General features: G+C 38.5%; 1 protein-coding gene across 1 annotated transcript; it reads left to right on the top strand.

Annotated features, from left to right (window-relative positions):
- Positions 1–11,911: 11,911 nt before the first annotated feature.
- Positions 11,912–52,431, top strand: CRTAM (cytotoxic and regulatory T cell molecule). Its single transcript, XM_033097856.1, has 10 exons — positions 11,912–11,981; positions 19,524–19,670; positions 25,171–25,323; positions 27,422–27,565; positions 28,591–28,752; positions 33,735–33,815; positions 35,842–35,925; positions 37,689–37,835; positions 39,960–40,046; positions 51,684–52,431. The coding sequence occupies exons 1-10, from the start codon at positions 11,936–11,938 to the stop codon at positions 51,812–51,814; spliced, it is 1,182 nt and encodes a 393-aa protein (XP_032953747.1). The 5' UTR covers positions 11,912–11,935; the 3' UTR covers positions 51,815–52,431.
- Positions 52,432–52,744: the final 313 nt, after the last annotated feature.

Below are 52,744 nucleotides of genomic sequence, written 5' to 3'. Positions count from 1 at the left end.
TCTCTATTAGAGAGTAGTGGACCTCTGCTCCTTTCCATAATTGGGACCAAAATCCCACTTGCAACTGGAGACGCTCCTGCCGTTGCGAGAGGCCCCATCCGTACCCCTCTTGGGTTACATGAACATCAAGTTCAAACGGGCGGCCGTGGTCCACTACATGCAGAGCCTATGCCTGCTGCACTGCCCGTTTCGTGGCAACGAAGCCTTGCTCTATAGCCTCTGTCCAATCCCATAAGGCCCCCTTTTTTATCATATTGTACAAGGGCCTTGCCATTTGTGTTAAATGGGGTACAAACGCCCGCCAATATCCTTGCAGACCCAAGTACGTCTGCAGTTGGGAGACCTGGTTGGCCAGGGAAAGGCTTGTATCTTATCAATAATTGCCTCAGGTATGACCTTTGTCTTACCCGACCACATAAGACCCAAAAACTTGACGGATAAGCCAGGGCCTTGGGCCTTTTCCTCATTCACCGCCCAGCCGCATGACTTCAGGTGGCGGAGATGAGAGGGAGCTGCTTGCTCTAAATCTGAAAGAGAATCTGATGTTAATAGAATATCATCGATATAATGAAACAAGACCACAGAGGATGGGTGATCCCACTGTGCCAAATCCTGGGCCACGAGCCCATGGCAGATAGTGGGGCTGTGCAAGTATCCTTGTGGAAGGACTTGAAAACTCCACTGCCGCCCGTCCCAAGTAAAAGCAAACTGCTCTGGACACTCGGGTGCAATGTCAGTGGAGAAAAATGCATTGGCCAAGTCTACTACACAGTGATACGTTCCCAGGCGAACAGTTAGACGATCCATCAAATCGTGAATTGAAGGTACTGCCACGTGCAAAGGTGGCGTCACCTTATTTAACTCCTTATAGTCCACAGTCATTCGCCAGGTCCCATCTGGCTTCTTGACAGGCCATACTGGGGAGTTAAATGGAATGTGTGTTGGCCTCACAATATGTGTTCTCCATTTCCAATATTGTACGACCAATCTCCTCCTGCCCTCCTGGCAGGCGGTACTGTCGCACAGTAACCATGCGCCAGGGCTGTGGCAACACTTGAGGAGGGTGGTGAGCATGCCCACGTGTCACCGCTTTCACCACCTGGATCCGGAGACGGAACTCTCCTACCGACGTCTGTAAACTGAGGCCATGTAGCACGTCCACCCCTAGAATATACTCCGGAATGGGGGAGACATACACCTTGTAGGTACGAGGGGGAAGCCTTCCTATACCCAGTGGTAAGGAAACGGCTTTCACAGTCACAGTCTTTCCCCTGTAGCCATCAATGCAGATGGCCGGGGAACAGTTCTGGGTTCCCATAAACGAGACTGCAGTCTGCGCCAGTGTCAACTAGGGCCAAAACCCTTTGCACATTAGAAGGGGACCAATGTATGGACAGTTCCACGTGGGGCCTCCGGTCGCTGCTCGTCCCCTCTGACTGGGTACCTTGGCCCCACCCCTAATCAAGCTGAAAGGAGTCGGCCTCAAGCGGCTGCATGAAGTCCTGGAGGGACGCGGGTCGCACTTTCCCAGACTTCTCCTTTAGGCTTCTTCGGAATTGCTGTTCCAGACACAACTGTTTCCAAAGTTCCAGCAGGAGTGCATTGGGTTGTTGGTCTATTTTCTCCCGATCGACCCCTGCTGCCACGAGATCACGCCACATCTGTGCACGTGTTACTCTCTGAGGCCTGCAACCTCGCCCCTTTACCTTTGGATTGGGCTTCCAGGTCTCAACTGTGTGGACCTCTTGTTTAACTTCATTTGCCTCCAGCTTTCAACATCTCCTAGGGTGGCCATGGCAGTTGTAACTTCATGGATCCGTTGCCCTACATAAGGTGTAAGAATAGGAACCAAGGATCCAAAAGCACTCGCAGTTGCAGTATCCAAAACCAGATCTCTCATGCTGGCTATAAAAAGCTTGTCATCCTGCCCCTGCATGTTAAGGTTAAAAATAGCATGTTTTATACCCATTTCATGGATGATTTGCATAAGTTCAGTATATGACTGCCATTTACTCACAATGTCTGGCAGCTCGCCAGCCTGTCCCCATACTGTGCTACCACTGCTGTGAGCCACACCATTAGAGAATGGTTGCCCTGGTCGTGGGCCAACCTATGGCAGTTCTGTAACCTTTGTCGCAGGGACGGATGCACTGCCATGAAGGCTAGCTTTTCCATCTCGGCTGGGGACCAGTGAATGTTATCTGCTCCCTCATCCCATAAACGTAATAACCAAGCTGAGTCTGGCTCTCCAGGGCGTTGTTGGTACTGCCTCCCCAGCTCCTGCAACTCAGTGGGAGTGTAAGGGGTGTAGGTCGTGAACTCAGTCACAGCTGGGTTGCTTGCAGGAACGCCCCCGGAGCCCAAAGGTTGCTCACGTTTTACTCTTTGCTTCAAGATTGGCCGGGCTTGGGGGTTGGGAGCTACATTGTCTCCACTTGCTTCCTCAGCCTCTGCCTCAGAGTCTCCACTGTGGGGCCCCTCCTCCAACAGGCGGACCCGGGTTTCCAGCGTCTCCAACTGGGATACCTGGTCCGGCACCTGGGCCATTTCATTAAGCGCATTTTCCATGTTGAGACTCAAGGCCGTGAGGAACATCCAGCCCACGTGGCCAGCTGTAGCCTTCTCCTCCTCCGGCAACTGCTCAGCCAGAGCCTGCAGGGCCCTCTCCACACTGGCCGGAGAGCCATCCATGTCCTCCCACCCCTCCTTGGGGGTCCAACTCCTGAGAACAGTGGCCACTGGACACCACACACTGTGTGGGGGCACACGTCCTCCTGCCCAGAGTCAGACTCCATTCCTACCTGGTCGGAATCTTGCTCGTCGTGCCAGGTGTCTGAGTGGGTGGAGGCTTTGGTGTAAGATGTCCACAACCCTCGGAGCCTAAGGCCACAGCAGATTACCAAAATGAAGGCAACGCCGTCCATGGCCAAGAAGGTGGTGTGCCAGCTGGAGGCTTGAGTCTCCCGGGCAGACCGCGCCTCCCGTTCCCGGTGTCACTCCTCATGGGCCTCCCGAAGCTGAGCTTTCACATGCACAAGCCGTTCCACCATGCTTCGGTAGGTTTTGGCCGGCACCATACCCTGCTTACGAAACTGAGCTTTTATATGTGTAAACTGCTCCAGTATATTCCAGAGAGTTTCAGCCGACACCACACCCTGCTCGCTGCGCCATTTGTCACGCGGGGCGGCCTGCGGGGTCTCTGCTCCCGCTTCCCACATAAGAGCGCAGGACATGGAGAGGCCAAAAAGGAACACCCACGGAGCCATAGGTAGGGAAGTCATACCACTATGGTCTCACTGGAAGCTGGGTTTACACGACGTGCGACCTGCTGTCCACTTTGCTGCCAACCGATCGACTCTCCTTCACTCTCCTCCACTCTCCTCGACTTCCCTCGGTAGTTGCGGCAGTTATATTAGTGTCCAATGGTTCAATGGTTACAGCTCACAGCCAACCAGCCACAGCTGACGGCTATCTACTACCTGAGCCAGCATCTTTCCACATGAGGCCGAGAGCCTGGAAACTGCTCTCTGGGGCTCTGTCCCCACAGCCATGTATGAACATTTATGCTCAGGACACGAATGCAGATTTTCATTGACACAACTGGCTCCTATCCTGGCAGAGTATAATTCCTGAAGAAATATCACAGCTAATGCTTATATCTGACAAAAAATCAAGCTATGCACTGTACACCTGAAGCTGAACAATAATGAATGCCAACTATAATATTATATATATATATATATATGTATATATAGGTATGTATACATTTACAAGAGGCAGAGTACAGCATTGGGAGTGGAGATAGTGGAAATGGGATGGCTCGGTGCGATGTCAGAGAGATAGTGGATGGGGGGCGGGGGGTCCACAGTGTGAGGGATATAAATGATAAACGTGTAAGGAAAAAAAAAAACAACTCATAGACACAGACAATAGTTTAGTGGTTACCAGAGGGTAAGGGGGTTGGAGGGTGGAAGATGAGGGTAAGGGGGATCAAATATATGGTGATGGAAGAACTGACTCTGGGTGGTGAACACACAATGGATTTATAGATGATGTGATACAGAATTGTATACCTGAAATCTATGTAATTGTACTAACAATTGTCACCCCAATAAATTAAAAAAAAAAAAAAAAGATCAAGCTACGTTTAGCCTTGTAGCTGGTTCTCAGATGTTCTCTGCTTGACAGATTCCCAAACTCATTTTGCCCTTTTCTGATTTATGTAAAGCCTGCCTGCACACATCAGAGGAAATGTGCTTTGGATTTGTTTAAGCTGCAATCAGCAAATGTCTTGTTTTTTTTTTAAGTTGAGGACCAAAAAACAGTCTTCCTTCTGCAGAAAGAGAATAGTTCAATTCGCCAGAAATACACATGTAAAACCTAGATGGCTTGCTCCTAGCCATGAAAAGATGCCAAAGTTTATTTAGCTTACTTGTTGCCATTTTGTTGTGGGTCAATGCAGAAGGTCTGTGTATCGCTGGAGAAGAATTTCATATCGTTCCAGAGAATAAACCCTGAGTCACAAGTGCGCTAAGGCTGGGTGATGTTCCTGGCCCAGCTGCTTACCAGATCCCTTAAACTCACTTCACCTGCATAATGTGCACACAACGATTTTTTACAGCATGGTTGTAAATATCAAATGGGATCCTGAATATAAAATACCTAACACTACATGCTAATAGTAATAAGGTACTATATGCTAATAAATGAATAATCACTTTTGCTAAGGCCATGATAAAAATTACACACAACGATTTTTTACAGCATGGTTGTAAATATCAAATGGGATCCTGAATATAAAATACCTAACACTACATGCTAATAGTAATAAGGTACTATATGCTAATAAATGAATAATCACTTTTGCTAAGGCCATGATAAAAATTACACATCTAGCCATTTTCTTATATTTGGGGAATATCAAGGACAAGGAACGAGGCAAGGAAAATTGCCTCATTCATATTGCTATGACTTTACTATTCTCCCCACAAGTTAGCTTCTGTAATAACAGGAAAATAGTAAAAGTGTGTGTATTGGTTGATTTCTGTGGTTTGTCTAAGGGGCTGCCTTATCACCTTCCCTTTGTATGACTATAGTTTTAAAAACGCATTCTCATTTTGTCCTAATCACAATTTTACAAGGTAAGAAGCTCGGTATTATTCACTCATTGTACGAAAGATATTGATTGAACACTATGTTCCTAGCAGGGTGGCAAGCTGGAGCTCCTGTGGCAAATAAGAAAGCAGGTTGCCTGCTCTTATGGAATGGAGAAATGGAAAGTCAACACATAAAGGGACAAGATGCGTAATTACAGCTGCTGATCGATGCTGTTTAGGGAAAAAGAAAAAACTGGGTTATAGGATAGAGAGTAACTTTGGGAGCAATACGGGACAGGGGGACTACTTTAGAGAGAATGGTAAAGCATGGTGTCCCTGAGCAGGTGGCAGTTAAACTGAGTTTTAAGGCTGAGTAGAAGCTGGTCATGATGAAGAGCTAACTGAGGAGGGTTCAGGAAGCCAGAATGAGTAGAAGCCCCTAAGTGGAACAGAGCCAGCTGGCTTAGAACAGAAGGGGTCAGGGAACTAAAGCTTAGTAAGCATGGCAGAAAGGGAGGGAAATGAGGCTTGCGAGGGAGGCAGACCCAAAAACTCAGGGTCCTGTCCACCAGGAGTCGGCAGACTATTGCCTGTAGGCACAATCTGTCCCACAGCCCATGTTTGTACAGCCCACAAGCTAAGAATGTTTTTTTACAATTATAATGTTTGAGAAACATCAAAAGAAGAATATTATTTTATGACACATGATAATCATGAAATGCAAATTTCAGTGTCTATAAATAAAGTTTTATTGGCACACAGCCACACTCACTCAATTACATATTGCCTATGGCTACTTCCAGGACACAAGGACAGAAGTCAATAGTAGAGACCATATGGCCTGCAAAGCCTAAAATATTTCCTACTTGGCTCTTTACAGAAAAAGTTTGCCGACATGTGTTATAGACCAGAGTGAAGCATTTGGATTTTGTTCTAGGCCCAAAGAGTCTGGCATAGAAACTAGTTTACCTGCCATAACAAATGAATAGATTGGTGATATCCAGTGGTGGGCAAAGTGACAACCAGCATTTATTGAGTTTGTGTGTGTATAATTGGACCCTTTTCTAAGTGCTTAACATGTGTATGTATAAACTTCTTTCGTCTTCTCAGCAACCTTATTCAGCAGATGCTATTATTATTCCCAGTTTTCAAAAGAAACTGAGTCTTAGAAGCATTCAACAACTTGCCCAAAGTCACATGTGTAAGAGCTGAGATTTGAACCATGTCAGCCTGGTTCCAGAGCCTGGATTAATAGTTTAAAATATTTTCTTAGAGAAAGTTTAAGGAAAATATTCCAGAACCCTGAGGCATCTGGAGGATACTTGGGTCCTTCAGAACACAGCTTGGAAACCACTGTTCTCTTCCCGTCCTCTCATTTGCAGAAGAAGACACTTGCCCTGGGAAAGATCCATGAGCCGAGACCCTGAAGCTGGCACTTGCTTTTCTGTGGTACATTCCTACCAAACCACAATCTCCTTCGATATCAGCTCTTACTTGGGTTCTGTTTTCAGACTGATCCATTTAATTAGATTAAATTCCAGGTACAAGCCTTAAGAATGGAAGCTCAGCGTTCCGGTCCTTCTACAGACACCTCTAACCTATTATGTTTCCTGTAGGGATGAGATGTGGCCCCAGCCATCTGCGGTCTGCAGATCGTTGGATTTATGTGCCACTGTGCTGGGCACTCTGGGTACCATATTTGATTTATACCTCTCAGTCACCTTATGCTGTAATCATTCTCCCCATGTTACAGATTAGGAAACTGATACCAAGAAGCAAGTAGTCTGCTCAGGGCTGCACAGCTGCTAGTGACAGGGACCAGGTGACAAGTCCGGGTCTGTCTGCCGCCTACTCCCATACTCATTCCAGTTTGCTGCTTCTAGAAAGACTTTTTCTCAATCAATAACTAATTACAAGGTTGCTGCTCTAGCTTAGAAACTCCACAGCCATTTTGTGTAAGTCCACAATAATGCTCAAAGAATGCCAACTGGGTGTGAACTAGCCATCCGAGGCATCTGCTGGGAAATGCAGGTGAGGCCCCCTCTTGCCCTGGTCTTGGGAAAGGCCACATGTTCTTCACAGGGAGCCATGAAAAGGCAAAAAGAAAGTTTAGGCCTCTCTCAGAATCGCAACAAAAACCCCAGTGGCTTCTACACATGGGAAAATCCCCTATTTTTTGTTACCCCTAAAACAGTCTTTCACCTGCTTAATAAATGTCTCCCTTTTCAGTTTTTTTTCTCCCTGAGAATCTACATTGACCAAGGTGATGATGGGAAATAGAGATGTTTATTTATTTCTCTAAAATCTATCTCCACACTTTCACCCCATCAAATGTTACTTCCTAATTAGTACTAAAACATGTAAATAATAGTATAAGGATTTCATGAAATGAAGATCAGAACGACAAATTGGCTGTCAACTGCAAGGACTCCCACATACAGTGTGGTCAGTAGACACCTTTCCATTAGAAATAGATAGAAGGTCACTCTCTGACCACTACCCTTCAACCTCATCTTTTCCGTCCACCCTGCTAGCAGCCACATGGGCTGCCTTTCCCTGTTGAACCCCCTATGTGCTGCAGGCTGAAGTGGAGGTGATGAGAGAGTGGGAAGGACCATGAAAACCACAAATGCATGTCATTCACAAGCCAGCTTTGTAGCATTTCCCCCACGGACCATTTTTAATCTCTGAGTCCAGTGGACTTTCATGACATTTATCAATGTTTGTGGCCAGTTAAATATCACACCCGTGGGTGAAAAAGATATACTCATCATTGCCCCAAGTGAAATTTAAAGATCTTCTTTAATGCTCGGGAAGAATTGTAAGTCAAGCATCCTTTTAGGTTTCAGTTCAGAGCAAAAGATCAGTGTTTATATTTCAAATGAAGAGTTCATTCTTTCATTCACTCACTCATTTGACTCCCTCATATTTCATGTGCAATTATAGATCAAGTTCCCTGGGTCAGATTCTGAGATGGAGATCCATGTGCTGGCGTTTATAGGAGAGTGCTTTTGGGGACAATACTTATGAAGGAAGTAAGATCAGGCTTAGAGGAGCTGAACTGAGATGCAGTTGCAACAAAGGCCTTAGCTGATTGCAACTTCATAGGAGCTCTGGAGCTGGAACTTTTCCCTTCAGAGTTGCTCTACTTTGAGGCAAGGGGACAGGACCTTTAAGTCCTCTCCTGGGTGCCCCATGAAGAAGGTGTGACCATGAGTGAGATGGTTCTCTTCCACTGAATGCAATTCTCAGAAGGGAACCCAGCTGACATGTCCAATTTTTCCGGCCACTGGGGATCAAGGAAGAATCTGAGTGGTACATCAGAGTATATATACCTGAAGTGCCAAGTAAGGACCAGCATTTAATTTAACTACTGCTAACTTTGAAATTTTTGTCTGAGTTAGGATATTATCATGAAAAGCAAATATTGGGAATATACCAGCTTCCCTTTATTTAAAGTTTTCCTACAACTAATTCAATTTAATAAATAAGTATTGAAAACCATACTATGGTAAACAACCCAGAAATCCATCTATAGGTGAGTGGGTAAAAACAAAAACTGTGGTATATTCATATACTGAACTACTGCTCAGCAATAGAAAGGAATGAACTCTCGGCACAGGCTACATCATAGATAAACCTCAAAATAATTATGCTGAGCGAATGAAGCCAGACAAAAGGAAGTAGATACTGTATGATTCCATTTATATACAATTCTACAAAATTAAAACTAATCTATAGAAAGTAGATCAATGAAAGTGGGGAGGGACAGAAAGAACTAAAATAGGCAAGAGGAAACTTGGGAGTGATGGATATGTTCACTATCTTAATTGTGATGATGATTTCATAGGTGTACACATATGTCAAAATTTATCAAATTGTACATTTCAAATATGTACAGTTCATTATGTTAATTATACTGCAATAAATCTATTTTAAAAACAACTATGGTATGAAAGGGTCTGTGACAGGCCTCAGGATCACTAAGGTAAATAAAAAAAAACACTGTTTTTAGGAAGCTCAGAGTCTAGCAAGGGAGACAGATGCATATTCAACTAAATGTAACGCAAATCAAAATAAAAACTAGGATAATAAAAGAAACTATTATGGAGGCAAAAAAAGTAAAAAATTGATATTTTTCTGGGAGTATAGAAGATAGTAACAGCTAACTCATCTAGTATTTACTATGTGCCAGATATTAAGTACATTAAAGTCTTTAATTCTCACAACAACTGTCTGGGTAGGTGCTGTCATTATATCCATTTCACAGGTGAGGAAATGAAGGCTGTGGTTCCAGAATCCATGTTCTTAATCACTAGTTACTACTACTACTACTCTCTGAAAAATGCCACATTTGATCTGGGCCTTGGAAGATGAATAGAATCTCCCCAGAAAGAGAATCTCCCCATTTTTGGCAGAGAGGGCAGTGTGGACCGTAGCACAGTATGACTACAACTATAAAAATGTACTATGTGCTTGCAATGTGACAAGAATTTTCTATGGGTATATATTGGGGAGTGGTGGAAAAGACTGAAAAGGTAGATTGGGGCCTGGGTGTGAATGGCCTTGAATGACTTGCTAAAGAGCTTGGACTATAACCTTCAGGCAAAAGGAAACCACTGAAAGTTTCTGAATAGAGAATAACATCAATTTGTGTTTTAGAAAGAGAATGGAAAGTAAAAAAAAAAAAAAAAAATCTGTCTGTAGTTAAGTGAATACCTGGCAAATTTTATATGAATCCGTTCACAGATGTTGTACTAAAATCACATCAAATCAATAGATTTGGGATAGACTACACTGCAAATTTAGGTTTCAATCTCAGAACATTTCATTCTCTGGCTACCTGAGTCCTGTATTCATTCTGTTTTCACCTATGTTTGTGTACATTTTTATCCAATGAGAAAATTACAGAAAACCACAACTGGAAAACAGAAAAGTAAAGTGACCCTTTTCCAGACGACTTACCTGAATTTAATTCAAAACTGGTCCAATTTTTGTTTCCCAATGGCTTCAAATGAGAAGTGCCATGATGACATTTTTACTTTTGTTTCTTGTAAAATTTATTCTTGACCTCATCATACATTCAAGTTATATGATAAGCTCAAGATATGAAAGATCAATCAATATCTAAGACCCGACATATTGCTGGCTCCATGATGTCACATCTGACACTATTGGAAGTAAAGCCATTTCCTCCTGTGTTTTGACAGAAAGTATTTTTAAAATCCTATAAGAATAGCATTCTTCTAGGTGAAAATGTGAGAAATTATTAACAAGCCATGGGCAATTCATACCTTCCATGAGAGGCCCAAAGAAACACTTTCCTTGGGCTTTCTCAAGGGAGTAGGAGAGAGGGTACAAAAATAAATTGTCACCCTAAAGCAAGAACACAGCATTGGGAGGAAAATCAAATGCTTAGACACCCATGGAGCCTTAAATATAAAAACTGGAGTCCAGGAGGGAATCTTATGGGGGAAAAACATAAGCTGACCAAAGACTCAGAAGTCTTAGTTTGTATTCTCAGTTTTGCCACAAACTCACTGTGTCACCTCAGGCAAACTCCTTGATTCTTTATTTTTAAAAAAATGGTACCATGCAACTTACACCCTGCTTCCATAAGCAAGTCAATATATTTCAATATAATTAACAAGCATTTAGAAAAACCTTCTGACTCTAGCCATACCAGCTGATAGCAGTCATGGCTAACTCCCACATCTCTTGGTTTCTATTCCAGAATACTCCCACTGTCAGTGTTCTCAAACTTACCTTATGATACCTAGGAAGCTTGTTAAACATACAGTTGGTTCCTCATTCAAGTGAGATTCTGATTTAATCAATCTGGGGCTGACCCTAGCAATCTGCAGGAAAACTCTATTTTCTGTCCTCTCTTTATTCTCTTTCTACCTGTTGAAATTGGTAAAATATTTGAAAGACATTTTTGAGGAATAAAATTTGCCCTACCCAAGTTATCAATACATTTACAGAATATTAACACTCATGCTAATTAGTATACATTCTTTCCTTTACAATTTTCCAAAAGTTACAGATTAGCCTCTGTCTTCTAAAGATAAGTCTATTACTATTTGGCTGTGTCCCTGGGTATAGGGAATCAAGTCTAGCTCAATTTGTCTAATTATCAAGAATTAAATACCAAAATTGTTCATTTGTATGTTGTTACCCCTACTAGACCACATTCTCCTAAAAACAAAAATTTGTCTTTCCTATCTGATCATATCTTGGAGCAATGCATACTAGATGGCTGAATAGATGAAGGAATGGACGGATGGATGAATGGATGGATGGATGGGTGGATGGACGGATGGATATACAAATTTTTTTAGATGAGCAAATATATGAATGAATTAATTCTACTCCAGATAACCATTATGAATTGTTCCCAGAGTTAGAAATATAAAATATTCCTAAGGGCTCAGCAAAAATTGTCTAATTATAATTGTTTAATAAACTAGAAAAGTAAAAATAAGGTGACATCACTACACAGGGACATTTTAATATCTCTCCCAGCTCTCCTCCTCCCCAAAAGCCTTGCAACTAATTGACTTACCAGTACTACCCACTTGTGGTAAAATGATTTGTGCCACCAACACATCACTCACATCACTCCACAACCAAGATGACACATGTGGTCCTCTAAATGTTCCACCAGGAGGTGTTTTGGGGGCAGCTAACTAAGAAAGGGGCTTTCAGCACCGATGGAGGAGTTGAGACACATGAGGTCACAGAGCTACTGCCTCTCCCCCTTCAAAAGAAACCACTCTGCTCCATTTATTTCAGAATCTAGAGGAAGTTGACAAAGTGTGACAGCAGCACAGCACAATATGTGGTGGAGAGTTTGCAGCTTGCTGGCTTGGTTCCCCTTACGAGGTAAGGACTTAGAGCTAATGTTTTTTGATGCTCAGTTGACCTAATGTTTTGCCAAATCTACCAGTTAGTCAACTGCATTCTCAGAAGACCTACTATAGAAGACAATCCAGATAAATTTGTTAATTTCCAAGCCACGCCAAAATTACACAGGGATGTTACTGCCTCTATTTAATCTCTTGGTCAATTGCTAAAGGGTATAAAAATGATCATTGTGTGTCTCTGTGGGATCTGTGATATGGTAAAATCTAACAAGCTTACTGGATCTGTCTTTTAAGAGATATCAGTTGAAAGAACGTCTGTTTTGGATCTTAAAAACTTCATGATGTATAAACCTTAGTCACATAATTTAATTTATCTGAAACTCAATTTCTATGTCTGGAAATGAAAATGATAACAATGTTTCATCTATAAAACTCCCCGGATTGTTATAAGGCTCAAATTTCAAATGTGAAAACACTTTACAAATGACAAAGCATTATACAACTCTTAAATAGTTCAGAGATAATAATGAGTCCAATGCAAATTTTGTGCTTATTTCTTAAGAATGAGTTATATTTGCATTTTATTATAATTTTCAAATTTGATTTTTGATTTTTAATTCTAATGTAGTATTATGGAAATTAAAGAAATAGTCAGTTACCTATTAAGCGCAGGTCAAATTATTCCCCCAAAGTGGGGGCAGGTTATAGATGTCCCTGAAGTTCTGATTGCAACTTGTATCAGATTCTTGCAGAAGAAACCACAAATAAACATACTGCTTACTTGTTGTGTGTTTGTTTCCAAATATAAAACCTGGAGTTAAGGCACTTATACTTCTAAATCTGCACTTACCAAATAACTGCATCTGAAAGATGCTATTTTTAAAAAAAATAGATTTCCTATTTTACATGGTACTTCAATTTTTTATTTTATACACTTCAATTGATGCTTTCTTTTTTGGTCCCTGTACATTGAGACACTTTATAAGTATTCAATTTTGGTAATAAATAATACTAATTTCTTAGTATTATAAGTGGCTTAAAGAACAGCAAAGACATCACAAAAACACATTTAGAGCACTTTCAGTTATTTCAAAGCTTGAAACCTTTAACTGATCTTAACTTTTGCAGGACTCGAGTTATTATCTCATAAAAATACCTCACACAAAAAAGTTTTTAAACAAAAACAGCAATAACCACGTCTTACGGTAAACCTAAGACGAGTCTTTTAGAATATATTCAAATATTATTTAGAAAGACAAGAGATAAATATATTTGTTGTGCAATGCACAGTGCTGGGTACTTTGTGGTAAGCACATTTAATTCTAGCAAAGATACTTAGGTAGGTATTACCATCCCTAATTTACATATAAGAAAATTGAGGTTAAAAGAAGGTAGATAACCTGCCCAAGTTTTCACAGCTAGTAAATAACAACATAAACATCACTGTGCAAAGCACATACCAAAAGTATTATCACATGATACTTTTAACTAATGTATGTGCGTGTGCGTGTGTATGTGTGTGTGTGTACCGGGTTGTGATCAAAAATGTGTTTCCTAATGTGAATAAAAAGTTAGAGAGCCACCAATTTACACAATTTTTAAGATTTATTATTGAAAAATCCCGGTGTGAAAACTCATCCGAAGGGCCGCACAGAGGGCTTCTAGGCTCGATTGTCTTTGAGTGCCCATGGCCCACTCAGATCTAATCTAGCTCAGGCCCTTCAGAGTCTACAATAAGAAAGGAGCTGAGCATGTTGCTTTCTTATCAGTAAAAAGGCAGTAAGTCATCAACTTTGGCACCACTGTAAATTATCAGCTGTTTTTAGCTAATTGAATTATGGGGAAATCACTACCTTCTTCTACTACGCAATTTCTAAGGCTGCCCAAAATGTATAGACCAGAAAAGTCCCATAATCTTGGAGTCTGCATTCTTTTCAAGGCTACTATTGGCGTAAATAGCTACTAAGATGGATAGAACACAATAAGAACGAAGAATTTTTCAAAATTCATTCCATTGACCTATATTGTGGTTGATGAAAATCCGCCAGTTTGCACCCTTTATTCTAGTTATTTAGTGGAGGTTAGGAAGCCGAAAATGTAAACAGTTACAAATTGAGTAGAGTCCTGTTGATTCTTTCTTTGATCAGTAAAGAGTCACATGTTTGTTGGCACATATTTGAGCCAATTTCTTTAAAGCTATACTGGAAATAATTTGATTTTGACAAAGATTAATTTTCACACTTGTAGTTTTCCCTATTGAGTCTACCTAAACAGTAATAATAATTCTTTTTTGTAATGATCTGAATGGAAGCACATTTTATCTGCTGCTTCATAGTAGTCATGTAAATAAAGCTCTGTTTTGAGAATTAACTCATTGTGTGGCTCTGGTTTTAACTCATATTTAGTCTTTATTATTCAACATAACGATTACAAAGTTGGACTCTTATTAAAATATTTATTTCTGAATATATGCACTTATTCATGTTTAACCATTAATTCAACCAATACTTAAAATCTTACTTTGTGCTAGGCCCCAGTAATATAAAATGAATGAATGGCAAACAACTTTTCCAAGAGGAGTTTCTAATCTATCCACAGAAACATATTTGTAACCAAATAATTATAAAGTATTGTGCTAAGTACTATAATAGATGTCTGTTGAAAGCTTTTGGGTATCCTGAGGAGAGAGTACTAGGTAATTAATTGTTGGGAGGACTGAGCCTAAAGACTGGTTGGGCAGGTTCGACAAAAGTGATGTAATTTGAGTTGAGTCTTGAAGGACATAAGAAAGGCATTCTAGGCCAAGAGAACAGCATGGACCAAAACAAAGTATGTTCTTGAGCCTTGAGCTTTCTGAAAACAGTAAATGGCTATTTGCGTGGAACATCTGGAAGGGAGTATCAACAAATGGTACTGGAGAAGATAGGTGTCAAGTTACCTGGAATTTTGGCCTGATTCTTAAAAGCAACAGGAGCCTTAAGAAATATTCTAATGAAGGAATACACATGATCAAGTTTATGCTTTTAAAATGTAATTCTAGAAGATGATGAGGAGGATAAATTAGAGGGAGGAGAGACTAAAAGGATGTTATTGCAATAATCCAAGAAAGAAAAATGGATACCTCAACTAAGGCAGTAATAGTAGCTAAAAACAGAGGAACAAATTGATTAAAGAGATGTTTTGGAGAGAGAAGAGACTAGGGTGTCTCTCAAATATCTGGTATGCAATGGCTGGTGTGACATTAATGAATACAAGGAAACACGAGCAGAGCAGGTGATAATGTGTATTAGGTATGTGTGAAGCATAGGGAGCCATAGAAATGATGAGTTCCAATTGGACATGTCTAGTTTAGGGTCCCTGCAGAACAGACTTGCTCTATTTGGGAGTTTTTAAATTTATCATATGCAATAATTTGGGCTACTAAGGTAAGAAAATGAAAGTATACTTTATTCTTTCTTCAGTCTACTGTCATGACCTTTATTAAAGGTGGAGATCACACACTGCAACTCCCAAAACCTTGGGAAAAACCAAGGAATCTTAAGACCATCACAGGTTTTATTTATGTGTGTTTTTGTAGGTGGCCGTGACTGCTGCTTGCCCTTTTGCTTGAGGGTTGGTCACATGTACTTTGGTGTGAAGACGTTCCACTGATAGGACAATTAGTTCATGGAGTTGGGGGTGGAGTTGATGAAGGTCACAGGTTCCGTTTCCGTATATAAACCAGTCACAATTAATAGCCCTAAACTCAACGAACAGCCTCTTAATACATGCTATGCATGAATGGATGAATCCAGTTATGGACGTAATGACCAAGCCCAGAAGTGTCACTCAGTGAACATGACCTACCAGTGGTTAGTGGTGACGTCCCAGGAGAGACCCCACAGTCATTCATTGCCAAGGTCTGTATATTCAGTAGTTTGGAGCCGCACAGAGCTAATTTGCTAGGGGGGAACGCTGAAGCCCAGATGGGGAGAATTAAGGAGTAGGCACAAAGCACTCAGCATCTATAGAAGAAAGGCTAAGGGTAAATAGGATATACATGTTTTTAAAGCCTGCAGGGGAGGAAGTGGTGAGCAAAGAAAAAAACCCACACCTCACCCCTCTGAGAAAGAAGGTGAAAGTTTGACTCCAAACTTAGGGGAACAGTAATTTAAAAGAAGAGTTCCAATTTAGTTTTTCAGTGGCAATAAGAGGATCATGGCAACTGTTCCTTAGGAAATGTGCCATGAAAACTTAGGTACAGCTATCCTCTTCGTCCACCCTTTAACATGACCTAGACACATTGAAGAATATTTTTAAGCACTATAGCTGAGGCAGTGTGAGTCTGTGGCTTCTCATTTGGGCTATTCTTCCTTTCTACAATGATTTCCTGTCTCTAAATAAAACATGGGGTCTACATGATAACACTGAAAGACAAATAGGCCTGTACAGCCAAAAGCAAGGCTTGAAGCAAAGAGTAGAGAAAACTACTAATATTTTGTGCCTTAAACACAGCCTTTTCCATCTGAAACTTAGGCATCTATAGCTGTGGTCAGTTTGATATTTAATTCTGATATTTAATTCTCAACAGCAAGAGCAAATACTAATCTTAGAAGATACAATTCTTTAGTACATGCCAAAAAGCCATACTATATTTCATTACAATTTTTAAGACATTGTAAAAATTAAATGATGTAATTTAATTAATAAGCATGTATCCCGAGGAAAAGACAATGATATATACATTTTTCAAATGGGAGACGTTTATTTAAAAACAGGCTACCAGATAAATCTTGCCAATCCCTTCTCCCAAAATGCAGGCTCCCTGTCTAGACAATCATTTTACCAAAGGGAAGAACATTGGCGAAATTTCTAAGTTTCAACTTCTGGGCCAAAGGACGGAATCAGGGCATGTTACTTTATTCTATCATTGATTCAATGTAGTAACTTCTCTTCTGTCTCTCAATATTCTTATTAACAACAAGAGAGCAAAGATATCCTTCCACTGCGTACATTTTAGTGTCATCATGAAAGCTGGCATTAAACCATTACTTTTCAAGCTCACACTGTGATAGTTTCTTTAAAAATGAATTTTAGAGAAATATAAAACATAGTCACTGCCCTCTAGAAACTTCAATCTGCAAGATAATGCACAAAAACTAGAATAAAGCAAGAATCATAATGGAATGGTTATGTCACAATGGAAGTTAGACGGTACTAGATTCAAAGTCTTGGCTCAGATGCTGCTTAACCTTATAAGAAATTCCATTGTCATTTCAAGCGTTTCTAATAATACCTTTATTTGTCAATTATGGGTTGATTTTCTAGATGAGAATATTTCCAAATGACCCAATATAAGCAGAATTCTGACGTTATGCCTCAATACTTTTTTGAAAACACTATCTCTTTTTATTGACTCTTTGTTGTCCATTGTACCATTGGCTGACCATATGGACATTTTTCCATTAGAACTCCAGCAAACTGTTTTCCCATGAAAGTCAGAATGAATACAATACAGTAATTCTGGGTTACTATGCCATAGGCTAGACGGAAATTAATGACCTAGGAATGGAACAAACTAAAAAGTCTGCACCAATTAATTTCCAAAACTCTCCAAAGCACTTTTCCTAATACTTGAAATTTATCACAAGGAAATAAACTCTCTTCTTGTTTCTTTCCTTTTTTAAAGTTTAAATAAGCAGTACATGCATTACATTTGCTATTCATAATTTCTAACCCAACAGTATTCTTATGTTTATGGACGTATTTTCATTGATAAGAACTGTCATCCTCAAAAAAAATTTTTTTAATTTAAAACTTGAAGAAATGATGAACAGCAATATATGTACGAAATCAGCAGTAAAGCCAATTTATTTTTCTATCAATTTCCTTTTTGGGGAGGATAATTTTACAGGTGTTTAGATCCAATTATTTGCCATTCTCAAGGGATCGTGATTTGGGGAAATTAGACTCTCACGTTGGCCCAAGTTTACCTGGAGAAAGTGCTGCTGTAGAATATTAAATTGGAAGAGATCTGAGAACATCCTTCCCCTGCTCTTCTGCAGGTGGGACTTAACAACTTCCCATGAAGGGCAGTGCCATAATTCACAAGGGCATCATGGGTTATAGTATTCTATCTATAACATTCTATCTTAGAAACCTAGACACCTAAGTTGTCCTTAAAGGCACAAGTCCCTCATTTTATAAACCGAAGCTAGAAAGGCTGATGTTTCTGGGGTTTCATCATTTAGAGAGTCCAACCAAATCACATGGGCATGGACTTTTTTTTTTTTAATTTATTGGGGTGACAATTATTAGTAAAATTACATAGATTTCAGGTGTACAATTCTGCATTACATCATCTATAAATCCCATTGTGTGTTCACCACCCGGAGTCAGTTCTCCTTCCATCACCATATATTTGATCCCCCTTACCCTCATCTGCCACCTCCCACCCCCCTTACCCTCTGGTAACCACTGAACTATTGTCTGTGTCTATGAGTTCTTGCTTCTCATTTGTTTGTCTTGTTCTTTTGTTGTTTTTGGTTTATATACCACATATCAGTGAAATCATATGGTTCTCTGCTTTTTCTGTCTGACTAATTTCACTTAGTATTATACTCTCAAGATCCATCCATGTTGTCACGAATGTTCCTATATCATCTTTTCTTACCACCGAATAATATTCCATTGTGTATATATACCACAACTTCTTTATCCATTCATCTATCGAAGGACATTTTGGTTGTTTCCACGTCTTGGCCACCGTAAACAAAGCTGCAATGAACATTGGAGCACACGTGTCTTTATGTGTAGATGTTTTCAGATTTTTTGGGTAGATAACCAGGAAAGAGATTGCTGGGTCATATGGTAATTCTATTCGTAATTTTTTGAGGAACCTCCACACTGCCTTCCATAATGGCTGCACCAGTCTGCACTCCCACCAACAGTGTCTGAGGGTTCCTTTTTCTCCACAGCCTCTCCAACACTTGTTACTATTTGTCTTGTTGATGATAGCCATTCTGACTGGGGTGAGGTGATATCTTATTGTGGTTTTTATTTGCATTTCTCTGATGATTAGTGATGTTGAGCATTTTTTCATATGTCTATTGGGCATGGACTTTTTAACCCACATACCTGGTACAGATCCCAGCTCTAGGACCTGTGTGACCTTTAGCTTCTACTCCCTATTTGGCTCCATAGAGTGAGCCAAACAATTCTTCCTTTGTAAGGGTAGTTTCAAAGTTAAATTAAATATAGGTAACATGACCTGATACAGTTCCTGGCATATGAGAGAGCAAGTGCCCAAAAGATGTTGTTCAACTTTCCCCCTTTTTTCCTATCAAAACCTCACCCCTTCGTTCTGTCTGCCTTCAAGAGATGCCTTTACTGCTCCAACACACAGTGCCCACTCCTTTCCTCACATTTTTTTTTGTAGTGACTTATGATTTGTTTCTATAAGAAACGTGTAATAAATGGTCAAATAAATGAACGAGGTTGGGCTGAGACTAAGTCCCTGCCTCAGCTCAGGATTGGTGTGGCTTGTGCCACTCTGACTGTCCCCAATTCTCTTCCCCTGCAGACGCCTTTCTGACTAACCACACAGAAACCATCACTGTGGAGGAAGGCCAGATGCTCACTCTGAAGTGTGTTGTTTCTCAGGCGAAGACTGCCTCCCTGCAGTGGCTGGCCCCATCTGGGTTCACCATTTTTTTAAATGAGCATCCTGGTAAGTGAAATAAATTGCCACCAGACCTCAACCTAAGGGATTTTTCAGACAGAGAGGTTGGTGGGACAAAAAGCCAGCATGAGTCACCCAAGTGGTGGGCTTGGCTCTACCTACTGTTACTGGTGAATTACACCCAACAGCCTGTTATTTTACACCTGGCTAGTTTTTTTTGACAGGAAATCTGAAATGGAAATCCCACCAGAATAGCTGGTAAAGGGGGCTCAAATTACAAAGCATGTTTCCATGCTCCCACCTCACCCCCATGTCACTGTTTGAGTCTCAGTGACAATGTAACAGCTAGCAGCACTATGATAAAGAGGAGGCCAACTGATTTTGGGCCCTTGTGCTCCATATCTGGAGCCAGCTGCTTCATTTTCCATATGAGCAATCCAAAATCACATCCCGAAGCTAGCTTCCAGGTATCTCCTCTTCTCCTATCAGGCTTAACATAAAATGAAGATCACTGAGCATAGGAATTGACAGGACACTTTACTTTAGAAAGGAAGGCAGTCATTCCTCTCTTCACAAACACATATTAAGTGAGTCCTAGATGACTGAGATGGAAAAGGGTTCTTTTATTTTTTTTAAGTTTCATTGATATTACTGACATATAACATTATATTAATTTAAGGTATGTAACATACGGATTTGATATATGGATATATTTGAAATAATTACCACAATAAGTTTAGTTAACATCCATTACCTCATCATGTAGTTACAATCTTTTTCCTCACAGGATTTGTAAAAGTCTATTTAATTCATCTCATTGGGCAGGATTTTACTAAACCTTCCCCTTCATAATGAGATCTTTTTATATTTGCATTTAATATTCCTAACTGCCACATACTTGGAAAAATCTCCAAAACAGCTAATTTTATTCTGCTTTGTCAAAGCAAAACCTCTAAAAAAACATTATTTAATATTGATATATTAGGTGCAAAATCAGTAAATATAGTTATTTCAAACTAAATCAACTATTAATACTAGATTCCAACAGAATAAGTAGATACTAATTATTAAAAGTTCTGAAAGAAAAACTTTAAGTAGAGATAATTCTGTTATATAATGCTTTCTGTCATTTTGTTTGGGATTTTGTTAAACATGGAGGAGATTCTTAAATGTCTACAGAATGCCTTGATCTGGCTCAGTGGTTCCCAAGCAAGGATAATGTTTGCCATCTAAGGGACATTTGGCAATACCTAGAGATAGTTTTGGTTGATACAACTGGAGAAAGACGAGGTGGGGGGTGGGGAGGTTCTGGCATCTAGTGAGTAAGGAGGCCAGGATGCTGTTAAACATCTTACAATGCACAGAATACCCCTCACAACAAAGAATTATGGGCTCAAATGTCAGTAGTGCTGAGGTTGAGAATTCCTCAGCTCTAGTTCATGTAACATCAGTGAACCAGGACACACAACCAATGCTCCAGATGAGAAAAAAACTTCCTTGGTCAGCCATTCAAACTTTAACTACTATTAGGTTTATTTGTATTATAAATCTTAATAGAAAAATAAAAGGAAAGGAAGAAGGAAGGAAGGAAGAAAAGAAGGAAGGAAGGAGAGGAAGGAAAGGAGGAGGGAAGGAAGGAGGGAAGGAAGGAAGGAAAGAAGGAAGGAAGGAAAGAAAGAAGACAAAACTACTCATTTCAGAAGCCTCTGATCAGCTAAAGGACTTTTGTCCATCCCAGGTCAATATAAAAAAGGAACACATACTATCGGTTGAAACTCTCCGGAGCTTGCTTCTTCCCCCCACCCGCCTGTTAGCTAAACACCTGGAAGGACTAAGTCATAATCTTTGGGGAACTTCAAATAATAATGAACATTTAATTTTCCAGTCAAGATGGCAGAATAGGTAAACGCTGTGCTTGCCTCCTTTCTTTCATGACCACATCAAAATTACAACTAAATGACAAAACAACCATCATTGAGAATAGCCTGAAGTTTAGCTGAACAAAAGTCCTACAACTAAGGACATAGAAAAGAAGCCACCTTGAGACTGGTAGGAGGGGAAGAGGCACAGAATGGACTGGTCCCATACTCGTGTGTGACCATTAAAAATTGAGCGGGATATCTTGGCTGTGAATGTCCCACTCAGAGGAGTCAGGGGTCCCAGCCCCACACCAGGCTCCGCAGCCCAGGGTTCCATTGCCAGGAAAAGAAGTCCCCACAACTTCTGGCTGTGAAAACCAGTGGAGATTGTAGATGAGACAAAGGGCTGCTGGAGTCCCAGGCATTTCTCTTGAAGGGCTGCAGACAGACTTACTGACAGACTCACTTACTCTGAGCTCCAGCTCTGGGCAGCAGCCTGAAAGGTGCCATATGGGGAGGAACTGAATTGTCTGGCTACAGGGCGAGGACTAGAGTGGCAGCTTTCTCCCAATAGAACTGTTGGCAGAATTTATTGTTTCTTTGTTGAGCCCTCCCCACTGCTGGATGCAGGTGACTGCCATATCTGAGTCTCCATCAACCTGGCTAGCACTGTTGATCTTGCCCTGGTAATCCTGCCTCATCCAACTGGTGGACCTACCCAAGCCACATCCAGTGGTTTTTCCATAACAATGGCTTGTTTTGGCTCAAGCTGCATACTTTCTTAAAATATCTGACAGCTTTACAAATCCCAAATAAGCAGCATCTGGCCCCAGTGTTCCCTATACCTCTTGCTGAGCAGCCCCAAGCTAGGCAGCCAGGCTTGCTTGGTTCATGGCTAAGCCTCTCTCAGGTACTTCCAAGCCTGGTGCAGGTGGCTGCCATCTGAGGATTGTTTGTGGCTCATACCAGGTGGGTCCAGGCAGGGTACAGCCTGCAGCTGAACTTGGCTGCCTCAGGACTTCCCTCACAGGAAGTCCTGGGACTGGCACAACTGGTGGCTGGCTTTGGACCAAGCTGGAGGACCACTTGGCCTTCTCCAAGGGTGACACACACAAAAGACAGACTGGGAAGGCACCAGAGTCCCGCTAAAGTGAATCCTGCTCTGTAGGGTCAGCCTGTACACAATAGCTCTTCCACTCTAGTCATGAAAAGTCCTCACAACCAATCAGGCCAAGGGTCAATCCCTCCCATTGACATGTAAACAGCAACCAATACTCAACTACAAGAGGAAGATATACAAAACCAACACACGGGACACACCTGTAGCAACAGGCTCAGGTGACCAAGGGAGACTGCGCGACTGGTTCCCACAGGACAACTACTACAAAAGGCCACTCTACTAAGACAGAGAAGCATAGCAGCCCTACCTAATACATAGATGCAAACACAGAGAGGCAGCCAAAATAAGGAGATGAGAAACATGTCACAAATGGAAGAACAGAAAAATGCTCCAGAAAAAGAAAACTAAACAAAATGGAGGTAAGCAATCTACCAGACATAGAGTTCAAAACACTGGTTATAAAGATGCAAAATGAACTTAGGGGAAGAGTAGATGAACTCAGTGAGAACTTTAACAAAGAGATAGGAAACATAAAAATGAAAACAGAAAACATAATAAAGAACCAGTCAGAAATAAAGACTACAATATTAGAGGAAATCAACAGAGGATTAGATGAAGCAGAGGATCAAGTCAGTGATTTAGAAGTTAAGGTAACAGAAATACCCAACCAGAACAGAAAAAAGCATCCAAAAAATGAAAATAGTGGCCTCTGGGACAACATCAAGCATACCAACATTCGCATCATAGAGGTACCAAAAGGAAAAGAGAGACAGCAAGAAATTGAAAACCTATTTGAAGAAATAATGACAGGAAACTTCTCTAAATGGCAAAGGAAAGAGTCATACAAGCCTAGGGAGTGAAGAGAATCCCAAACAAGAGGAACTCAAAGAGGCCCACACCAAGACATATCATAATTAAAATGCCAAAGGTTAAAAACAAAGAGAGAAGCTAGTTAGTTACCTACAAGAGAGCCCCCATAAGACTGTCAGTTGATTTCTCAACAGAAACTTAGCAGGCCAGAAAGGATTGGCAGGAAATATTCAAAGTGATGAAAAGCAAGGACCTACAATCAAGACTACTCTATCAGCAAAGCTATCATTTAGACCGAAAGGACAGATAAAGAGCTTCCCGGTAAGAAAAAGCTAAAGGAGTTAATCACCACCAAACCAATATTAAGAAATGTTAGTAGGACTCCTTTAAGAAGAAGAAGAAAAAACAATGATTAAAAAATATGAGTAATAAAATAACTATATATCTATCAATAGTTACTTTCAATGTAAATAGATTAAATGCTCCAATCAAAAGATAGGGTGGCTGAATGGATAAGAAAACAAGACCCTTACATATGCTGCCTACAAGACACACTTAAGATTGAAATATACACATTTCATGAAAATAGAATCAAACAAACAGCTGGGGTAGCCAAATTTATACCAGACAAAATAGACTTTAAAACAAAGGCTAAAACAAGAGACAAGGACCCAGTAATCTTACTCTGGGTATTTATCTGAAGAAACCCAAAACATTACTTCAAAGGGACATGTACATCCATGTGTTCATTACATCATTGTTTACAATGGCCAAGATATGGAGGCAACCTTGCTGTCCATCAGTGGAAGAATGGATAAAGAAGAGGTGGTACATACATATAATGGAATATTACTCAGCCATATAAAAGAATGAAATCTTGCCATCTTCAACAACATGGATGAACCTACATGATATTGTGCTGAGTGGAATAAGTCAGGCAGAGAAAGATAAATTCCATACGATTCCACTTATATGTGGAATCTAAAGAAGAAGATAAATGAACAAACAAAACAGAAACAAACTCATAGATATAGAGAACAGTTTGAAGGCTGCTAGTTGGGAGGGGTGTTAGGGAAGTGAGTGAAAAAAGTGAAGGGATTAAGAAGTACAAATTGGTAGTTACAAAATAGTCATGGGGATGTAAAAATAGTCATGGTGTCATGTAGGTACCAGACTTAGCAGGATGATCACCTTGTAAGTTATATAAATGTCTAATCACTATGCTGTAGATCTGAAACTAATATAATATTGCATGCCAACTCTAATTGAAAACTAAAACAATTGTTAAAAAATGAATATTGAACTTTTAAAAATTAAAAATATAAAGCACCCAGGAGGAGCAATGAATATCAATGCATTTGTCTTCTATTGTTCATATTCATTGTAACAAGACAATATCAAATGAATTAGATTTCAAAGAGGCAAATCATAGTGAGGCATTTTTCATAATGTAAAAAACATTTTTTTTTAAATTCTGCAGTTTAAACTTTGCACCAGCACAGTGTTCTTAATTTCCTACAAACACAAATAAAGCAAATTGTTTATTTCACAGATACCAGTATCACAATATCTCATAAAGTAACTTCAAGCTATTGAGAGACATCTAGCTGTAACACTAGAATTTAGAAGTCAGCTCAATAAAAGATGTGGTATTTGTTCCTTTAAAACCAAAAGCTTTTCCTGTGAATAATCAATCCACTGAGAGTCTGTATTCATCTGATGCCTTTCCTTATAACAGCTCTTTTTCCTTCCTGTACAGCTTTGAAAAATTCCAAATACCAGCTTCTTCATCACTCCTCAAATCAGCTCTCCATCAGCGTGACTAACGTAACCACACAAGATGAAGGCCTGTACAAGTGTTTACATTACAGCAACTCTGTGAGAACAAAGGAAGTGAAAGTGATTGTGCTGGGTAGGTGCCTGAAAGCGAGTAAACAGTATGGGAACAATATACCTAGGAAAATGATGTATCATTTTTAAACTTAACATTTTAGTTTAATAATGTATGTACAGCAAGGCATTTCCTGGTCACTTCTGCCATCTCTTGTTGAAAAGGAACAGAAAAAAAACAAAAACATTTTGAGTTGCAAGTTCTAGATTAAAATGTGAATTTGTGAAATTTGTCTTTGGCACCAACTAATTTTTTTTCTCCAAGGCACTAAAAAGAGGAAATTAATATTTGATGGCCTGTGACTATGTGCCAGGCACAGTGCTGGGCTCTAGGGAATCAGAGATGAATTAGGCACAAACTCTGCCCACAGGGAGTTTGTACACTAGATTAAGAAGACAAAAGATGTATGTGAATACAGTAAAAACATTATGATAGCATATCCAAAGACAGAATGAATTCATATCAGAATTCAGATGTGGCTACTCTGGACAGTCAGCTCACATCCTTTGCCAAAACAAGTTCCTCTCTTCTGTTGGGAGGTGGAGTTGGGAGACATAGATAGGAAGTGACAGCCTCCTTATCATCTGGGACTTGCTTAGTTCTGTAGATGGTCAGTTGTGTTCAATGGAAGTCTTACTATTTTTACTTTTTTCTTTTCATGGCAAAACAGATCAATTAAAAGCATTGTTTTTTATTTATCTGTAAATAACATAATCATACATACCACACAAATAAATTTCTTAGACTTTTCTTTCTTTTTTTTTTTTTTAAAGATTTTATTGGGGAAGGAGAATAGGACTTTATTGGGCAACAGTGTGTTTTTCCCAGGACCCATCAGCTCCAAGTCAAGTCGTTGTCCTTTCAATCTTAGTTGTGGAGGGCGTAGCTCAGCTCCAAGTCTTAATTGTAGGGGGCGCAGCCCACCATCCCTTGAGGAAGTTGAACCGGCAACCTTGTGGTTAAGAGCGCGTGCTCCAACCAACTGAGCCAACTGGCCGCCCCTCTTAGACTTTTCTTGAATTAGTGTGGTGCCTGCCTTCTAGAAATGGCATGGTGACAAAGTATCAGAAAAGGAGTGGCTCCCAGGGTAGCCGGTGTGAGAACCAATGCAACTCAGCTGACTGCTGTCTTTCCCCCACACCATACTGGCCACCCTCAGCAGCAGTCCGGCTGTGTGCCCTTCCAGGCTTTTATAACACCCCATGCGTACTTCCATCACTGCACTTAACACATGATCTGTTAATTAACAGTTTAGGGGCTGAGTCTATCATCAGGCTATTAGTTCCTTGAAGGGCAATGGCACCATTCAATAATTCACCATTCAATAATTCATCAGTTCTTTCCCAGACAAGTTATCCTTATAACCAATCAGTATTACTCCTTTTCTATACTTGTACTGTCAGCATGTAACATATCTAGTGCACACTTGGAGCTGGCTTTAAAATGTCTTGATGGCAGGTGGATGAGTAATTAAATATGGAAGAGTGCAGGTCTGGACCAAAGTGTGAATTAAAATGTGAAAGAGGAAGAAGTAAGCCTAATTAAAAAGTATTTCCAGGCCAGAAATAGAAATAAAAGGGACCAATGGGCTCTTTATAAGACACATGCATCTTCGATGTTAGGAGAGGACAGAAGTAATTTACCTTGAGGTGAGTCATAGACCCAGGAAAGTTTAGAGCTGAAACAGCCAACTCATCCACCAACTCCTTCATGTCACATACAGATATGGAAACTGGTAAACCGAAAAACTGGGGGCTAACCCATGTTCTTACAACTAGTTGGTGACAAAGGAGGAATTAGAATTCAGGTCTCTATCAACCAATCAAATATAGTCATATGTCAAATGTAAGAATTGCTTTTGCAATATAGTCAGTTTGGGAATCTTCAGGGATTAATTATATCCACCGGGTAATAAACATTCTGACTATAGCCAAACTAGCTTTATAGGTACATAAAAGCCCTTTAACTGTATTCTGGGAAAGATTAAGTGAAAAAGAATATGCCCACTAATTTAGACCATATTCTACAATGATCTCTGAAGATTATTAGGCTCTGTGCTTTATCTGTGAGATATGTAGACCAGCTAATTAAGCACAGAAAAACCTTTTTTACCCCCCAGCAACTCCTTTCAAGCCAACTCTGGAAGCTTCAGTCATCAGAAAGCAAAATGGAGAAGAACATGTTATACTAAAATGCTCCACCATGAGAAGCAAGCCCCCCCCGCAGATAACCTGGCTGTTCGGAAACGACATAGAGCTCTATGGCAAGTAGAGAAATATTTCTCTTCCTTCCTTTGTTTTTCCTTCCTACTTAAATTTCCAAGGGCTTTTTAAATGTTCTGGCACCCTCTGGTGGCAAGAGATGCTAGAAAACACCATTCAATAATTCATCAGTTCTTTTCCAGACAAGTTATCCTTAAAACCAGTCAGTATTACTCCTTAATCTTAAAGGCTAATCACAAATAACATGATTACATGTTTTATTGAAAACAAGGTAGAAACCTAAAATGTAATATTTATTATGTTGCCTTAAAATTTGACCAAATTTCATAAAATATTATAAAAGGTGAAATAGAGCTGTTACCTCTGAGCATAAGCTTTTTAGTAGGCATAAAATTAAAAATACACTTAACATAATACATGATCTTCCTTATGTAGTATAATATTGTGTCATACCACCAATGACAGATTAAAACTATGTAGTACCAAAGACTCTAAGCATTGAGTCTTTTGATTGAAGCAGATGACTATTAATAATTGTCATGCTTGGAAACTATTTATGGTTCTTTTGTATTTTAACAGAACCATACATCTGATTTTACATGATCATAGATTCTTACACTTGGAAGGAACCCTTTATTATTGAGGAAACCAAGGAGCCAAATGGAGTTCTAGAGAGAAAAGACCTAAACCCCCTATCTGATTCCCAGTCCAGGACCAATTCTACTGCATTAATTTCTCCTTTAATTTGCCTTATTTATTCCACCAGAGTAGTGTTGGGTCTTTGAATTTCACAACAATATCAGGCTGTCTTTCTTGCATGACTATTACAAGTTTTGGATTTTTTTTTCAGGAGTAAAGGGTTTATAGAAACCCATCTACTCCGTTTACCTGCTTCCCTTTGTGACTAGGGTTAGGCAGGCACAAAGCAGGTGTCTGCGGTTAGAATGAAGTTAGAAGACTAACAGGTTTGCCAAAACGTCAGGGCTCTTGGTTTCTGAGAAAACCAAACACATTCAATAACATTCAATAGCCACAACCTCATATACCTGTTAAAATTTCTCCACAGGTAAAACTCACCATGAATTTGAAATTGATGGGAAGAAATGTAATAGCAGTAGCACACTCAGAGTCCATGCATATAGCAAAAACTCAACAGTGGACTGCATTATCCGACACAAAGGCCTGCAAGGAAGAAAACTGGTAGCATCTTTTCAGTTTAAAGATTTAGGTAAGAAGAACTAATGATGTTATAATCATTTTTAATTTACCTTAGTATTATACTATCAAACAAAATTAAATAGAGTGGGGAAAGTCTTTCAGATTGAGATTGCTGTCAACAGAGCTCTCCTTAATAGCAAATTCTTCTAATGATTGAAATTTCTCCAGCTGGACAACAGGGTTGCAACTGTTCCAACATTCAGAAGAACCCCAGCTGTGCAAAAAGCTTAGCACAGTGTCATATGCAAATAGCGCCGTGCTTGCTTTTTGATAGTGACAATTGCAGTCACATTTTTGGAGAGATCATATGAAGCACACTGCATCTTTATATTTAACCTAAAAGGAGATAATATTAACTGAAACACCAGGGGTGCCAACATAATGTATACAAGTGGACACTGGTCAAAGTTGCTCAAGCAGTAGTTCACTGTAATCAGAAGTGTCTGGATGCTGATGGTAACCACTTTGAGCACCTCTTGTAATTGCAGAAGTCAAACGTGACTTGTATTCATCTTTTGTTATCAGTATATATTGAGTATTACAATTTTAATACAGTTTTCCTTCCTTAAAATGTGTATACATTTTTTTGGCACCCTCTGTAAATATAAACTTGTCTATATTGTTTATGTTACTATAAAGCACCCATGCAGTCACATTAAGTCATGATTACTCTTTGGATTTATTTTGTTATAACTGTTTTGAAGATTTTAGTCTAACTATATTAATATTCTGAACAGAACACAAAAATAATAAAAAAAACAAAATATCAAATATTAAATGTAAAGAGGAGTTGCCTCCATTTTCAGAATCTCTGTTCTTGAATCCCTTCACCATAAGTTAAAGAAATAATTTTAAAACTATATAGAACTTTTTGAGCCAAGAAGCATCTTATAAGGAGTAGCATGAATCACATATCTGTAATTAACAGGACTCTGATCTGCATTATTTTATAAGGTATTTCTCAGTGTAAAAAGAGATTCCTGAATTACAGGGATTCACTCACACTAGTGAATGAGGAACCAGTTGGATGACAATGCATTTGTTGAAAAAGCTCTTTACCAAATGAAATAACTGACAAAGAAGGGCGTTTGTTAATGAGAACTTCACCATGGGAAAACTGCCTTGCGGCCCTATGGTGCTGTTGCTCGGGTTAACAGATCTCCTCTCACTACCACATGCTTTCCACCGGTCACTTTCTCATCAAACCAAAGGTAGTTCTTGGCAGCTGCATGTAGAAGACTGACTTAAGGACCCACAGACCAGGCTGTGCTGTAATCTGACGCAAATATTCCTGCCTCATTATTATTCATGCCCTCTCCAGCCTCTACCCTCATCAGTGGAATGGAAGCAGATGTGGGAGAATCGCCAAAGAGAAAATGAGACTTTATTTAGTTAATGCTTCTGAAAGATATTCAGATGCTTAAATAAGAAAACCAATAATATTGAAAAAAGATTTTACTTTTCAGCAATAACAACCTACAAAAAAATTACTACTGAGGGGGACATCAGTTTCTCTTCCTTCCTTCTTTTCCTGAGACTCAAAATCTTAGCCATAAAATGTTTCTAATAATAATAGGTTAAGGCTCAACTTTTATTTATGATCTAACTATCTTTTAGCACCTGCTGCCAAATCTCCAATAAATATTCAAAGACCAACTTAAGTATCAGCTGTTGGTGGCTTCCATTCGCTTATGACTTTTTTTCTTTGGCGAGCTACTGCATTGATATACAGATGTTACAAACATTTTGTTCATCCAATTATATTTAAAAGTTTGCTGTCTGAGGAGGCTTTAAAACATGTTTACAAGTGAGGATTCTGACCCCTTTCATTTCCACACTCTGCATGGTAGGACATAGGGGAAATGAGAATCATTTGAGGAGCCCCAAGTCTGGGAGGTGCTAAAAAGAAATATGCCTTACTTTGAAAAACCCACAGTGCAGTGCATGGAGGAGAAAACAATAGCAGGAATAGATGAGACTATTTTCAAAGTGATTTATTTCATCTTTTTAGTATTCCAAATGAGGAATTTTGGTTTCCTATTACTTATCTGAAGGTGGGATAAAAACAAAAAGTTGAACCAAAGTTCTCAAACTTTTGACTTCAAGGCCCCTCTACACAGCTACAAATAATTAAGGACCACAAAAAACTTTTACTTATGTGAATTACATCTGTCAAAATGTACCTATTAGAAATTAAAACTGAAATGTTTAAATATTTATTTAAAAAATAATTTACTAAATACTAACAGAAATGGCATATTTTTATGAAAAAATAACTATATATTGCAAAACCAAAGAAATTAGTGAGAAAAATGACATTCTTTTACATCTTGAAAATCTCCTAATGTCTGGCTTAACAGAAAACAATTAGATTCTCATACAGTAATAATTTCTGCATTCAATCTCTTACAATATGTTGTTTTGCTTGATATATATATAATATATTTATTATTTTATATATTATTTATTATATTATATATATTATTTATTATATATATAATATATATATAAAATATTCAGCCTCACACAAATATACAGTTGGAAAAAGGAAGAGTATTTTAACAGCCTTTTCAAATAATTGTGGATATTCTTCTTTGATGCTGAACTAAGACTTGACATGAATTAGTTTCTTTCTTTCTTTTTATTTTTTATTTTTTATTGAGGAATATTGGATGACAGTGTGTTTCTCCAGGGCCCATCAGCTCCAAGTCGTTGTCCTTCAATCTAGTTGTCGAGGGAGCAGCTCAGTTCCAAGTCCAGTCATCATTTTCAATCTTTAGTTGCAGGGGGTGCAGCCCACCATCCCATGGGGGAATTGAACCAGCAACCTTGTTGTTGAGAGCTCACACTCTAACCGACTGAGCCATCCGGCCACCCCAAGAGTTAGTTTCTTAAACTTTAGTTGCTGTGTGGACTCTGAAACCATCTCAACAAACTTTTCATACATTCATGCATTCAAATCCATTGAACAAATTTGCATTTTGAATGAATCTTATGCAGGCATGATTTGGTTACATTATGCCTTGATTATTTGGAAAATGTTAATTTAATGATTCAAATGTTGACACATTTGACTATCATAATCACATTCATTAATATCATCACTGATGTCATCAGACGTCTTTAAGTATTCAGAAGCTATCAAGCTTACAGAATTGGATACAGGTTTTCCAAATTCTGTCTTGAAATGTGGCTGTGCAACTGAGCAACTAAATATTTAATATTATTTAATTCTTATTAATTTAAATTTAAATAGTCATTGTAGCTAGTGGATGCTATATTGGATAGCAAAAGGCTATAATATTCAGATCATCTAGAAAGATAAATCATAATGCAACAGTATCCACCTAATCAAAACAACGGTCTGAATGAATATATTTAGCAACTTGTCGATTGAGAGGATAAATCAAAGTAAATACTAACTCTGATTTAAACATATATACTGGGGGTGCTAGAGAAATGTATACAAGTGAACACTTTGGTCAACATTGCTCAAGCAGTAGTTCGTTGTAATCAGAAGTGTCTGGATGCTGATAGTAACCACTTTGAGAACCTCTTGTAATTGCAGAAGTCAAATGTGACTTGTATTCATCTTTTGCTGTTGGTATATATCAAGTATTACAATTTTAATAGTTTTTTCCTTTTTTAAAACGTGTATACATTTTTTGGCACTAAATATATATATACATATATACACTTATTAGAAAACAGGTTTATATATACATACATATAATATACAATGTATTATAAAATATATGTGTGTATATATAGTTTTATAGATATTTACTAGAATATATATGTATGTATTTATGTGTATATATAAACTGTTTTGTACACAAATATAGAATCATCTGAATTCACATGGCATACATTATTCTAGAAGATCTTAATCATTATTGATAAATTTTATTCTATATTTCTCATTTAATGCTCTTCTTGTAATTTGCTTCTAGTACATCTATTTGACTCTCTTTCAAGCTTTTCCCCCTTTTCCTTGTCAGTAGCTCTCCTCTTTCTTCAATTTTCTCTAGTAGCTTTGTGGTCACAAAGCCTTATGGTTTATATTACTATTTCTCCAATGTTTCTTTAGTGATTCTTCTTCCTTTTCTGAGAGCTCTTTAATGCAGTTCAGGCTTTTCTTATAGTTTTCAAAAATTTTAGATGTTTGATTAAGAAAATAAATTTTCAAAACCACGGAAAGGTGTTTGATTAAATAAAAAGCTGAGAAGCACCCATAGATTTTATAAAGGTATTACCCACCTATCACATATCAGTATCAATATTTGCAAATTAACAGGCAACTGTTTTTATATGTTCCTTGGTTGCAGGCCTGTTCATGGACTGGTCAAATCAATGCTAATCTGAACCTCTGGAAACATTTCTAAACATTGCTTTATATTATACAATAAATGTAACACGCATTGTGCTTAATAAATAGTCAAGCGTTATGCTAAACATGTTGTATGCATTCATTCCCATAAAAAAATTCCCAGAGGTAAATGCTGTATCTTCATATTATAGGTAACAAAAAACTGAGCATTTGAAAGATTAGGGACCTTGTTCAAACTCACTCAACAGAAAGCAAGTAACAATATTGGAATTCAACCCAGTGTGAGTCTGACTCCAAGGTCGCCTAACAAATAAGTATGTAGATATGTGAACTGGTAGATAGAGAGACAGACAGACAGATTGATAGGTAGATTGATACAGGCAGAGACAGCAAACACCCTTTGCCTAACGACTGCCAAATGCACCAATCCACAGAGGTCCAGCATGCTGTACTTCTAAGCCAGGCAGCATAGCAGATGGACAATCAGCAGGATACAGATTCACAAACCAGCACAAGAGCTGCAGAACATATAGTTCTGAGGTTTTTGCAAAATCTCCACAAGTAGGTAGCAGCCAGATACATTCTCCAACCTATTGTACTGAGTAAAATGTGGATAAAATTGCTCTCCATAGTTGCAGAATTTTGTTTTTCCCCTTTCCTAGTTCCTGATCAAGAGACAACTTCAGATGTCCTGGAGAAGGGCTCTCCATCCTCTCAAGATCCTCAGTGGCCCACTAGTACTGGTAAGTGTCGAAATCATTAAAACATTTTTTAAAAATCGTGCCTCTTTGGGAAGTCACTTTTCCAATTCTAAGTTTTAAGATTATTTTTTCTTTTAATTTGTAATAAGACCATACTGGGTACAACTGGCTCCAGCTTTGTGGTAACCTGGAGGAGTGCCATATCAGGAGTGTTCACTTAGTGGGATGGGCTTCAGGGTAACTAACGCCTTGTAAATTCTCTCTCTCTCTCTCTCTCTCTCTCTCTCTCTCTCTCTCTCACACACACACACACACACACACACACACACACACACCACACACCACACACGCGCACGCGCACACATTTCCACTGTGGTAAAGGGCAAGATTGAATTAGTTTATAGGGAGACTCGTTTCTTTATTTTCTAGTCTAAAACAGACCAAACACAAAATAAACACTTGGTATCAACAGAGAGCAAAGAAGCAGGATCTAGAGATTTGGTGTTCTTTGTCATCAAATAACAAAACCACCTTTGAAGACTCATCAGTTACGTGGTTGTCAAGAACCCAGATAGTTTTTGATGACAGGATTGAACTATAAATGCAGAAGAATTTAGAAAGCCTAGATTATAATTCCAGTGTTTTAGACAGTGAACCCACTGATATATTAACTCTGGACAATGATCAGATAAATTATGATTATTAGATAAATTGTATTTAATTTATCTTTGCATTTTACCTAGCATAATATCTGACAACAGCTGGTGCACAGAAAATGCAGTGTGAATAAACGAATAGATGAATGCATGCAGTTGCTATGGTGCTTTCATAAATTCCTACATGTCCTCTTTTTGTTTCAGAGAGTAGGTCTACAACAATTAAATTTGGTGGGATAAGTGCTTTCATATCATTATCATGTTCATAGTTCTGAGTGTAAGATCATATTTTAAAATTTTTATCTTGAATAATATTTAAAAGTAAATGTTTGGGGTTTTAAACACTGATAAATACAATGCGTACCATACAGATTTTGAAAGGACAATGGAAATTGAAAATATTATGAAGTGGAACAGCCACATTATTTGCTTTAATAATTCAATATTTTTACACACATTTAGAATCTAGTTGTTTTTAAATTGGCTTTCATCACTACTAAACAACTCAATTTTCTGCTCTGCTTTTTCAAATATAATGTAAGTTTTTAACAATATAGTTTCTAAAATTCCTTTCAGCTTTCAATTTCTCTGGTTTTATTACTGTTAATAATACCCTTTTTCAGAAGAATGGACGGTTTCGTTGCCTTCCACACAGTGGCGCTGTGCGGTGGGCTAAATAAAGCTAGAGACTGCAACAGAAAAACAAACAAGACGACAACAAACAGAAAATAGGGAGGATAAATAACAAAATCAGAAAAAGAGATCTCTTATTTTTATAATTTCTCTTACGTAGCAAACACATCATAGTACATCCCACTTCTGGGGGGTGGGGCAAGCATAGGATTTGAATAACAACTGAGCCTACTTTTCAACATAAAAATCATTGCTTTGTGCATTTTGGACTGTAGATTTGCTATCCATAAAACTCAGGATATGATTCTCCACTGTTCAGTTGTTACCTTGAAGCACCCTAAGGACCTTCTCACTGAAACGCCTGATTGAGGAAAGAAGTATTAATATAAAATAATGGCTTTAATTCTGGGTTCTGAGTTTCAACATTGACTCTGCCACTTATTTGCTGCAGGACTTTAGACAATTTACTTTACTTCTCTAAAACCCTATTTTCTCAGAGCTGTGGTGAGAAACAATATATACCAATGCTCAGTTTAAGGCCTGGCACAAAGTAAATGTTCAATAAACATTTACCTGAGAAAAATAAGGCAAAGTGAGCCTGGCCGTTTGCAACCATTTTGGAGAGAAGTCAGTAGTTAAAAATGACCTCATTGTTTTTTTAATGAGGAACACTTAATTTGGTTTCTATAGCTGCTTTGCTGTTTTGGATGACTATGTGTATATATACACACTATACATACATAGTCATATGTGTATATCATGTGTTTCATTCACCTTAGTTGCAGTACTAGAAGATTCTAGTACATCAGAGATTGACAAAAAAGAAGAAGAACACACCACACAAGACCCTGACTTGACCACTGGTAAGTGTCCCCCACCACAGTTAGAATAAACACTTGACATTTTAAACTCTTAATCAATAAATCCAAAGGTCTTTTTCAGTCCGTATTTTTCTTGACCTTTCTATTGGTTAATCACTCCCTTGCTCCTTGACTTAATTGCCTCCCTAGTTTACTTGAAACACTCTGCCTGGTCCTGTTACTTTTTGCTAACTACTCCTTCTCAACATTCATTAGCTAACTTCCCTTCCTCCTCTTAGTTCTTATATATAAATATGTTTCTGGGTTTACTTCTCCATCCTTGGTTTTTTTCCCTAATTCTTAAAGAGTTTACCCATTACCAAGATTGTTCCTCTTGCTATCAGGCAGGAGAGTTTCATACCTATATTTCCAGAACATTCTCCTGAGCATTAGTCCGTTTCCTTCCATTTCCTACATATTTCTAGAATTTTCTGCCATCTCCTCAAATTCAACATTGCTAAAAACTGAACAGCATTTTTTCCCACTAAAGCATCACAGAGGCCCAAACATTGGTGTCATCCTTTACTAATATGTGTGCATGTGTATGTGTGTGTGTGTGTGCATGTGTGTGTGCACACACATGTAAAATAAGTCAATTTCCAAGGACTTGAGAGTCTTCCCCTTCAGATATTTTGTCCACTATCACTGCTACCACCCTGATCCAGACCCTCATCATCTCCTGCATGCAATATTATAACCAGTTTCTCCTCTTGTAATCCATTTTCAGCACCTTACTATCAAAACATTCCTTTGCACTCTTTACACCCGTGTTCAGAAAAGCCCTGTGACTTCCCATAGTCTACAGTGCAGAAAATAAGCCTTAGACCCTCCAGCAGGTCAAGAATACACTTTTTTTTTCTCTGAAAACGTTATTTTACTTTGATTGCCTTGCCCTCATTTATCCTAACTGGCCCTGATGAAAGGAAAGCCATCATCACACGTCTCTTTACACTTCCTTCAAGGTCAATATCTCCACTGAAAAATTTCCTAAACAACTCAGGAACCACTCCTGCCTCTGAATCCCTGAAAATACTATTATACTAACACATGTAGATCTAAATTTTGGCATAGATAGCTTACTTCTGTTTGTTTTTATTAATCTATTTGTTTACATATTTGGAGAACTATCCCCTATTTCATAGGGATTGTGTCTTATGCAGCTTTGAGCACAATGTTCTACACATAGCTGGCACTCCTTACGTGCTTGTTAGTTGAGCTGAGGAGACAAAGACATTCAGGAAAACTAGAGCTCACAGAGTCAGAATTCTAGGTATAGAAAGACCTTTAAGGGCTCATCTAGTTTATCTCCAAATGCCTTCATATAGAACCACATTAAACTTAGCCAAGATTAATAAATATTCATTTTATTTGCATAATTTTTCAAACTCCTTAACAACCTCTCTTGCTGCTTAAACTACACTTTGTTCAAAAAAAGCATTCCTTACAGCTAATTTGAATCCCCTGACTGACTATAACTTAAGTCAATATTCTCACATGTTTTCTCCAGATGAAAAATAACTAGTTCAATATCTATGTAACTTAAAAACCATTTTCAAATCATCCCACAAAATTGCTTTGTTTGTACTCTTGTTTTCCGAGAATAAATAGTATGAACCTCTTTACCTTCGGGGTAAAACTCTCCTTTGTCTTTTCATTTGAGCTGTCTATTAGCCTACACCACATTTTGAAATGTTGTGTATACTCCTCAGTAACACATACACACACAAAAACGCAAACTGTCTAAAATCCTTTCATTTTCCTTACAGGAGCAAATCCTCAGTATTTAGGATTGATGAGGAAGAAAAGTGGTATACTGCTGCTCACTCTCGTGTCCTTCCTCATTTTCATACTCTTCATTATCGTCCAGCTCTTCATAATGAAGCTTCGGAAAGCACACGTGATCTGGAAAAAAGGTAAGCAGGCAGAGAACCTGATGCTGATGCTGCAAGATGCTGAAACAACTGGCTAGCAAAAGGGAAAATTCTGTCAATGAAAGCTTTACTGTTAGATGCTGTACAATCTATTTGGTAAGTGTTGTCACTCAAATAAGGAATTGTTTGCTTTTCAGTAAACATGGGATGTGAATTTCCAGGAAGTATAATGAAAGAGTGCATAACCAAGAGAAACTAGAGTGGCTTCAGGCATTGGAATTAAATTATAGAAGCTTCTATTCACAAAAGGATACAAAATAGAGAACTCATTCATTCATTTATCTATTCATCCATTCAGTAAGCATTCACTGAGCACCTATTGGGTGCCAGGCACTGTTCCAGGTACTGGAGACACATCTGTCAATATGACAGACAGACATGGTCCCTACTCTCAAGGAATTCATATTCTAGGAGTGGTCAATCAAAGGTTGAATATAATAGACTGTTTCAGTCCCATTCTTATTTTGAAAGAATGCACTCAATTTCCCTCAACCACAACGTTAGTAAGTTTTTCTTAAGCATTCTGATTAAAAAGTTATTATTGGAAATAAAAAAATATTATACAACTAACATAGAAGATGCTTATTAAAATATGTAGACTCAACACATATCAGAGCTAGAAGGGAACTCAGAAGTATCCAGAATAACTATATACTCAATTCATTCCATGAATGTGTGCCCGGATTAAATCTCCTCTATTTTTTTTGTTGTCTAATTAAACTTTATTGGGGTGACAATTGTTAGTAAAATTATATAGATTTCAGGTGTACAATTCTGCAATACATCATCTATATATCATGTTGCGTGTTTACCACCCAGCGTCATTTCTCCTTCCATCACCGTATATTTGATCCCCTTTACCCTCATCTACCACCTCCCTACCTCCTTACCCTCTGGTAACCACTAAACTATTGTCAGTGTCTATGAGTTTTTGTTTCTTCATTTGTTTGTCTTGTTCTTTTATTGTTTTCAGTTTTATATACCACACATCAGTGAAATCATATGGTTCTCTACTTTTTCTGTCTGACTAATTTCACTTAGCATTATAGTCTCAAGATCCATGCATGTTGTCTCAAATGGTACTATTTCATCTTTTCTTATGGCAGAATAGTATCCCATTGTGTATATACCACAACTTCTTTATCCATTCATGTATCAAAGGACACTTTGGTTGTTTCCATGTCTTGGCCATCGTAAATAAATCTGCAATGAATTAAATCCCCTCTTTAATTCTGAGTGGTTATTCAGCCTTGTTCTATCCAATACAGTAGCCACCATATGACTATTGAGCATTTGAAATGTGACTAGTCCTTCTTGAGATGTGTTTTAAGGATGAAATACACACCTACTTCTGAAGATTCAGTACACACACACACACACACAGACACACACACACACACACAAAAGAATATAATATATCTAAGAATAACATATTGGATCTACTAGTTAAATGAAATACATTATTAACTTAATTTTATCTGCTTCTTTTTACTTTTTGATCATGGCTACTATAAAAATTAAAATTACACGTTTGACTTGCCTTACTGTGCTATTGGACCATACTGATTTAGCCATATATGGCTCAAACACCTGCAGTGACAGAGAATTCATTATGTCTCAAAGCAAAATGCTATATCTTGGAATAGCTCTGACCCTCTTAAAAGTATAACTTCTCTGAGTATAATATCAGTCTCTATAGATTTCAGATGGACTAACATTCTCATGACAAGCAGACTTAGAAATAAGGTCTGGCTTTTTAGCTATACCGGCACAATAGGCAAATGCCATCGTATTATTTCAAAATGTCCCATTAATGCTTCACCCCCACAGTTCTTTAAGGGCTACTGAAACAGCTCCTTTCCAAAGGACAATATCTGATTCTAATCTGGTGTCATTTGACTTTTTCAACTCTTATACTGCCCAACACAGTGCCTGTAGGACTCACAGTAAAGAATAAAAAATTATTTGTTGAATGAATGAGGACATAAGGAGTGGGAGGTGGAATGATAAATCCACTATTGTATAAAAACAGAGGTATCATCTTATTCAAACACATTTTCAGGTGTCTGTGGCATCTGAAGTTAACTTAGTTTTCTTTTCTTGCAGAAAATGAAATTTCAGAACACACTCTAGAAAGTTACAAGTCAAGGTCAAATAATGAAGAAACATCATCCCAAGAGAAAAATGACCAAAGTAAGTCAACGATGTGAGATTTGAAAACTGAGATTCATTAATTTGTTGTTTTTAAGGGGTAGGGTAAAAAATCAAAGTTTGGTGTTTTTTCTTCAAAATATGCTTTTTTTGTAAATTAAAGTTTATTGGGGTGAAAACTGTTAGTAAAGTTACATAGATTTCAGGTGTACAATTCTGTAATACATCATCTATATAGCACATTGTGTGTTCACCACCCAGAGTCAGTTCTCCTTCCATCACCATATATTTGATCCCCCTTACCCTCATCTACGACCCTCCTCCCTCCTTACCCTCTGGTAACCACTAAATTATTGTCTGGGTCTATGAGTTTTTGTTTCTCATTTGTTTGCCTTCTTCTTTTGTTGTTTTGTGTTTATAGACCACATATCAATGAAATCATATGGTTCTCTGCTTTTTCTGTCTGACTTATTTCGCTTAGCATCATACTCTCAAGATCCATCCATGTTGTCACAAATGCTCCTATTTCATCTTTTCTTACCACCGAACAGTATTCCATTGTGTATATATACCACAACTTCTTTATCCATTCATCTATCGAAGGACATTTTGGTTGTTTCCGTGTCTTGGCCACCGTAAATAAAGCTTCAATGAACATTGGAACACACGTGTCTTTATGGCTAAATGTTTTCAGATTTTTTAGGTAGATACCCAGGAGAGGGATTGCTGGGCCATATGGTAATTCTATTCATAATTTTTTTTCGGGGGGGGGGGACTGGACTTTATTGGGGAACAGTGTGTACTTCCAGGACTTTTTTTTTTTCCAAGTCAAGTTGTTGTCCTTTCAATCTCAGTTGTGGAGGTTGCTGTTCATCTTCAAGGAGTTGTCCTTTCAGTCTTGGTTGTGGAGGACGCAGCTCAGCTCCAGGTCCAGTTGCCGTTGCTAGTTGCAGGGGGCACAGCCCACCATCCCTTGCGGGAGTTAAACCGGCAACCTTGTGGTTGAGAGGACGCGCTCCAACCAACTGAGCCATTGGGGAGGCAGCTCAGCTAAAGGTGCCGTGTTCAATCTCAGTTGCAGGGGGCGCTGCCCAATATCCCTTGCGGGACTCGAGGAATTGAACTGGCAACCTTGTGGTTGAGAGCCCACCGGCCCATGTGGGAATCGAACTGGCAGCCTTCAGATTTAGGAGCACTGAGCCACCTGGCCGGCCCCTATTCATAATTTTTTGAGGAACCGCCACAATGCCTTCCATAGCGGCTGCACCAGTCTGCATTCCCACCAACAGTGTATGAGGGTTCCTTTTTCTCCACAGCCTCTCCAACACTTGTTACTATTTGTCTTGTTGATGATAGCCATTCTAACTGGGGTGAGGTGATATATCATTGTGGTTTTTATTTGCATTTCTCTGATGATTAATGATGTTGAGCATTTTTTCATACGTCTATTTGCCATTTGTATGTCCTCTTTGGAGAAATGTCTCTTCAGGTCCTCTGCCCATTTTTCAATTGGGTTGTTTGTTTTTCTGTTGTTGAGTTGCATGAGTTCCTTGTATATTTTGGATATTAGCCCCTTATCGGAGGCACTGTTTGCAAAAATCTTCTCCCATTCAGTTAATTGCCTCTTCATTTTGTCAATGGTTTCTTTTGCTGTGCAGAAGCTTTTAAGTTTCATATAGTCTCATTCATTTATTTTAGCTTTTACTTCCCTTGCCTTTGGAGTCAAATTCATAAAATGTCTTAGAGTTTTTAGCATATAGGTCTTTCACATCCTTGGTTAAGTTTATTCCTAGGTATTTTATTCTTTTTGCTGTAAATGCAAAAGGAATTGTGTTTTTTTTTAGTTTCTTTTTCTCAGATTTCATTGTTAGTATATAGGAATGCAATGGACTTTTGAACGTTGATTTTGTAGCCAGCAACTTTACTGTATTCGTTGATTATTTCTAATAGCTATTTGGTGCAGTCTTTAGGGTTTTCTACATATAGCATCATGTCATCTGCAAACAGTGACAATTTAACTTCTTCATTCCCAATTTGGATGGCTTTTATTTCTATCTAAGCTGGCTATTTCATTCTTCATTTTTCTATTGAGTTCTTAATCTCCAGAAATTCCATTTGGTTCTTTTTTAAAAGTTCAATCTCTGGTAAAATGTTCATGTTGTTCTTTGATTATGTTTCTGAGTTCATTAAACTGCCTTTCTGTGTTTTCTTGCATCTCATTGACTTTTTTCAGAACTGCAATCTTGAATTCTCTGTCATTTAAGTCACATATTTCCATATCGTTAGGGTCATTTTCTGGAGACTTTTCACTTTCTTTCTGAGCTGTCTTGTTGCCTAGGTTATTCATGGCAATTACTGATTTATTATTTCTCTTCCTAGACATCTACAGGAGTGGGTTCTGCAACAGGTTGATAGGAAGAGGTCTTTTGTTTTCCAGTACGTGTTGGTAGAATGTTTTATTTTTTCTCTGACTGCAGCCTTTTTTTCTCTCTCACACTGTAGTGTTATGTTTTCTCTGCGCTATTCCAGCTTCTCTCACAATGGAGGGATTCCCTGGGAGGCAGGTTTCTCCTCTGTTAACAGTTCACCTGGGTCACAGGGCACCGCGTCTCTGTGGGTATGCGGAGAGCTTTTGTAATTCCAAAACTCTTTCTGCACCAGATTCAGAGCCCCTGTGTTTCAGCAGTTCTGTTTACTCATGCAGGGATCTGCCCAGATAGTTGGGGACAGGGGCAGGGTGGATTGTGAGAGGTGCCCCAGAGCAGTGGCAGCGACCACCACCACAGCCAGTCCTCCTTCCACAGCTCCGTCCCCTTTGCCGGAACTAGTTGGGCTGCGAATCTGTGTCTGTGGACCACAGTTCTCAGAACTGCAAATATTCTGTTCTTTTGGTCTGACACTGCTACTGTTCCACTTCTAGCACTGGGCAGGTGGGGGTAGAGCATGCTCTGGGAGGGTAGGGAGGGGGCGGCTAGTCTCAGTGCCTAAGGCTTTCGTTCTCTGCTTGGCAGTGAGGACTTAACTACCATTTTCAGCCTTCATCCCTCAGTCTTTGCTCCGAGGTCTCTGCCGTGAGCATTGGGTTCAGCCGTGTTATATGCTGTCCCGTCAGCTCTGTGGGCCATAAGTGGAGGCCTAGCAGTCCGAGTTCTTCCCTCTCCCGCAGCTGCGGTAGTTTCAGGATGAAGCGAGCTCGGAGCACTGAGCTAGGTTTGCGTCCTGAGCCCGTGCAGCTCCGTCTCTGCACTTCTCGCTTCCTTCCTCCCCTGCTCGTGCAATTTGCCCACCTTTAGGTGAATTCAGTAGTGAGCCTCTTCATCTTGCCTGTCTGCTGTGCAGGGAGTCCTTTGTGGAGTTATAGTTGTTCGATTTGTTGTAAATTCCAGGGGAGATTTCCAGAGGCTCACCTCACACCGCCATTTTGATGACGTCCAAAGTTTGATTTTTTTAAATTAGTTCCAGGTGCACAAGACAAAGTAATACTTAGACGTTTATCATTTATATCCCTCACACTGTGTGAACCCCCATCCACTATCCCTCTGACATCGCACAGAGCCATTACATTTCCACTGTCTCTATTCCTAATGCTGTACTCCACTTCTTCCAAGTATATATATATATATATATATATATATATATATATATATATATATATATTTAGAAGATGCTGAGTATACACACAAACTTGTGTACATATATACACACAAACTTGTAGTTGACATTCATTATTGTTCAGCTTCAGCTTCAGGTGCACACTGCAGTGATCAGGCATCTACATCATCCTTGAGATGGTCTCCCTAATGAAACAAGTGTCCATCGGATACCCTACAAAATCTTTACAACATTATTGATTACATTCCCCAAATTAATTTTCAAAACCCTGTGGCCATCTTGTGCTTACTGACTGTTTTCTAATCCCCTCACCATCCCCCTTACCCCCACCCCCCACCGCCCATCTAGCAACCCTCAGTTTTTCCTCTTTGTCTCCAAAACTGTTTCTGATTAGTTCACTCACTTATTCTATTCTTTAGATTCCACATATATGTGAGACCATATGGTATTTGTCTTCCTCTGTCTGACTTATTTCACTTAATATAATGTTCTCTAGGTCCATCCATGTTGTTGCAAATGGTAAGATTTCTTTCTTCTTTATGGCTGCATAATACTCCATTGTATAAATATACCACAGTTTCTTAATCCAGTAATCTACTGATGGGCATTTCAGTTGTTTCCATATCTTGGCTATTGTGTATAGTGCTGCAATAAACATAGGCAAAGTTTGACTTTTAATACTACAAAGTCAAACACCAAATCATCTTGTAGAACTTAAGGAACTGCATCTTTAAAAATGAAAAGTAAGAGTCATCAAATCTGGTGCAGGAAGAGCTTTGGAACTTCAAAAGCTCTCCGCATCCCGACAAGGATGCGGTGCCCTATGACCCAGGTGAACTGTTAACAGAGGAGAAGCCCACCTTCCAGGGAATCCCCCTATTGTGTGAAAAGCTGGAATAGTGCAGAGAAAACATAACACTACAGTGTGAGAGAGAAAAAAAAGCTGCAGTCAGAGAGAAATAAAACATTCTACCAACACGTACTGGAAAACAAAAGACCTCTTCCTATAAATCTGTTGCAGAACCCATTCCTGTAGATGTCTAGGAAGAGAAATAATAAATCAGTAATTGCCATGAATAACCTAGGCAACAAGACAGCTCAGAAAGAAAGTGAAAAGTCTCCAGAAAATGACCCTAACGATATGGAAATATGTGACTTAAATGACAGAGAATTCAAGATTGCAGTTCTGAAAAAACTCAACAAGATGCAAGAAAACACAGAAAGGCAGTTTAATGAACTCAGAAACACAAGCAAAGAACAACATCAACGTTTCATGAAAGAGACTGAAATTTTAAAAAAGAACCAAATAGAATTTCTGGAGGTTAAGAACTCAATAGAAAAAAGAAGAATGAAATAGCCAGCTTGCAAAGTAGAGTTGACCATTTGGAGGAAAGAATCAGTGACATAGACGATAGAAACCTGGAAATCACACGCATGGAAGAAGAAAGAGACTTGAGACTTAAAAGAAATGAAAGAACTCTACAAGAACTTTCTGACTCCATCAGAAAGAGCAACATAAGAATAATGGGCATACCAGAAGGAGAAGAAAAAAAGAAGGGAACAGAGAGTATATTCAAACAAATAGTCGACGAGAAATTCCCAAACTAGTGGAAAGAACTGGATCCTCGAATACAAAAAGCAAATAGAACACCTAATTACCTCAATCCCAACAGGCCTTCTCCAAGGCACATTGTATTGAAGCTGTCAAAAATCAATGAGAAAGAAAGAATCCTCAAGGTAGCCAGGGAAAAGAAGAAGGTAACCAACAAAGGAAAGCCCATTAGATCATCATCAGATTTCTCAGCAGAAACTCTAAAAGCCAGGAGGTAGTGGAACCAAATATTCAAACTATTGAAAGAGAGAAATTATGAGCCAAGAATAATATACCCAGCAAAGATATCCTTTAGACATGAAGGAGGAATAAAGACCTTTCCAGACATACAGAAGCTGAGGGAATTTTCTAATACATGACCTGCACTACAAGAAATATTAAAGGAGGCTATTCGACCACCAAAAACAGGGACAATTTGTGGCAACCGAAACATAAAATGGGGGAGACTAAAGGCCTGAACTGGAATATTGGAATGGAGAAAGTAAGCATGCTGAAGAAAATGGAATACTGCAAATATCAAATTTTCTTTTACATAAACTTAAATGTAACCACTCAAAAAAAATCTGGCACTGAAATATATACTGTAATAAAAGAAGAAACAGAGGGAAACATAATAGAATACACCACATGGAAATAATAGACAACAACAAAAAGGCAAAGAAACAATAGAGACACAGTCTTACCAGAAAACTGAAGATAGAATGATAGGAAATCCTCACATATCAATAATCACCCTAAATGTAAATGGACTGAACTCACCAATAAAAAGCCACAGAGTAGCAAATTGGATCAAAAAACTAAACCCAAACATATGCTGCCTCCAGGAGACACATCTCAGCCACAAGGCAAGCATAGACTCAAAGTGAAAGGGTGGAAATTGACACTCCAAGCAAATGGTACCCTGAGAAAATCAGGTGTAGCCATAATGATATCAGATGAAACAGACTTCAGGGTGAAAAAGATAACAAGAGACAAAGATGGACATTTCATAATGGTAAAGGGGACTATACAACAAGAAGACATAACAGTCATCAATTTTTATGCCCCCAATCAGGGAGCACCGAAATATACCAAGCAACTACTAACAGAACTAAAAAGAGAAATTGACCAAAACACACTTATACTAGAGGACCTAAATACATCATTGACAGCTATGGATAGATCATGCAAACAGAAAATAAATAATGAAATAGCAGCCTTAAATGACACATTAGACGAAATGAATGTAATTGACATTTATAGAGCACTTCATCCTAAAACATCACACTATACATTTTTTTCTAGTGTACATTTAACATTCTCAAGGATAGACCATATACTGGGACATAAAACTAACCTCAGCAAATTAAAGAAGATTGAAATCATACCAAGCATATTCTCTGATCACTAGGCTATGAAATTGGATATCAACTGCAAAAAGAAAGCAGGAAAAACCACAAATACATGGAGATTAAACAACATACTTTTAAAGAAAGACCGCATCAAAGAAGAAATTAGAGGAAGATCAAAAGATACATAGAAACAAATGACAATGAAAATACATCCTACCAAAATTTTGGGGATGCAGTGAAAGCAGTTTTAAGAGGGAAATTTGTATCATTACAGGCCTATTTCAAGAAACAAGAAAAATCCCAAATAAATAACCTCATGTTACAACTTAATGAACTAAAAAAAAAAAAAGAAGAAATGAAGCTCAAGGTCAGCAGAAGAAAGGAAATAATAAAAATCAGAGCAGAACTAAATGAAATAGAGAACAAAAAGACAATAGAAAAAAATTAATGTGACAAAGAGCTGATTCTTTGAAAAGATTAACAAAATTGACAAAGCCTTGGCTAGGGTTATCTTAGTGATAACCCTAGTGACATCTTAGTGATATCTTAGTGATAAGATAAAAAGAGAGAAGACACCAATAAATAAAATCAGAAATGAAAAAGGGAAAGTTATCACGGATGCCACAGAAACACGAAGGATCATCCAAGAATACTATGAAGGACTATATGCCACCAAATTCAATAACCTAGAAGAAATGGACAAGTTATTAGAAACATATAGCCTTCCTAGGCTGAACCACGAAGAACTGGAAAAACTAAACAGACCAATCACCAGTAACGAATCAGTCATCCAAAACTTTCCCAAAAGCAAAATTCCGGGACCAGATGGCTTCACTAGTAAATTCTACCAAAACTTCAAAGAGAATCTAATACCAATCCTGCTCAAACTCTTCCAAAAAATTGAAGAAGAGAAGAGACAGTACTCCCTAACTCACTTTGTGAGGCCAACATTACCCTGATACCAAAAGCTGGCAGGAACAACATAAAAAAAGAGAACTACAGACCAATATCTCTGATGAATACAGATGCAAAAATCCTAAAAAAAAATTCTAGCAAATCGAATGCAATAATGCATTAAAAAGATTATTCATCACGACCAAGTGGGGTTCATCCTAGGGGCACAAGGATGGTTCAACATATGCAAATCCATCAATGTGATATATCACATAAACAAAATAAAGGACAAAAATCATATGATTATATCAATTGATGCAGAAAAAGCATTTGAGAAGATACAACATCCATTTATGACTAAAACACTTAATAAAATAGGTATAGAAGGAAAATACCTTAACATATTAAAGGCCATATATGACAAACACTCAGCTAATCTCATAATTAATGGTGAAAAACTGAAGCCCTTTGCTCTACGTTCAGGAACACGATAGGGCTGTCCCCTATCACCTCTGCTTTTCAACATAGTGTTGGAAGTCCTCGCCAGAGCAATCAGGCAAGAGAAAGAAATAAAAAGCATCCAAATTGGGAATGAAGAATTTAAATTGTCACTCTTTGCAGATGACATGATGCTGTATACAGAAAACCCTAAAGACTCCACCAAAAAGCTATTAGAAATAATCAACGAATACAGTAAAGTTGCTGGCTACAAAATCAATGTACAAAAGTCCATTGCATTCCTATAAGCTAGCAATGAAATCTCAGAAAAAGAAATTTAAAAAAGCAATTCCTTTTTCAATTGCAGCAAAAGGAATAAAATACGTAGGAATAAACTTAACCAAGGATGTGAAAGACCTATATGCTGAAAACTGCAGGACATTTTTAAAAGAAACTGAAGAAGACACGAAGAAATGGAAAGACATTCCATGCTCATGGGTAGGACAAATCAACATAGTTAAAATGGCCATATTATCCAAAGCAATATACAGAATTAATGCAATTCCCATCAAAATCCCAATGGCATTTTTTAAAGAAATGTAACGAAAAATCATCAGATTTGTTTGGAACCACAAAAGACCCCGAATAGCCAAAGCAATCTTAAGAAAAATGAACAATGCTGGAAGTATCACACTCCCTGACTTTAGCTCGTACTACAGGGCTACAATAATCAAAACAGAATGGTATTGGCAGAAAAACAGACACATAGACCAATGGAATAGAATTGAGAACCCAGAAATACAACCACATAAATATGGACAAATAATTTTCGACAAAGAAGCTAAAAACATACAATGGAGAAAAGACAGCCTCTTCAATAAATGGTGCTGGGAGAATTAGAAAGCCATGTGCAAAAGACTGAAACTGGACTATTATCTGTCACCATGTGCCAAAATTAGTTCAAGATGGATCAAAGGCTTAAGCATAAGACCTGCCACAATAAACAGCAGAGAAGAAAACATAGGTACTAAACTTATGGACCTTGGGTTCAAAGAGCATTTTATGAATTTGATTCCAAAGGCAATGGAAGTAAAAGCTAAAATAAACGAATGGGACTATATGAAACTTAAAAGCTTCTGCACAGCAAAAGGAACCATCAACAAAATAAAGAGGCAACCAGCTGAATGGGAGAAGATTTTTGCAAACAGTGCCTCCGATAAGGGGCTAATATCCAAAATATACAAGGAACTCATGCAATTCAACAACAAAAAAACAAACAACCCAATTGAAAAATGGGCAGAGGACCTGAAGAGACATTTCTCCAAAGAGGACATACAAATGGCAAATAGACGTATGAAAAAATGCTCAACATCGTTAATCATCAGAGAAATGCAAATAAAAACTACAATGAGATATCTCATCACTCTAGTCAGAATGGCTATCATCAACAAGACAAATAGTAAGAAGTGTTGGAGAGGCTGTGGAGAAAAAGGAACCCTCATACACTGTTGGTGGGAATGCAGACTGGTGCAGCCATTATGGAAGGCAGTGTGGAGGTTCCTCAAAAAATTACGAATAGAATTACTGTGTGACCCAGCAATCCCACTACTAGTTATCTACCCAAATAATCTGAAAACATTTATCCACAAAGACACATGTGCTCCAATGTTCATTGCAGCTTTATTTACGGTGGCCAAGATATGGAAACAACCAAAATGTCCTTCGATAGATGAATGGATAAAGAAGTTGTGGTATATATACACAATGGAATACTATTCGGCGGTAAGAAAAGATGAAATAGGACCATTTGTGACAACATGGATGGATCTTGAGAGTATAATGCTAAGTGAAATAAGTCAGACAGAAAAAGCAGAGAACCATATGATTTCACTGATATGTGGTATATGAACCAAAAACAACAAAAGAAGAAGGCAAACAAATGAGAAACAAAAACTCATAGACCCAGACAATAGTTTAGTGGTTACCAGGGGTAAGGGGGGAAGGGGGGTGGGAGATGAGGGTAAGGGGGATCAAATATATGGTGATGGAAGGAGAACTGACTCTGGGTGGTGAACACACAATGGGATTTATAGATGATGTAATACAGAATTGTATACCTGAATTCTATGTAACTTTGCGAACAATTGTCACCCCAATAAACTTTAATTCAAAATAAATAAATAAATCTGCATAATAGAAAAAAATGAAAAGTAGCAGTTAAATCCATCTAACTGAAGGTATACCCCTCTGGCAAGCCATGTCTGAGTCCTCACTGACATGCACAGGCACAGCTCTGGATTATATGTCCCTCCTGTACTCTAGAGTATCCTATATACATCTCTGCCAACGAAAAACTTCCATGCCACACTGTCATTTTTGGTGTGTTGATTTAGCTACCACAGTGCTCCTTCACGTGGTGAATAATCGGATTTACTTTATGTATATCCCCAGATCCTAGCACAGACTTGGCACAAATGGAATGTTTGATAAATATGTATTTAATAAATGAATACAAGGCTTGACTAATTCAAGCAGAAATAGTTCAGATTTTTTGGATGACTTCATTGCAATTCCTCAATCAAAACATGTAAAGAAAATGAAAAGAAAGGAATGGAATGGGGAGAGAGAAAGAGAGAGAGAGAGAAAGAGAGAGAGAATTCTTGACAAAGATCCAGTAGACAGGAGCTAGAACTACAGTAAAGCAAGAATCTTATACCTTCCAACCATTTGTTTCCTCCATGCAAATATTCTACCAGGCAGGAGGTAGCAAGAAATGCAGTGAGCTTTGCCACTAGTTTCTATTGGTTTTATTGAGGTTTTTGTAGGAAGCATGCCTTTTACAACACCTCTGCCTTTTTTGTTTGCTTGTTTTGACCTGGTAGAGTGTGCAATGGAAAGGGAGAATAGCTGTACTAGGAGGGAATGTGGCACGAGGGAGCAGACTGTGGAGAACTGAGGGTTGGAGGGGAAATTGTGTGTAAGCTACATATAGTCTGTTGTATTGCAACCCATGTTTCTATAACATCAATCACATCATGCTTGACTGGCATATAGGAGAATGATGTCAATATAATGTGTAAGTTGTGTTGCTTCCTATGCCAATTTTCCTAGGCAAGGGTAACTAAAACAGTAGAATTACAGCCTTTAGCAGGAAAAGAAAAGCTCTCTCAGCTCAGCTACTGAACAAGCAGAAACTCTTACAGTTCAAGTTTAAGAAAGTTTAAAACGAGCACCTGCATTCAGGACTCCCTACCAGGACCCAGAAATGTCCCCAGGAACTTGTGACAGCTCGTGGAGGTTCACTTTCTTCTGGGCTCTTATACCCACTTCCGTCCTCCTTTCCTTAGTGCCCTCAAATCCAGCTTTTCAACTATATCAGTTGTGCTCACTTAAAAGATACCTTCTGGAGCTGCTCAAGTCTCTGTGCACCAAGTTGCAGAGGCTTTAAGAGGTCTGCCCCAACATTATTTTCCTCATAAGCCCTGTTACTTATAGTACGAAATTTTGCTGAAGGCAATGTGTTTTTTTCCTTCCAACCCATATGCTATTTTTATAGCAGAAATGTCTATATAGTTTATGTCAGGTTTATGAGTATATTGTTTATGTAACAAGACTTTCTAAAAATTAGACTATAACAAGGTATTCAGATTATTTATCAGCATCAGTGAATTTCATATTTGATTTTTAAAGACATTAACATATGGACCTAAAAATACCATATGCAATCAGTGTTTCAAATAAAGGGGTGCAATGCTGTTCAAAATAAATTTTCGTCTATGACATTTTTTTCAGCTTCCCATTCTAAGAGCTGCATGAACTACATCACACAGTTGTACTCAGAAGCAAAAACAAAGAAGAAGAAAAATGCACAACATTTAAAGTTAAAAGGAGAACATGCTCATATACCAGAGAGCATTGTGTAGTGCTCCCTGCAATAGAAAATATGATTTCAAGGCAACCATAGTGTTACCTAAGTGGACAACTTATGAGAAGGAGCATGATTACTGTGACAGGAAAAACGGACTTTTAAGTGCAATGCAAGGTGGTATCCTCCCATGGTAACCTGCCCTGGATTCAGAGCAGCAAAATGAAGACCAAACCATGGACTTAAGGCTTTGTATTTTAAAAAACAAGTAAATAACCTGTTATGATTGACACTACTTCAGAGCAGGAAGATTCTGCTAAGCCTTGGGATCGGGGTCAATGTGACCAACTAGCATCTTACTGTGAAGGGAGCAGGAATTTTTAGATGGGATTAGTGGAACGAAACTAATTTTATTTAATCTTTCCTTTTGGTCTCCAAATAAAGAGCTTTGGGATGAAAAGGACATAAAAAAGTTCTCTAGTCCTAGAAGCTTACTTTCAAGACAATTTTAAAATGTAACCAGCAGGTAAACTGTCAGGGGAGAATGGCACATAAACAATGAATGAGTCAGATGTGCATGACCACCCTGAGACAAGTATGAGTTCAAGGTCGGTCCAAAGATTCGATTTTCTTGCTAAATCACAAAAGCTGACCTGGTGACAAAGTTGTTGTTGTTTTTTTTTTTTTTTTAACAACACTTTATTATAGAAACATGTACAAAATAAAAAATGAGTTTAATTTACTGATTATTGATGTAATGTATGTTTTTTAAAAACTTATTTAACAAGGACCTGAATATGCATATATTTGTTTTCCTAGTGGTTGTGTTCCAAGTTCTATTTCCTACTTTCACTTTCACATGTGAAAGTGGCATGTGACATGTCTTTTTCCCCCTATCAGTTTATTTAAGGTAGAGCAAACTCTGACATTTATTTATGACATTTCTCATTGTTTGGACCTGAATAAACTAAGTCTAAAATAATAACCC

This window comes from Rhinolophus ferrumequinum, chromosome 25 (assembly GCF_004115265.2).
Source record: "Rhinolophus ferrumequinum isolate MPI-CBG mRhiFer1 chromosome 25, mRhiFer1_v1.p, whole genome shotgun sequence".
In the NCBI taxonomy this organism is placed as follows: Eukaryota; Metazoa; Chordata; class Mammalia; order Chiroptera; family Rhinolophidae; genus Rhinolophus; species Rhinolophus ferrumequinum.
This window is presented reverse-complemented; position numbering and strand designations above follow the sequence as displayed.

What these genes read in the sequence shown, in the direction of transcription:
- CRTAM (XM_033097856.1), top strand. Translation starts at nt 11,936, where the DNA reads ATGTGGTGGAGAGTTTGCAGCTTGCTGGCTTGGTTCCCCTTACGAG. An exon ending in TTTTCAGTTTAAAGATTTAG is followed by an intron (nt 28,753 to 33,734) that starts GTAAGAAGAACT and finishes CCCCTTTCCTAG; the next exon opens with TTCCTGATCAAGAGACAACT. An exon ending in TCAGTGGCCCACTAGTACTG is followed by an intron (nt 33,816 to 35,841) that starts GTAAGTGTCGAA and finishes CATTCACCTTAG; the next exon opens with TTGCAGTACTAGAAGATTCT.